This window comes from Peromyscus eremicus, chromosome 10, assembly GCF_949786415.1.
Source record: "Peromyscus eremicus chromosome 10, PerEre_H2_v1, whole genome shotgun sequence".
Lineage (NCBI taxonomy): Eukaryota > Metazoa > Chordata > Mammalia > Rodentia > Cricetidae > Peromyscus > Peromyscus eremicus.
Genome location: NC_081426.1, coordinates 87,438,521 through 87,510,609, shown reverse-complemented (window position 1 = coordinate 87,510,609; position 72,089 = coordinate 87,438,521). Strand labels below are relative to the sequence as shown.

General features: G+C 42.2%; 1 long non-coding RNA gene across 2 annotated transcripts; it reads right to left on the bottom strand.

The window, feature by feature from the left end:
- Window positions 1-41,961: 41,961 nt before the first annotated feature.
- LOC131920790 (uncharacterized) lies at window positions 41,962-45,586 on the bottom strand. Of its 2 annotated transcripts, none has more exons than XR_009381772.1 (3): window positions 45,473-45,586; window positions 42,936-43,008; window positions 41,962-42,746 (listed from the first exon to the last, which is right to left on the bottom strand). It is a non-coding gene; the product is annotated as an uncharacterized LOC131920790 (long non-coding RNA). The 2 variants fall into 2 exon arrangements; XR_009381771.1 differs by lacking the exon at window positions 45,473-45,586 and adding an exon at window positions 44,911-45,066.
- Window positions 45,587-72,089: the final 26,503 nt, after the last annotated feature.

The following is a 72,089-nucleotide window of genomic DNA, read 5'->3' as shown; positions in this document are numbered from 1 at the left end:
CCCCCCCCCTTTTTTTTCACCAAAGCTTCTTGTACTTCGCCATCCGCTCAGGAGGAAAACAAAAAGTGTCCATCATTCTTGACTTCACACTGGCCATTTCAAAAAAAAAAAAAAATGGCAATTCTTCTCTGCCCCCATCTCCAGCAGATTACTCAGATCTTCTCCCTCAACCTTCCTCCCCACTCATCCTGTTATCCCAGACACCACCAGTCAAGCCCGCAGAGAAGCTAGTAGGTCAGTGACACAGGCAGGCATGTTTTATGTCTTCACTCACCCTCCCCTTCTCCAAATCCAATCTCCTCATCTCATCCTCAGCTCTCTGGAGCAGGCTACCTGTTGTAGCCTCTCTTCACTCACTGACGCCATTCCCAGGGGACTAAACAGACATGGTAGACAGTCCTGCTTTCCTCCCTCCTGTGAACCCTCTCCTATCCCCTCCCTTAGTCCATCCCCATTCCTGAGTGTCTGATCTCAATGCCTAGAAACACATTTTACCTGGAAACCTCAGTGGCCACACCTGGCAGGAACCCAGAAGAATTTCCTCCAGAAAATATGCAGCCACTATACCAGCCTAAGAACTAGAGAGGGCGACAGAAATGAAGGAATAAAACACCCATCCAACAAAGGTAAGACCAGAAAGCAGCACCTAGATTTACAATCACCCCAAACCCAAGAGCCTAGACACCAGCATCAAAACACAGTCAATAACGTCCAGGACAATACTTCTCCATTAGACAACAGCAGTCCCAGGATCTGCAGCACAAGTGAAGCAGAAGACGGGGCTTTAACCTAACTTTTACGAATATTCTTAGGCCCTTACAGAGAAATGAACAAATCCCTTAAAGAAACCTATGCAAACAAATGTAGTGAAAGGAGATGAATAAAACAGTTCAAGACATGAAAGCAGAAAGAGAATCATTAAAGGAATCCCAAACTCAGGAAAATCTGGCAATGAGAACTTGAGGGACCTTAGAAGCCAGCCTCACCAACAGAATACAAGAGGTGAGAGAATCCCAGGCACTGAGATACAACACATGAAATGGAATCCTCCGTCAAAGAAAATGTTGAATCTAACTAAAATCCTGTCACAAAACATCCAGGAAATCTGGGACACTATGAAAAGACCAAGTCTAAGACCAATAGTAATAGAGGAAGAAGAAACCCAGCTCAAAAACACAGAAAATATTTTCAACAAAATCATAGAATAAAGTTTTCCTAGCCTAAAGAAGCAGATGCCCATCAAAGTACAAGAAGCATACAGAAGTACACCAAACAGACTGGACCAGCAAAGAAATTCCCCTCAGCTATTAGTAATCAAAACACTACATGTATACAACAAAGGAAGAATATTAAAAGCTAAAGCAGTCCCTATCAGAATTACACCTGACTTCTCAAGGGAAACTCTAAGAGCTAGAAGGGCCTGGGCATGTGTGCTGCAGACTCTAAGAGACCACACTGATGCCAGCCCAGACTACTATACCCAGAAAAGCCTTCAATCATCATAGATGGAGAAAATAAGACTTTCCATGATAAAAGCTGATTTAAGCACTATCTATCTACAAATCTGCCGCTACAGAAGGTCCTAGAAGGAACATCCAATCTATAGAGGTTAGCCACACCCCAAATTTACAAGGAATAAAGAATCCCAAACAAGTGGGGTCAAAAGAGGAGAAACACATACATGTGCACACCGCCACCACCATCACTAAAACAGCAAAGTAACATAAATCAACAAACACTGCTCATTGATCAATTTCAACACCAGTGGTCTCAATTTACCAATAAAAAGACACAGACTAACAGAATGGATGTGAAAACGTCCATCTTCCCTCTGCTGCATCTAAGATACAGACCTCAGCTTCAGGAAAGACATCACCTCAGGGTTAAGGGCTGGAAAAGGATATTCCAAGAACAAGACCTAAGAAGCAAGCTGGTGTAGCCATTTTAATATCTAACAAAATAGTCTTCAAAACCAAAACTAATTTGAAGAGTTAGGGAAGGACACTATATACTCATGAAAAGAAAAATCCATGAAGAGGACATTGATTCTTAACATCTGTGCATCAAACACAAGTGCACCCACATTCGTAAAAGAAACACTACTACAAATTAAATCATATATTGACTCACTCATAGAGAGAGACTGTGATACCTAACTCTCACCAATAGACAGGTCATCCAGACAAAAACTGAACAGAGAAATGCTGGAGCTAACTGACACTATAAACCAAATGAACCTTCCTTACAGAGATTTCACCCAAACACAAAAGAATATAGCTTCTTCTCAGCACCTCATGGAACTTTCTCTAAAACTGACCACATGCTCCCACAGCTGGTCTCAATAGATACAATGTAACTAAAATAACACCCTGCATCCCATGTGACCACCACAGGTTAAAGCTGGATATGAACAACAATAGAAACAAGAGAAAGCTTACAAACTTGTGGAAACTGAACAACTCACTACTGAATGACAGAAATAAGATAGAAACTAATTTCTAGAATTGAATGAAAATGGAAACACGACATACCCAAACTTATGGGACACAATGAAGGTGGTTCTGAATCACATACTAGTAACTTAATAGCACACCTGAAAGCTCTAGAATGAAAGTAGAAATCACACCAAAAGGAGTACATGGTAAGGAATAAACTCAGGGCTGAAATCAATAAAATAGAAGCAAACAAAAATTACAAAGAATCAATGAAACAAAGGTTAGTTCTTTGAGAAAAATCAGTTAGATTGTCAAACCCTTCTCCAAATTAAGTAAGAGGTGGAAAGAGAAGATCCAAATTAAAAAAAAGTTAGAGATGAAAGGGGGAGCATAACAACAGACACCAAGGAAACCCAAAGACCCATAAAGACAAACTCTACCAAATTGGAAAATCTAAAAAAATTGGATAATTTTCTAGATACATACCACTCTAAGTTAAATCAAGATCAGATAAGCAATTTAAATAGACCTATAAGCCCCAGTGTAATAGAATCAGTCATTATAATTCTTCCAACAACAAAAACAATAAATCCAGTGTCAGATGGTTTTAGTGCAGAAGTCTACCAGACTTTTGAAGAAGAGCTAACCCCAATACTTCTCAAATTATCACACAGAATAGAAACAGAAGGAATATTACCCAATTTGTTTTTTGAGTCCACAATTATCCTGCTACATAAACTACATAAAGACCCAACAAAGAAAGAGAGTTACAGACTAATTTTCCTTATGAACATAGATGCAAAATTTTCAATAAAATACTTGCAAGCAGGGTGGCTGGGCCACAGCCAGCACAGACTGGTGTGCCCTCCCCATCTCTGGGTGAGTAACTCTTTGAGAGGCTCACTCTCAAGTATGACTAGGAGGTGTTACCTTCCAAGGGGCTCCCTCCTCTGCTCTGCACCAGCCAGCCTCAGGACCTTCACCCAAACCTCTAGGCAGCTTTGTAACTTTGGAGCCCCTCCCAAGTCTTGGGACCAAGTGAAAATAAAGCATTTTGAAATAGCAAAAAAATAAAATAAAATAAAATAAAAAACAAACTTGCAAGCTAAATTCAAGAACACGTAACAAAAATCATCTACCATGATCAAGTAGGCTTCCCCAGAGATGTAGGGATAGTTCAATATACAAAAATCAGTCAGTGTAATCCACCATTTAAACAGACTGAAAGACAAAAATCACATGATCATCTCATTAGATGCAGAAAAGGCCTTTGACAAAACCCAACACCCCTTCATGATAAAAGTCCTGGAGAGATTAGGAATACAAGGGACATACCTAAAACTATCAAAGGCAGTTTCCAGCAAGACCATAGACAACATCAACTTAAATGAAGAGAAACTCAAAGCAATTCCACTAAAATCAGGAACAAGACAAAGTTGTTTACTTGCTCCATAACTATTCAATGTAGTACTTCAAGTCTTAGCTAGAGCAATAAGGCAACTGAAGGAGATTAAGGGAATACAAATTGGAAAGAAGGAAGTCAAAATATCATTATCTGCAGATGATGTGATAGTATATATGAATGACCTTAAAAATTATACCAGGAAACTCCCACAGCTGATAAACATTGTGAGCAAAATAGTTGGATACAAAATAAACTCACAAAAATCAGTAGCTCTCCTATATACAAATGACAAATAGACTGAGAATAGTCTCTGGGAAACATCACCCTTTACAATAGCCACAAACAATATAAAATATCTTGGGGTATCTCTAACCAAGTAAGTGAAGGACATGTATGACAAGAACTTCAAGTCTTTGAAGAAAAAAAATTGGATACCAGAAGATGGAAAGTTCTCCCATGCTCATGGATCAGTAGGACCAATGTAGTAAAAGTGTCCATCCTACCAAAGGCATTCTACAGATTCAGTGTAATCCCTATCAAAATCCCAACACAACTTTTCACAGATCTTGAGAGGACAGAAAAAACCCAGGATAGCTGAAACCATCTTGAATAATCAAAGAACTTCTGGAAGTGTCACCATCTCTGACCTCAAACTATACTACAGAGCTATAGTAATAAAAACAACATGACATCAGGTCAAAGACAGACATAGATCAATGGAACCGAATGGAAGACCCAGACATAAATCCATACACCTATGGACACATGCTTTTTGATAAAGAAGCCAGAAATACACAAAGGAAAGAAGACAGCATCTTCAACAAATGGTGCTGGCCAAACTGGATGGCAGCATGCAGAAGAGTGCCAATAGATCCATACTTACCACCTTCCACAAAACTCAACTCTAAATAGATCAAAGACCTCAACATAAAACTAGATACACTGAACCTGACAGAAGAGAAAGTGGGGAACAGCCTTGAACTCATTGGCACAGGAAAAAAAATTCTTAACAGCACACTGTTAGCACAGGCACTTGTCAACAATTAATAAATGGGACCTCATGAAACTGAAAAGCTTCTGTATGTCAAAGGATACCATCATCTGGACAAAGTGGAGGCCTGTAAAATAGGAAAAAAAATTTTACCAAGTGCACATCAGATAGAGGGCTAATATTGAAAATATGTAAGAAATTAAAAAAAACAGATATAAAGGAAACAAATAACCCAGTTAAAATGGGAGTACAGACCTAAACAGAATTCTCAATAGAGGAATCTCAAATGCCTGAGAAACACTTAAATATTCAACATCCTTAGCTATCAGGGAAATGCAAATCAAAACTACTCAGAGAGTTCATCTTACACTGGGCAGAATGGCTAAGGTCAATAAAACAAATGATAGCTTATGCTAGAGAGGATGTGGAGTAAGGGGAACACTTGTCCATTGCTGGTGTGAGTACAAACTTGTACCGTCACAGCAAGACCATAGCCAACATCAACTTAAATGGAGAGAAGCTCAAAGTAATTCCACTAAAATCAGGAACAAGACAAAGTTGTCTTGGAAATCGATATGGCAGTTCCTCAGCTTGAGAATCAATCTACCTCAAGATCCAGCTATATACCACTCTTGGGCCAAAAGATCTTGTACCCAAAGATCCCTTCATCCTGCTACAGAGACACTTACTCAACTGTGTCCATTGCTGCCCTATTCATAATAACCAGAAATTGGAATCAACAGATGAATGGATAAAGAAAATGTACATTTACAGTATGGAGCATTACTGGGAAGTTAAAAAAAATGAATCATGAAACTCACCGATAAATGGATGGAACTAGAGAAAATCTGGTCTACCAGAATGAGGTAGACCAGACCCAGAAAAACAAATATGGTATGTATTCACTTATTGTGGACACCAGCTGTCACGTCAATCATAAGCAAGCTACAATCTGTAGAAACATAGAGGTTAGGTATAGAGTAAGGGACTGGGATTGGGGTGAGGCAGATAGATATTCCTAGGAAAGGGAAGTAGAATAGATACTTATGGATGGATGGGGAGGGGGGTGCTAGAAAGGGAAGATTAAGTAGGGAGGGGGAGTCAAGAGGGAGATGAGGGAGGGAGTGTGGGGAGAGATGGCTAAAACCAAAGGCCATTTGAGGGATAGTATGGAAACCTAATACAGTAGAAGCCTCCTAAAATATATACATATATAAAGGCAATCTCAATGAAACTGCCAAATAATGAGGATGACAGAGCCCCAACTGGACATCTCTTGTGTTTCCAGTACTGACAATGGTTTACATCTAATTGAGTTGTTGGCCAAAGGAGTTCTGTTGGAACCCCCAAACAATCCAGGCTGTTGCCAAGACTATATTTTTTTTCTCCACAAACTGACAGAAAGGCCCCATTGCTTAAGACAACACCTACACGACTCATTGAGCATAGAGAATTCTAGCTGCTATCTACACAGAGCCTTCACTTTTATGTGCTAGCATCTTTGGTACAGGGAAGTACTCTGCACTCGTCCTGGCTAGTTTTAGGTCAACTTGACACAAGCTAGAGCCATCTGAAAGGAGGGTCCCTCAATTGAGAAAATGCCTCCATAAAATCCAGCTGTAGGGAATTTTCTTAATTAGTGATTGATGGGGAGGGCCCAGTCCATTGAGGGTGGTGCTGTTCCTGGGCTGGTGGTCCTGGGTTCTACAAGCAGATAGGCTGAGCAAAACACGATGAGCAAGCCAGTAAGCAGCACCCTTCCACGGCCTCTGCATCGGCTCTTGCCTCCAGGTATCTGGAATTTGAGTTCTTGTCCTGATGGACTACGATGTGGAACTGTAAGCCAAATAAACCCTTTCCCCCTCAACTTTCTTTCTGGTCATCACAGCAATAGAAACTCTAATGAAGACAACATTCTACTAAAGGAGAAAGGTAAACACCAACCCAGCTACAACCCTTGATCTACAATGGTGTCCTGCCTGCAAGACATGCTAGTACAATGGTGGTACAGAGCTTGTGGGAGAAACCAACCTGTGTTTGATTAGATTTAAGGTCCACTCCATGAGATTAAATCCACTGCTCGGATGACCAAGACTTGATAGCCCACTGACCTATGCTAAAACCAATTACTACTGGTTTACTAAAAGAACATAGCAGCTGGGCAGTGGTGGCGCACGCCTTTAATCCCAGCACTCGGGAGGCAGAGGCAGGTGGATCCCTGTGAGTTTGAGACCAGCCTGGTCAACAGATCGAGTTTCAGGACAGCCAAGGATACACAGAGAAACCCTGTCTCGAAAAACCAGAAAAACAAAAACAAACAAACAAACAAACAAAAAACAAATCAAAACCACAAAGCTTTGCTGAGCAGTGTTGGCACACACCCAGCCCAGCATTTGGGAGGCAGAGGCAGGTGGATCTCTGAGTTCTAGGCCAGTCTGGTCTACACAGTGAAACAGAGAAACCCTGTCAGGAAAAGCAAACAAACAAACAAACTACCTACAGCAATAAAATGACTCCTAATGACACTCTGCTGTACTCGCAGATCAGTGCCTTTCTCAGCCATCATCAGAGAAGCTTCTTCCCGCAACAAATAGAAACAAATACAGAGGCCCACAGCCAGACAATATGCAGAGGATGAGAGTCCTCAATGGGATGTTTCCATCAAATCCCTCCTCTCAGGGCTGAGGAAACCCAGTGGAAGAGGAGGGAGAAAGAGTGTAAGAGTCAGAGAGGATAGAGGACACCAAGGAAACAAGGCCTTCTAAGTCTGCAGGATTGATGCACACAGGAACTCACAGAGACCGAGGCAGCACGCACAGGGCCGGCAGGGTTTCCAGCAGATGGGGCCCCAGAGCTGAAAGAAGTAGACACATGCCCCCATCCCTAACCCAGATGTTACCACCAATTGACAGCCACTTGCAAATGAAAGTTTAGTTTTCTCCAGAGGAGTCTCGCGAAGGAAACAAACTTCTCTTAAAGGGTAGTTCACATCCCCAGCAGTAGATGGCCAACAGAAAACAAACTCAGTGGCGTCTTTGGAGGTTTCTTTTCTCATAATGTCATGTCAAGACTTTTTAAAAAATATCTTTTTTAATTTGTATTTTATTTATATATTTTATATACTTACTCATTTATTTATTTAGTTATCCCCTCCCTTTAAACTCAACAGGTCCTTTGCATATATAGTATGGCTTCCAGGATTGTGTTTTTATGACTCCTGAGTGTGCAAATGAGCGAGTCTTGCATCTATATCTGTTTCTCTTGTGTTTTCTTGGGCTTTTTTCCTTTTGTTTTTTCATCCTATTCCAATGTGGTTAGTTTTTGTTTTATCTCACTACATTATACTATATTTTATTATTATCCCTTAGAATCCTGTTTGTCTTTTAATTAGAGGCAGAAAGCAGGTAGATTGGATGGGAGGGGATGTGGGGAGCAACTGGGAGGAGTAGAGGGAAGGGAGAACATAATCAAGATATAGTTTGTGGGGAAAAAAGCTATTTTCAATAAAAGAAAGAAAGAAAAACAAAAATGTCAACTCAGAAATAACAGAGTACATCTTAACTACAGAGTACAATATTGTGACTTTAAATCTCACTTTTGGGGTCAATTTCTAGTTTTGTTTGTTGGTTTGTTTTTTAATGTGTGACTCAGAAGTTCAAGTTGAAGACTTACTTCAGTTGGTTCCTATCTGAAGCCACCAGTTCTGCTTCTGCCTCTGACCTCACTGAGCAGACCACCCTTCCTTAGTACACAGGTGCATGCTGCCTTCAGTGGAGTACGTAAAATACACAAAATGCAGGATTTCCAGAAAGAACACAAGAACATGGTCCAAGTCTTATCTATTTATAGACCTGGACCTGGACCTCTACTTACATTACATTTCTTCCACTTTTTTTTTTTTTTTACAGTGAACACTGAAAAGGGGAAAAAATAGAGAAACTAGAAAAGTATTAGGTGAAATTCTCTTAAAATATGAATAAGAATCAAAGCCATTGGTTTCTGTTTTCAAAGTCAACAAGTCTAAAGATGGCAACATGTTCCTTCAAAACCTAGGGATTCCTCTATGGCCAAGAGTTCTCCAAAGATTTTGCTCATTTCCTAAGGATTTCAAGTGACCCACTTTAAAAATTGCTAGGCCATTAAAGAGAAACCCAGATTCTCAAATTGGCCCCATGTCTGGATCCAGAAGGCCTTGGAGGTCCCATCCTTCACATTCTCCCTAGACCGAACTCCGTCAACCAGACACCAGGCACGTTTCCCTGGCGCAGCCTCTCCAATGATCTCACTGGCTGTGTTTGGTCATTATTATTTCCCTGTTCACAGAGAGGAGGCAAAGGATGGTAGGGGTCAAATACTGCAAAAAACGAGTGAGTTCCAAGTTCATGTGCCTCGCTTCAAAATATCCCAGCCAATACCTCATGCACTCATTATCCTGTTTGGCTCTACCAGCAGCTCTCTGGCTCCTTATTCTTGGTAGTTAAACATTCTTCCACTGCCCCCTCCTCACCTGACAGGGTTAGTCTTGGTTCAACCATGCCCTGCAGATGCATTTTAAATGAAGAATGGCATTTTACCAATGTTTTGAATTTGGAATGACTCATGTGAAGGTTTGGACTTCAATCTGATTTTGAAAAATCAGAGGATTCAGTGACAGCCAGCCCATAGTTACTGTCCCTCTATGGAGGCTGTGCTGAGCAGTCTTCCTGTTCCACTGCTGCAGCCTTCCTGGCCTTCTGATGTCACCCTGTGTCACTGATGGGGTACTCAGCCTCTGGCATCCTTCCTTGCCCCGTGTTCTGTCCCTCTCACATGCTCACACCTCGATGCCATCAGTCATAATGAGATTCAGCCAAGGCTCTCCGCAGAAGTAGATCCATGGGCCAACCCTGTCTTAGATGGCCTCCAACACCATGAGCTTTCCATCTGTGTGTTAACCAGCTCCAAGTATGGTGATACAGGAATGGAAAATGACCTAATACAGAGGTAGAGGTGGGAATGGGAAATCTTGGTATTATGCTTTCTTCTAGCTCATCTTAAACCTTCCTTTATTTGAGGACACACCATGAATGTTATTGTTCTAGCCAAGAAAACAAACCTCTTAGATATTCTTGAGCCTGACTCCGTTTTTCTTGCCTTTGGTTGAGGCTACAAAGCTCCTATGAGGTGTATCCAAAAATTACATTAGCTCGGATGATCAGTCCCGGAAGATCTTCCATCTGCTTGCTCCATTCTGTTTCTTGATGGACCATTGCAGACTTGGAATTCAGACATTTTCAGACCCTTAGATAACCTTCAAGAATTCATCTAAAATTCAGGGGTCTTGAGTTTTTTAAGTCCTTTTTAAAGTCAGATGTATTTATTTTATTCTATGTGTATTTTGTCTGTGTGTATGGATGCGCACCACGTGCATGCTTGGTGTCCAAGGAGGTCAGAGGAAGGCACCAGATCACCTGGAATTGGAGTTATAGATAATTATGAACCACTGTGTGGGTGTTGGGATTCAAGCTCAGGCCCTCTGTAGGAGCAACAAGTGCTTCTAACCACTGAGCAACCTCTCCAGCCTCAGGAGGTTTGATTTTTTGGGATCTACCACCAAATGTGCCCTTTGACGATGGACAGTGGACAGCCAGCAGGGTCCCCTTAGTTTTTTATCTTACTCATAGGCAGGATTGTTGCACAGTATATTTTTTTTTCCATTTTTGAAAGTGTTAGCTGCTTATTTTTAGAAAATTTGTTCAAATGTCTCCTGTGTGCACACAAAGCACTACAGTTGGCACTTTCATTGTCAAGTTGAGGACAAAGTTGATGCTGAAGCTGTTAGTCCCATTTAGCAGATGTGTACACTGGGGCCTGAGGAGCTAAGTAATATCAGAAGGCCAAGAATCTGTGCAAGTCTGCCATTCAAAACAGGTCAGTTTGACTCCAAAGGCCGTCTTATTACCTCAAGCTTGATATGAGAATAATTGCAATCTGCTTTCTCCATCCGAGGAGCTTTCAGCAGGACAGGTGACAGTATGCATACAGTGACTTCAACTTGAAGAATAGTCTGTAAATTCTGCATACTTGACAAAAGTGCAAGGCTGTAGGCGAATGTTGTTATGTCCAGGCCTTTGTTATTGGTGATGCTGTTACCACAGTTACAGTTCGAGCCTCTCTCTGTTTTCTGAATTAAGGTGACAGCACGCACAGGTGTCAAAGAGATTCAGGAAACTAATCTTCCCCACAGCTGTGAGCACCGGGCGTTGGCTTAACGGCTCAGTTCTAACCCCTCCTCCCAAACTGTGGATCGTGGTTTAGCCTTCTCTGTGGTCCAGTGGCATAGCCTACCTCCTGTGGTATCAGTGTTCTGGAGGTGCCACCTAAGGGCACGTGGACACTCTTCAACTGTGGGAATGAGAACTTTCAGAAGTCCCATTGCAGTGTCTTGAAGCAACTCAACAATCATGCTCAGCAAATGTTAAAAATCCCAGGCCAGATGCCAGATTTGAAGTCTCTGAAACTTCCATGAAGGAATCATGACTTCATTCAGAGACAGGCTCTCGCCCAACAAAAATAAAACCATTTATAGCTGTGTTACAGATTCCACTTGTAACTTTCGACTAAGGCATCATCACATGCTCAACGTGCAGTCTAGTGAGCACTGGGGCTGCCAGACTCCAAAGCGAAGGTCCAGGTCATCAGATGGGTCACTCTCAGGTTCAGAACCACTGAGTCTTAGCTGCCTGGAAGGCTGCTCCGGGAGAAACACCTGCGGTCCTCCACTGGCGATTAAGAAGCACTTGTTCAGGGTGTAAAAGCGGCCAAACGTCTGCATTTCAGGAATGGAATCTAGCTGTGTGGCGGAAAGGGACCCCTGGCCTGCACCACATTCTTTCAGCCTTAATCTAGTCATTAAGCAAAGTGGAAACAGCTTTCCTGCCACCCAGAGCCAACTGAGTGTGCAAAACAGTGTAATTCCCAGCACAGCTGCTTTTATAACCATGCACCCGGGTCCCCAGACAGGGATCTAGAACTTTCCCAAGTGGGTAAGGTTTGAAAGCACAGACCTTCGACAGAAAGGTGAAAAACCTAGTATGTAACCATGTAAGGAACCAGGTGAAACTGCAGTAACAGCTTGATTAATTTTCACTGGAAAACCATTTCCTTTGTTCAGTTGAGCGGATGAGACTTCATGGTTGCAGCTTAATCACAGTGTGCAAGTGGCTCTGGAGGGCTATCGGAACCATCTCTCAGCCTGCAAGTGTGGCCCAGACACATGGCCTTTCTCTGACCTTGCTTTGGGGGAGAAGGCAACTTGAAACTGATTTCACAAACATGGTAAATTGAGTGCTTCAAACCCGTGCCAGGAAACTTTGAGCCCTGATTGTGGTCTGCGAAGTGAATACTTTCTTTTCTTGTTTTTACATTTAAATCGAATTTGTTTATAAAATGTACACATAAGAATATAAAACTTGTGCATATTTATGGGGTACCATTTCTATGCATATGTATATTATCTCGTTATTAAGTCCGATTAAACTTGCCTATTCCCTCAAATTTTTATCATTTCATTGTGGTCAAACATTGAAATTCTTTTCTTGTAGCTTTCTGGAATACACATTATTGTAAGCAGATCACTGCAGAGGGGAGATGCAGAGCAGAACTTCTGGTTCATGTTGAACTGAGTGCTCACTGGTCAACACTTCTCCAGCCCTCCCTGCTTCCTCCTTCTCTCTGCAGCCTTTAGCAACCAACATCCTTCTCTCAAATTCTAGGAAGCCAACATTTTTAGGTTTTCCATGTAGATGAGATCAACCAGCACCCGTCTATGATGGCTGTTCTGTTTCACTGAACATAATTTCTAATTCCATCCACGGTGTCACAAATGACAGGACTTTGTTCTCTCTTATTCTCTCTTTTTGGTCAAATAATATTTACTTGTATATATGTACCAGTTTATCTAGTCGTCATCATTTTGGTGGACATGTGGTCTGTTTCTTGGCTGTGATGAACAGTGTGCACTGCAGGAAACATGGGGGTGAGGCTATCCCTTGGGTGTGCGGACTGCATTTCCCCAGCTCTGTTCCTAGTAATGAGATTGATGGATCATGTAGTAGTCTTATTTTTGAGGACTCTCCATACTGTTTCCCATAATGCTTGTACTGTTATCAAAATTGAGGTTTACAATCTGTGCCCCAAGTCAGGTATGGCTTCCCAGTCACTAATAATTGAACTAAAAGGGCCAAATTAAAAATGAGAAGCAGAAAGAAAAAGAAGAGACTTATTCAATGTGGTCACACGGGAAGAGGAAAGAAGAGGCTCAGTGAAACCCTAAGTCTATCTTGGGGATCTGAAGTGAGGTCAAATTTAAACAGAGGGCCAGAGATATGGACACCACATCTAAGCAGCCATGGGTTAAGGTGTGGTCCCGCCCACCCGGACCCATTATTGTCTGGGCTTCAGTCTCCCCCTGCAAGGTGTCCTGACAAGTTCTCAGAACTGTGTGAAATCTCTTTCTGGGGAACAAGTTTCCCCTCTGGCCTTTTCCTTCTCCTAGCATGAGATTCCTGGGGAAATTCCCATTTCTTTGGGGTCCATTATCTTTTTTATTTATTTATTTATTTATTTATTTATTTATTTATTTATTTATTTATTTATTTTTTTGGTTTTTCGAGACAGGGTTTCTCTGTGTAGCTTTGCGCCTTTCCTGGGACTCACTTGGTAGCCCAGGCTGGCCTCGAACTCACAGAGATCCACCTGCCTCTGCCTCCCGAGTGCTGGGATTAAAGGTGTGCGCCACCACCGCCCGGCTCTTTTCTTTTTTATTAACACAATATTTTTATTGATTATTTGGAAATTTCACATAGTGTACCCTGATCACATTCACTTCCTAGTCCTCCCAGGTCCACCCACACCCTTGTGACCTCTCCAAAAACAAAAGAGGAGGAAGAAGAAGAAAAAAACCACCAAGTCCAATTTGTGCTGTCCACAGACTCACTGGAGCATGCTCACACTCCTGTGCCCAGCCCCTTAAAGAAAACTGAGTCCTTCCCCACTCACCAGAAGTCATCAGCTGGGAAGAGCTACACTTCAGCTTCCCTATCACAATTTTTTTTAAAGAGTCCTCTTGGATGGCTTTTTGTCTGGGCTGTTTCATTTTATTTGGGGGGTGGGAGGGGATGTGTCTCAGAAGCCTTCAGTGTCTCTCACTCTCAACTGTGAGTCTATAGTCATGGATACACGGATACTGCAAAAGAAACTTCCTTTCCCTTCATAGTCAGTGGCACCATGGATCATGAACTTCCACGTGATTTCTGGCTACAGCACAGGCCACAGACATCAGCGTGGATTCAGGTATCAGCACAGACCACAGACCATGGCCTTCAGTGGTAACATCACCATGGACATCCACACAGCCAGACTACAGAGATTAGAGATTAACAAGGCCCTGGGCAGCAGCACAGGTCACACATATCAACATGGCCTCAGGCAACAGCAGCACAGGCCACACACATCAACATGGCTTCCTGTGGCAACACAGCCCATGGACATCAACATGGCTTCAGGTGGCATCATGGACCATGGCCGCTGGTTATTACAGGGGCCATGGGACACTGACAAGACCCTCAGTGCAGCATGGACCACAGACATCAACATGGCCTCCAGCAGGAGCATAGACCATGGACATCCACATGGCCTCTGGTCACAGCACAGACCACAGACATCCACACAACCCTCAGCCATAGCGTGGACCATGGACACCATCATAGACCTTGGCAGCAGCACAGGCCATGGACGTCGCCTTTGGCAGCAACGTGAACCACCAACACTTACATGGCCTCCAGTAGTAGCACAGACCACATGGATGCCAGCACATCCTCCGGCAGTAGCATGGATCACAGATGGTCTCCAGGGACAACACAGACCCTGGAGGGCTTTCCAGGAGGCCCAATTCAGAAAATGAACCATTCTCCATCTTGGACATCCTGTGGCTGCTCCAGTCTAGGGCAATCATGCAGCTGGGCAGTGTGTTTGGGGGCAGAGTCTGTGCTATCTCCAGGCTGCTGCACATCATCCTGCCAGCCATGCTTGGCATCAACATGCTCTCCCGTTCATTGGATCCTTCTCACACGCCTGTTACCACTGTGGCATCTCTCTTTACCACCTCTCTTTTGCATATTTGTTCATTAAAGTGGAATTGCAAACTGCAATGTTTCACACACTGTGTGTGTGTGTGTGTGTGTGTGTATGAGTATGTGTATGTATATATATATATGTGTGTGTGTGTGTCTGTATGTATGTGTGTATGTGGTGTGTATACATATAAATACGTACATACATACATACATTGCCCAAACAGCTTTACATAGCAAGGAGTCATTGGTCTAGTTCAAAGTTTCTAGTTTCTGAAGCACCATAAATACTGGACCATCACTGGGACTCGTCTTGGATATCCTGCTGTCGCCCAGAGTCAGGTCAGGGTGATGTTGTGGCTAGGCAGGGGCATGGGATAAGTAGGATCCTCGAGAGTTCCAGACTGCCACATACCTTTCAATGCTGGCCACACTGAGGCTCACTGCATGGTGAGCAGTAGTGGCAGGTCCATGCTACAGGGTCGAAAACATCAGCTTTATTCATGAATGCCATGTGCTTTGTTTGCTGTGCACCCATATCATTCCCGTACCCTTCTCTGCAGCTTCTGTAGTTATACCATTCCCCCTGTGCATGCGGCTCTGTTCTGCCACTTTCTTCTCAATTTCATGAATCCACTTTTTAAAATCATCTTCCGGTAGGGCCTGCCCTTCTCTAGCTGTTCCAGGCACACTGTGGGCTCTGCAGACTCCTCCTCCATGGGTCTCTCTGGCGCCTCGGAGCTGCTCCACAGTCCTGCGGCAGGTGCCTGCCACCACCACCATCTTTGATCACAGCCGTACTCCAGGTTTTCATCTTGGATGGCCATGATGTAGTCCCGATCTGATTCTGTAGGACAGGTTCCTCCACTTGCTCTGTAGATGGAGTAGATGTTGGGGTGGACTGACTGACTAGGAGTACTGGATCTGGGCCAGGATGGCAGGCGAGTTGGTCAGCCTGGTCTTCCTCCCTCTTCCAGGCCTTTCAGTAGTTTTATAGTGAGATTGAGAGGCACAAGCATCCCTTTAGGACATCTTGGTTTCCAGCAGGCTGGCTGCAGCACTAATGGGTATTCCCCATAGACTATAAGGGTCACTGTTTCTGAATCCTCATTAGTGCATGCTATCTGTAACCTTTTTGATAATAGCCAGTCTTACCAGAGTGAGGTGACATCTCATTTTGATTTTAATTTACCTAATGGTCTTTGAACTGAAGTGCTTGTGTATTATCTCATCATACCTCCTAGCAATTTGTATGTCTCCTCCTGAGAAATGTTTATTTACATCTATTGGTCTATTTTAACAGACTGGGGACAGGGAGCATGGGCCCTGGGCTTCTCAGTGGTGGGCCTGGTACTAGACCTCAACTCTAAGGTGTGGACTTAATTTCTTCTCCCTCCTTACTGAACCGCTTGGAGTTGGGAAGGGCTAACCCAGGCAACTCTTACTGTTCTGCCTTTTCAAAATGTCATCCCTTATTATTTTATGAAACCAGGTTCTATGGCCTCAAACCTGGTTTCCTCAGCTGTGTGGAGATGTGTTGGCTCCGGAATAACCGTTTAAATTGGTGTCTGCTGGGAGTTCCTCCCCGGAGACTCTTAGCCACTGTCTCGCCCCGCTTCACCTCACTCTACTGATTGTTCTCAGCCAGCTCACTCAGTCACCTAATATTTGTTTAGAAGTTTCTTGACAGTAAAATGTTAATCCCCCTCCCCCAGTCATTTCTAGTGAGAATTCCTCTGCTGCCTGACTCATGCCAACTCCCCTGAGTTTTCTCTTCTTTCTGAGATAGTGTAGGAGGAAACCCTTGGGGGACGAGGAGACTGCCAGTTGAGCATTCCAACTCTTCAAAAGGCTAAGAACAATATTATTTAAAAATATTTTCAGCACTTTCATTATCACTGAAGGACTGAAGTCACCTTTGGGGAAGACTAGCCTTATTATTTTCCAGGACAGACCTGAAATGAAATAGAAACACTCCTGTGGGCAACTAGTTTATTTGTAAAAGCTATCCACCCACCATTGCTCTTAGAACTAGTTTATTGGTAAAAACTACTCACCCACCATTGCTCTTAGAACTAGTTTATTTGTAAAAAACTACCCACCCACCAATGCTCTTAGAAGAAAAAAGAAAGAGCTAGATGCAGTGAAGCAAACAAAACTGAAAAATGCAATGTTCTGTAGCTACTGGATCTGGGATTATCAACCTCTGATTTTGACTGCTAGCACCATAACACTGGGAAGTGCCAGCAGGCAGGTGCTCAGCACTGCCGAATGACTACCCTGCTGTAGGTGCTCAGGACTATGAACTGACTACCCTGCTGTAGGTGCTCAGGACTATGAACTGACTACCCTGCTGTAGAATCTATTCAGGACTATGAACTGACTACCCTGCTGTAGAATCTATTCAGGACTATGAACTGACTACCCTGCTGTAGAATCTATTCAGGACTATGAACTGACTACCCTGCTGTAGAATCTATTCAGGACTATGAACTGACTACCCTGCTGTAGGTACTCAGGACTATCAACTGACTACCCTGCTGTAGGTACTCAGGACTATCAACTGACTACCCTGCTGTAGGTACTCAGGACTATCAACTGACTACCCTGCTGTAGGTATTCAGGACTATCAACTGACTACCCTGTTGCTACCTCTCTAGCAGTTGTCCAAATACTTCTGTTCTAGATTGGATGGGTCTCACACCTTGCACTGGGCAGAACTGACCTCTTAGCAATTATGATATTTTTATTGCAACTTGTGTAAATTACTCCTTTAATGTCCTTAAAATTTATATATCCTTTAAAATGCCTGCAGGCACGTCTGGACGCCATGTGATGCTTGGTGCCTAAGGATGGCAGAGAAAGGCATTGGATCCTCAGGAAATGGAGGTGTAGATGGTTGTGAGCCTCTATGTGGCTGTTAGAAATCAAATCCTGGTCTTCTGGAGAAGCAGCCAGTGCCCTTAATGGGCTCGACAGCTCCCCAGCCCTGCGTAGGGGTTTTGAGCTCAGTGGTAGAGTCTTCTCTTAGTGTTTATGAGGCTCTGGATTTAATTCACAGCACCGCAAAACACCACAAAATAAAGTAAAATGTGGCAGGGCAAAACCGTCTAGAGGACCTCACCAGGAAATGCTTTTGATGATTATCTCAGCAAGAGGAAAATAAATGGTAAGGCTGGTCACTACCCTGCTGTACTTGGTTGTCCTCCCCCCACTTGAAAACTGTTGTTTTTGTTTCTTGAACTGTGTTTATTAGAAATGGTTCTATCTCACTGTGGTAATGTCTCTGACTGTTCCTGCTGAGCTATTACAGGACAGTCTGCGCTGGCTTATAATGCTTTTGTTTGCTGATGGGATGGGATCACCTTTGAGCCTCACCAGGACATGGATTGGGGAGGAACTGGAAGAAGTCTATGAGTTTGTCTCTTTTCTGTCCTCCAAGCAGGCACCATATGGGTGTTGTAAGAAGCAGAGGACACAGGGGTAAGTGGGAGAGAACATGTAGACCCTGCAGAAAATAAGACTGAAGATAAGTCCCAGCACACTTGGAGTTAGCACAGACAGACTGCTTTGGAAAGCTGTGTTAATGCCTCCATGATAGAATGCTTTCCTGGGGAAATACTGCAAATGCATATGTGGCACCCCAGTAAAGAAAAATTACAGGAAAGCCCACACATCCGAAACAAGAAAACCTGTTTACATAGTGCGTATGGAGGTCCAAATGCTTTTAAAACATTACCTTCTGGGGCACAGAAAACTATTCCCATGCCTACTGATCATGTGGATTCACCCCTCTTGATCTGATTGTGTTTCTGGAGTTTCTGAAGCTCTGGATAATAATAGTGTAGTGGTCGTAGTCTCTGAACCTCTGAATTACCTGTGGCTCTGGTCCCTTTGTCCTGTGCCATGAAGGTTTTTTGCTGTATCTGTCACTTAAAAATATCCAGTCCACAAAACACTGTAGCTAAGAAAAGGTCCAATAAAGCAGAAGAAAAATGGATTGATTTAATTCCTCTGAGCTTAGCAGCAGCATGCTTTGAGCTGACAGGTAAATATTGACTAAACAGACTGAGAGACTTGAGAAGTCAGACATGCAGAAAAACCCTTGCCCTGTTCCTGGACAGAGGCCACAGTTTCCATTTTTCTCAGGGATAATGTAAGGTTATTGGAAGTCAAGCAGCTCACAGCTCAGCTACCTAGAATTCTTCCTTAGTTCCTTAGAAAACGTCAGCTGTCTGAGTGAATGACAAAAACTCATGAAAATGGGGAGTGGACAAAAAATCCCTGGAAGTTTAGTGATAATAAGGAACAAGAGATGAATTACTGGCCAGAGGTGACAGGGACTAGTGTGTGATTTTAAACCACAGATAAGGAGGTCATTGTCAATGTGAACTACCATGTGTGTTGAGGAGATTTAGTTTTACAAATGCTGCTTGATTGCATCAGATTGTCTCTTGAATCTGTCTTTCATTGTGAATCAATTTTGGCATTTGTGATAGGTACAGTATTAAGAAGGTTCATATTTTATGCTTCTTTAAGAGACAGGGACATTACTCCCTGATTGAATAATGGATCTCAGCCAATAATAAAGACCATTATTCAACCACAGAGGTAAACTCTACCCACTTTGAGTTATTAGAATAGTAGATGTTTGCTGTATACTTCTTTTGTAACAGGCATCATTTTACTGTGTTACAGGTGTTATTTCACTCAATCCTCATTCGATCATGTGAGGAGTGACCAAGGCCAGTTGGTCCTCCACAACATTATCCTTATCTTCCATCCACACTGGGTCCTGATGGTTCATCCATTACCATGTGTCTCCTGGAGTATTATGTAACCAGATGACTAGTCCTCTGTCCCTCACTGCTTATGATGCATCCAGAAATTATATTCTGAAGCCAGTATTGTTCATGGATAGAGTAGAAGTCATAGCTCACTTAGATTGGATAAAGATAAGCTTTTCCAGAAACTAGACCATCCATCATGGGCAACTGGCTTCAGGCAAGGGAGCAGGACCAAGGGAAACAGATTCATGTGCAAGAAGTGTAGGCCAGCTTCAGATCTGCCCTGTAAGGGTAAAGAAGGCGATTTCAAAGGCAATCCCAGAGAACCACAGTATGTAAGATAAAAACGCACCTTTTCAACCAGGGGATAAAGGGAGAGCTTCCAAGAGGTCCGCAGACTGACTGTGCAGAAGCCAAGCCTGCAGCTCATGGTGTCCTGAGCTCCAACAGAAGGAAAAGCAGGCCTGCTGCCTTGGCAGAGGCACCAGTAAAAAATGGCTCTCCCTTTGACTCCCTCTGCCCTTAGGTTTTCCTTTATGGCTCTAATGACTTTTTAGTACTAGTTAAGAACAGCTCGGTCCATGTGTTTCCTCATAAGTAATTGCTGGAGAGACTCCACTTTGGACAATGTATTTTCCTGATTCTCTGTCCTCCTGTCTTAGTGTGGGTTTCTATTGCTGTGAAGAGACACCATGGCCTTGGCAACTCTTATAAAGGGAAATATTTAATTGGAGGTGGCTTACAGTTTCAGTCAATTATCCTTATGATGGGACATGGCAGCATGCAGGTAGACATGGTGCTGAAGAAGGAGCTGAGAGTTTTACATCTTGATCCACAGGCAGCAGGAGAAACCGTGACACTGAGCATAGCTTGAGCATAGGAGACCTCAAAGCCCAGCTCCCCAGTGACACACTTCCTTCAACAAGGCCACACCTTCTAATAGTTCCACTCCCTATGGACCAAGCATTCAAAGACAAGAGTCTATGGGGCCTATTCCATTCAAACCACCACACCTCCTAACCACAAGTCTGATTCCAGAGCCAACCCAGAGAAAGCAGCATTCTGAATGGTTCAAGGACCAGCAAGATCCTACCTAGCACTGATCCCAAATATACATCACTGTGGCTGAACAGCATGTCCCAGACCTGTTTCTCATCAGGTCGGAGGAAGGAATCAGAATCTGAGCTTGATTACATGTCTGGGCTAGAAATCACAGCCCACTTTATCAGCACAAGAGCCTGCATCAGTCAGCTTTCTGCTGCTGTGACGAAACAGCCGAGTTGATAAACTCTTCAAAAGGAGAGATTTCCTTGACTCACAGTTTCAGGTGTTTTAGTTCTCTCGATTTGAGCCTGTGAGGAGGCAGAACATCATAGTGCAGTGTGTGGTAGGGCATAGAAAGTTGCCTACCTCTGTTTGGGTCCACAAGCAGTCCCACAAAAACCCATCAGATGTGTATGCAATCAACAAAAGCATTTAATTTTTTGAGAATAAAAATTCTAGCATGCTGGGGTCAAACCATCTGACAAAGTGGCAAAATGGTGACCCTGAGAGAAGCTCACAGGCTCCTTTGAAGCAGGATTAGGGGAATTCCAGCTGCATACTTTGAAGCGATTGGGTATAGACCCTTACTAGTATAGAAATCATTTTATGATTGGCTCATGACATTTGGTCAGCAACTGTGGTTGCAGTGTCAGGGTCTGTCTGCTGTGTCAGGGATCTCTCTACTGTGTCCTATGTCAGGGGTCTGTCTGCTGTGTCAGGGGTCTGTCTGCTGTGTCTGTTTGACTGAAAATAGCAAAAACAGTTCCTGCTTGTGGCTGGGTAGGACCCTGATTGGCTACCAGACTGGACATACTTCCTGAGGGTCTGGTTAAAGCCAGACATGAGTCAACATAGGATGGTGTGATAATATGGGGCAGAGGTCTTAGCAAACTGGCCCCTGGGGGAAAAAAATCAACGGGCTCTGTTAGGGTCAGTCCTGTTATAAGAGGGGATGGTCACTTCAACCACATGGCACCAAGGAAGAGGAGAGAGGAAGATATAAAACACCTTCTAGGATGGGCCCCAATAACCTAATTTCTGCCCACTAGTCCCCACCTCCTAAAGGCTCTACCACCTTTCATCTGTTCACTTGCTGGCAATGAAGCCTTTAACACATGGGCCTTGGGGGACAGTAAAGACTTCCAATGGTAACAGAACCTGTGCCCTGTGAACTCACATACTTCTTGGCTTTGGGACTTCCATTCTTATCATTAGTTTCCACACTCTGGTTTGTAGTGAAATTCTTTTATAAACATTCCCATCTTAGTTCAGTTAGACTGAGAAAGGAGGAATTTTCTACCTTTAGGGTAGCTCAGGGAGGGATTCTAGATGATTCTAGAGACACACATGCTGTTGTTGGGCTGTTTTAGCTTAGGGACAGGGAAAAGGCTGGAGGAAGCAGACAAGGAAGGAAACAGTGATGCCCCTGGCTTCACTCCCAACTCCTGTATCCATCCACATACAAACAGCATTGATGTTTAGGGTCACAGAAATCCCCTGCTGCGAATTTACTATCTTCCAGGAACATGGCTGGTAGCATCAACGGGAAAGGTGAAGCAGAGGGAGATCAAGAAACACCTGATTTCCAACTCCCCTAAAAAATCTTATAAACTGCTGTGAGGTGAGAGGTCACAGAGACGCTCAGATGCCTGAGTCCAAGTTTCAGATTCTTCATCCCATTTGCTAGATGTGAGCATCCTGCAGAGAGAACATGGCGGATGCTCAGGGTCAGCCAGCTCTGGAAAAGTCTTTACCCTCACTTTAGCTTTCCTGATGGCAAGTCACTAGAGAAATGACGTAAGGATTAGGTGAAATGATAAAGGTAATGAATGGCTATATAGACCCCAGCTGGGTAAGGTCACATAGTGGAAACTCATAAATGGAAATACCTGTTTTGAAATTAACAGAATGCCTGGTCTGTCACTGATATGTACTAATTGTTCATCATGTTTATTCGAATTTTCCTTTTCAGGTACACAATAGTGGTTATGCAAAGAAGTTGAGGCTTGGCACCATGAAGAGAGCCCATGAGAGGATAATGGTGAAAATTCAGTCCAGTTGCAACAAGGGATCCCCGCATTTTGGAGATGCCAGTGCCATGGGAAGAACACTAAGAACTGCAGCAGCTGTGGAGTGGAGCCAGCTGGAGCCTAGAAGACAAGCTGTGTGTGCTGCAGAGGGCAGAGCTGGAGAAGTGACTCAAGCCCTTTGGAGGAGCCTGGAAGACGGTGAGTGAATCCCACATAATCGAACATTGAGTTATTTATACTGTCGGAGTTTGGTTTTGCTTGGTTCAGATTGTGACAGTGCCTTGGTTCCTCCCTCCTGAAGGTATTTCATTTAATTTTGATTTTTAAAGGATCCCAGAGATGAAAGACTTGAACTTTTAAAAGAGATTAGATATTTTAAAAAGATTGAAATTTTAATGTGTTTGAATTTGTTAAGACTGTGGGACCTTTAAAATTTATGATTTTAATGTGAGATCTTAGGGATGAATAAGAAAGGAAGGGTTGTGGCTTAACAGTGATACGTTTGTATGTCAAGTTGACAAGGGGTCAGTTGTGCTGGCTGGTTTTGTGTCAACTTGTCACAAGCTAGAGTCATCAGAGAGGAAGGAGCCTCAGTTGAGGAAATACCTCCATGAGATCCAACTGTAAGACATTTTCTCAATTAATGTTCAATGGGGAGGGCCCAGCCCATGGTGGGTGGTGCCATCCCTGGGATGGTGGTCCTGGGGTCTATAAGAAAGCAGGCTGTGCAAGCCATGTGGAGCAAGCCAGTAAGAAGCACCCCACCATGGCCTCTGCATCAGCTCCTGCCTCCAAGATCTTGCTCTGTTTGAGTTCCTGCCCTGACTTCCTTCAGTGATGAACAGCAATGTGGAAGTATAAGCCAAATAAACCCTTTCCTCCCCAACTTGCTTTTTGGTCCTGGTGTTTTGTCACAGCAATGGGAACTCTAAGTAAGACACTAGTGATATGAAAATTATATAATGTTTTAGACATTTTCAAGAATGGTCTAGAGTTATGAGTTGCTATCGCTTGCTCCATTAAAGAAGCTCACAAGTGAGTGAGTGAAGTGAGTTTTGGTATGTTTACATTGTACACAGATGAAACAAACCTCAATAAGAGGAAGCATGGCCATTAGGGGACAGTTTGCATGCTGCTGAATTCTGTGTATCCCTCTGATCATCGAGAAAGTGAAGGAATGCCAGGCTTAGTCACAGGAGGTCAGGATGGGCCCTCCATCCTCACTCACCATGTCTGCTTCCTTTGTACCGTTCCTTTGACTCTCAACTAGTAAAATAAACTACTTAAAGCTTGTGAAATTACTTCTTAGGTAAACTCCACAGTTCAAAAAGAAACCCGACAGTAAAATTAGAATTGAGGAAAGAATTCACCTATGTGGTGTTTTTCTGAGAGAGAATCCCCATTCATTATCCAATCAACAATTGTTGTCTACTCTACATAGGAACTGTCAATATGTAATGTGCAGGACCTCAGGCTAAGAGGGAAATGAAATCAACAGTGCGTTATAATACAGTTAGAGCAAGGAGAGATTTTAGAGTCCAACAAGAATGTAAGAAATGATCTGCTTCACTGTTCCCCCCTCCTCCCTCCATTTGTACCTCAGTAACTGCTGCCTTTAGCCTTAGGAGACAGGCTAACCTACAGCCTGATGTGAAAGAGCAGCTGCTCCTGGTCTGGGGACTAGTCTTATCAAGGTCTCATGGGAGGCGTGAACACAGACCTTTGAACAGGAGAGGATTTGGCTTAGGCTTAGAAAGGTGGGTAGGTTTCTGTTCAACAGGAAATTGAGAACTTGTTTTAGGTAGGGGTAATGATAGAAATTAAATAAACTGGAAAACGAGAAAGTGAAAGGGACATTCTGGGAATGCTGAATAAGTGAGATTTACTGGTGGGCAGGATCTGCTTACAGGAATTAACCATAAAGATGGGGCTGGTCTTGAGTACAGTTGCCTCTTCCCGTCGTCATTCCTGTTTTAAAGCCTTTTGCCTACTGAGTAAAGCCCAACCTCCTCAAAGAACACAGCACCTTCTACAGGATGGCCTAACTCCATTCTGTCCTCCCTCAGACATCCATGAAAGACACCTATTGACTTTGTTCTCTAGGAACGCCTTTCTTTCTTTCTTTCTGCCTAAACAGCCACTGCTGTGAGGCCTCTCACCTTGCTGTCTTCAGCTGTGAAAAATACTGTCATGTCCCACACTTCTCATCTTAGTGTGATTCTCCCACAATGACTCTATGTGAGTAGAATTTTTTCTTACCTATAGCATGAGTGGGTAACTCAAGCACCAGGATTCTCTACAATATTTGAAATTTCATAGGTGCTTCATAAATATTTACTGCATCAATAGGAAGCTTCGGTGAAGATCTGCCCATACAGTCATAATTTTGTGGAGTCCCTGAGGTGATTTCTTCCAGAATGGCCAGCTTTGCCCAACAGTTAGTAGGAAGCCAGAACCAAGGAGTACATTCTGGGTTGAAGATATTGGTGGCCAATGGTAGCATCCCAAAGAAAACTTATTACTGGGGGCTGCTGGTGGTGGTGGGAGCTAACCTCTGACTAATACTGTGTGAAGGTAACTGAAGCGGAGTGAACTTATCCTCAGTGACTGTGAAGTTTCTAGCAGTTATTTCTGGTTGGAAACAACTTACTACAATGTAGAAATAATATACTGCATTTAAATGAACACACTCTGGTTATCTGATGTAGAAAATAGGGTTGGGTTGTTTGAGACTCCTAGGCACCTTTTCCTGCCCTCTGTCATAAAGACTAAATTAAGGCTGCTGTTGGTGGGAGATGAGCTGACCACCCTTCCTAGGCTCATGTCCTTGTCTTCGCTTTCAAGGTGCAGATGTTCAATAGTGGAAGGGACACAGGAGAGGTTTGCCTTAAATAGCCTCCTCACACTCTGCGTTCTGACGGGATCCATACAGAGAGCCCCTTTTTGCCTTCTCAGTTCAGGGATCTCTGATTGTAAGATGCTCTTTGGTTTAGTGCACAAGGAAAATCACATGGGTGCCAAAATATGAAGAGAGTTCATCATGCAGAGGACAAGCAAAAGAGGGTTGAGGCAGGAGGAACACATTTATCCCATATAGTTCCCTGGAGAATGTTTTCTCCATCCAATGTACATATCTATCCTATGATTGATGCTTCCATTTTCCAGGAGACTCAGACTTCAGTTTTGTTGAGTAGACTCAAGAAAGGCCACTCCATCTAGGTCAGACACATAGGGTCCCAGACACTGAAAAATAAGTTACTCTCCAAATGAACTTAACCCTTCTCTGTTGTTGTTTGATTTTGCTCTTTTGGGGGCCCGCCACCCAGATCCCAAATAAATCACACACAGAGGCTTATTCTTATAAATGCCCAGCCTTAGCTTAGCTTGTTTCTTGCCAGTTTTCCTTAACTTAAATGATCTTTTCTGCCTTTTGCCTCGGGGCTTTTCCTGGTCTCTTACTTCTGTGAATCTTACTTTCACTCTTACTGCATATCTGGCTGTGTAACTGGGTGGCTGGCCCCTGGAGTCCTCCTCCTTCTCTGGCTACATCTTCTTTCCTCCCAGATTTCTCCTTCTATTTATTCTCTCTGCCTGCCAGCCCCACCTATCCTTTCTCCTGCCTTGGTATTGGCTGTAGATGTAACCAACCGTCTTATTAAATAAGAAACACAGAACCAATGCAAAGAAGAAAGCCAAGAGATCAGAGCTAGGAGCCTTACCCATCTGCTGCAGCTAGCCTCTTCAGCCAAGAGAGACCTACTTCCTGAGTGTTTGTCTTTATATAGACTTTCTGTTCTGCCTCCTCATTGGTTGTAAACCCAACCACATGACCGCCTCGTCACTGCCTGTTTGTACAGACCTCCAGATTTTCTATGGTTGGTATTGAGATTAAAGGCGTGTGTCTCCAATGCTGGCTGTATCCTTGACCACACAGAGATCTACCTAGCTCTGCCTACCAAGTTCTGGGATTAAAGGCGTGCGCCATGACTGCCCAGCTCTGCTATGGCTTGCTATTAGCTCTGATGCCCAGGCAACTTTATTTATTAACATACAAATAAAATCACATTTCAGTACAAATAAAATATCACCATAATTGGCCATTCTGTTCTTTATTAGACCATCAGGTGTTTTAGGCAGGCACAGTAACACAGCTTCAGAGAGTTAAACAAATGCAACATAAACAAAAGTAACATACCTTAAACTAATATTCTACAACACTTCTTGGCCATCACAAACTTACTGGACACTGAAGGACTCCCTTACTTGAGTGAAATAAACTACTTGAGAAAGAATCTGATGTGCCAAGCTGTGTACAAAGTGATCCTATTTGTCTATAAAGTCGTATTTATTTGTACTGTAAGGAATATATCCATGGGCTTAAAAGTCAACAGATTCTGGAGGGATGGCTTAGTGATTATGAGTACTGATTGTTCTTCCAGAGGACCCGAGTTCCATTCCCAGTACCCACAGGGCAGCTCACAACCCTCTGTTACTCCAATTCCAAGGGATTCAATGCCCTCTGGTGGCCTCTGCAGGCACTAGGTGTGAATATGAAGAATACACACACACACACACACACACACACACACACACACACACAGGCAGGCAAAACACCCATACACATAACAACAACAGCAAATCAACAAAGAGGAATGGGTACAGTAAAATGACTCATTACTTTCTTGGGCCCCTGGTTTCATTAATCAGAGATGACACATTTCCATTGGCTTTTTTTTTTTTTTTTGGCCATTTCCATTTTTTGGCAAGGGTATACATCATGGTTCTCAGTTCAGTTAGAAATATTTTTGTGGAAAAAAAGGCAACTCCTCACAATAAAAACAAGTAACTTTTCATTAGCCTCTTTCCCAGGAATTATCATCTGAAAATTCACTGCAGTTTCTTCAACTGAAAGTTAGATTATTCAAGGAATGGAATTCAGGGACAGATAATCTAAGATGATGAAAATGTGGTGTGGAGACTCCACTGTCACAGTTCTTTCCCAAACACTTCTATGCACATTGAGACCTCATAGCTTTTCATCCTCACATCTGAGCACGAATCCTGTGAAGTGAGACCCCCTTGTTCCTCTCTGCCTACTCCACTACCCTGCCTACACCTGCCCCTGGCCTGGGAGTGGGGCAAGAAGGTCTCACTGGAATTTGAATCCTGAACGCTGGGTTTAATGTGTGTGCCACCACTATACCTAGATAAATGTCTCCTTAAATGACTCCACTGTTGTTATTGTGCCCAACATAGTCACTAATTTCTTGGTCTCAATTAATATTGAAGAAAAATTTAAATTATATTGATATTTATAATTTTTAAAGGTTAGTTTTTAGGGTTCAGACAAAACCCTTATGCCACATTTGAGTATTCCTTTTAATCTGGAGCAGATACTTGCCCACCAAGAATGTCCAAGGTTCTGGATTTGTCTTGTGTCTTTTCTTATTGTAACATTTAATGTATTTCCTTTTTTTCCTGGTAACTGAGTTTTAGTTTTAATTATATTAAGTTCAATTTTTTGGTGGATGAATAGGTACAAAAATGCTTTATGGAGTCAGCATGGAGGTGCAGTCCTAGAATTCCAGCTACTGCACAAGGAAGGAGATCACAAGTTCAAGGTCCACCGGAGCTATAGAGGGAGTTCAAAGTCAGCTAAACTTCATGCAACTGTCTCAAGAATAAAAAGTAAAAAAATGACTTGGGGTTGGACAGATGGCTCAGCAGTTCAGAGCACTGACTGTTCTTTCAGATGACCTAGGTTCAGTTCCCAGCCTCCACCTAACTTCTCAGAGCTGTCAGTATCTCCAGTTCCAAGGGATCAGATGCTCGCTTCTGGCCTCTGTGGGCATAGTGCACACCAGATACATAGAGAGACATTCAAGCAAAGCATCCATACACATAAAATAAAATAAGTCTTTAAGAGAGAGGGCTGGGGATACATCTCAGTGGTACAGTACTTGCCTAGTGTGTGAGGCCCCAACACTGTCACAAACTGAAATCCAAAGCCCTCATGAATGGTGCTGTGCAGCTCCTCTGTCTTGGATTCACTGGCTGTCAGTTTACAGCCTCCCTATAATCTAATTCAGGTGTTTCAAACCACAAACAAAATCCAATCTGCTGTCTATTTTTGTAAGTAAGCCATTACTGGAATAGCTAGCCTCATATTGTCAACGACTACTTTGTACTATAATGGCCGAGTTTTAAAATTGTGATAGAGACAGTGTGGTCTGCCAAGTATAAAATATTCATTATCTGGCTCTTTACAGAAGGAATTTGTGGATAGTTGGTTCAGTGCTTTCAAGTAATAATAAACTTGTCCTTCAGATGAGGACTTGCAGGTTCTAAATAACTAACTGGCATAGTCAGTAAATAGAAGTCTTAGGGCCCAACTGGCCTTTCTACAGCTCCAAGTCACCCACCCATTTTCTCTCCCACCTAAGCCCTAAAATGTTCTAAAATTCAAGTAGTCAGACATTACTAAAAATTTCATCCTATCCCTAGCCTGGCCCATCAGCGTCCAACCAAAAATAGAGCTTAGATACTGTTGTGATGTGCAGAGAAGAAGCAGACAGAACCCGATGGTTTTAGCTGGAAAAATCAGAGACAGACCAGCTTAAAAGGGCAACTTACAAGCTCCTGTAACTCAAAATCAGTGGTGCTCCCAAGGCCCAGGTTTATACCACTGTGAGCTCCACTCAGCTCTGTATTGATTTCATGTTCAAGTTGGTCCCTCCTGATTGCAGACTGGCTAAGGGTAGTCGGGGCTTCATGCATCCTTGCCACTCCCGGAAGGGGGAGGCTGAGAAACTGCATCCAAAGTTGCCCTTTGGTCCCTTGCTTTGGTGTGATCAGGCCCCCACTTCCATCCATGTCCACTAACAACAGCCCCAGAAGAGTCACATGTGTCGGAAGCTGGTGCTGGAAGTAAGCAGATGCTTGATTCTGTCAGAAGGAAGGAGAAAAAAAAATGAGGGGAAAATTGGATTTTGGAAAACTATGTTTAGGGTCTTTATGGGCTAATAAGTACCGACAGAATGATTAGTGGATGTCCCAGCTAGAGAAGAACTTGAAATTAAAATCATTGTCTCCAATCAACTGTTTTTATGTCAGCATACTAGAATAAAATTTGGTCTCAGGTTGGAGAGATTTTATAATATTCTTATGGCATTAGCTTATAAATTCAAAATTATTTCATGTATAAATTACAAGTGCTCATCAAAATGGTGTTCAAATGTTTCTAAGACATTTTTGAACTAAACAGCACTTAAATGATGAAGAATTAATTAATTTTAGAAATATTAGCTAATGTCTACAATAGTGAGTGCAAAAATTATCAAGGTGAATCAAAATTATATGACATGTAGGATGAGATTCTGAACTTTAAAAAAGGTTGAAAAGACAGAATTTTATTTCTACCCTAGTAACTGGGTGACAGGCTAACCCTAGATGCTTCAGTTTAGACAAAGAAAGCAGGAAGCATCAACCATTTGATATGTGGTATCTTATAAAAAGATACAATAGAAGAGATAAGGCTTCACCAGATGTGAGTTTAGGGCCTTATGGAGGAGTATTATTATTTTCAAGACAAAGTTTCTCTGTATAGCCCTGTGTGTCCTGGAACTCACTTTGTAGACCAGGGTGGCCCTTGAACTCACAAAGATCAGCCAACCTCTGCCTCCCGAGTGCTGGGATTAAAGGCATGGGTCACAACAGCCTGACTCTGGAGAATTATTTTAATGAAGAAATTCTAATTTAATCTCAAGAAATTCTCCTGCCTCTGCCTCCTGAGTATCTGGGACCCCAGGCGTGTATTGTATGACAAGACTTCTGGGGAGAGACAACACAGATGTCCCTACTCACCGCAGAGAGGGGAGCCCATGATAGATCAAAGTACAAATACCACCAAAGTCCAACTTGGTGAACGGATGATTTTTTGGGGGCTGGTGTTACTTAGAAGGAATATAGGTGAGGGGTTACTTATAGGAGAGGAAATGACTCACAGACAGCTGCTTCACCAAAGCCCACCCAGCATGGGTGACGGCTCACAGAACTGGGAACCTGGAGCACAGTGCACAGCCTGCAGGCAGCTCAACAGGTTGGAGAGCGACCTTTCCAGGTGACTCAGTTCATCTAAACCTCTTCTTGGCAGCTCAGCTGGTTCCTGCTTCTTCCAAGCAGCTGATCTGGTCTCAGTCTTCTTTTCATGGTGGCTTATCTGAGAAGGACTAAGTAGCTTGATTTGTTTACTCTTAGGAAGAAGGGCCCTTGTGAATCTGATCAGTTTCGGGGACTTCCTGAAGCTATTTTGCATTGTTTTCCTTCCTGCTTAAGGAGCTTCCTGATGGATGAAATGTTTTAATCCAGGAGGAAACTGTTACACAACAGCATGCTCTAATGGTAGATCTTTATATCAATAGTGTCTTAGATTTAATGCAATATGGTGACAATATAGTATTGAAAGGAATGTGATCTTTTTTCCCTTAAATGACTATTTTTAAAGCTTTTTTTCTCATATATATCTTAAAACCATATTTTATTTTACATAGTAGCAATGTATTACTTGTTAAATAAACACTATGATAGAAAGATTTGATATACTTTTAAGCAGAAGACATTTGTTTTGGGGAATGGGTTTTGTCACTTGAAATTCATTCTTTTGTTTAAAACTACCAAATCGCCGGGCAGTGGTGGCACACGCCTTTAATCCCAGCACTCGGGAGGCAGAGCCAGGCGGATCTTCGTGAGTTCAAGGCCAGCCTGGGCTACCAAGTGAGTTCCAGGAGAGGCGCAAAGCTACACAGAGAAACCCTGTCTTGAAAAAACCAAAAAAAAAAAAAAAAAAAAAAAAAAAAAACTATACCAAATCATTCTATTACACTACTATTTTACACATAAGTTGTATCATTGTGCATAAAAATGCATTTTCAAAATATAAAAAGCTATTGATCATAGAATGGATAACACCAGTTTCCCTGTTTTCCTTTATCCTGATGACAACAAATAATTACATTTTCTCTTCTGCCACAGCTAAATTAGTTTACTGGAGGGTCTCAGTTGTGTGGTTATCTGATTGAATCCAGCACAAGAGGGGGAGGGGAGTGAGGGGAGGGAAGTTCTCTAAAATGGTGGGTATGCTATGACAAGCTCCTGGACAGATCTCCAGGAACGATGAAGGGCCTGGTCTGTAGTGTTTTCCAGTTTTCATCATGACCAGCAGTTTCAAGGTACTAATGTACTCACTGAAGGGGAAAGTGGGAAAATATTCACGGAATCCAGTTCCAGCAACAGATGAAAACTGGGTCCAGCATACCTGGGAACACTTGGGTGAAGTTCCTTAGAGTATCTAGATTCTATATTCTAGAAGAATCTTGAAACAAGACAGATATTTGAAAGGACCTGTGTCAGCATAAGACACCCCAAGACCAAATTCTCAGCACAAAGGAGATTTATGTGCCAGAGCAGGACAGAGGGCAAGGAATAAGAGACAAAGACAGGAGACAGGGGATGAGGGAGAAGGGGAAGGGAACCAGGGAGAGGGGGAAGGATATTTGTTCTGGAGAGACAAAGGACTGCCTCTGGATAGAGAGGAGACCTACATGACCCATAGGCAAATGGTGGTTTATAAAAGTAAAATGGGAAACCCTGAGTTAGGATGAGGTGTTTAATTTTAATTGGGCATGTTAATTAGGTAAGCCAAAACAGGCTTCTGATTGCTGGACCTTGGTAGTTAGTCTCAGGAGGAGGAAGTGGCCAAATAAGGGAATAGAGCTCCCAGCTTCACCAAGGTAGTAGTAGTCTAACAGTTTTTTTCTTAAGCAAGGAAGAGGGAATTGGGGGAGAGGGAGACTAGCCAGAGCCATGTTTGCCATGCTCAGCCACTAGAGTCCTTTCAATCCTGAAACACAAGGAACCTGAGGAAAACAAACCTGCTCGTAGAGCAGGTGGCAGGGGCAGAGACTTTGTTGCTCCCTGGGGTCTATGGAGGGAGTTGTATGAAGGGAGATATCTTCTGCTGCAGCAGCCCTGTGACTTCACAGTTCAATGAGTTCAATGGAGAATGGTTTTTTTTTTTTTTTTTTTTTTCCCCCCTCCAGTTAATGTCTATAGAGTTGAGCTATAAATCTGTTTCAGGGTGCTCAGGGTCTTTTCTTTTCATGATGGACAGACAAGTATTTTTGGCTTTTGATGAAATAAATTAGAAGATTCTAGTGATTCTGTTGAACACACACACACACACACACACACACACACACACACACACACACACATCTCTAGAGAAAAGACAAATGCCCAAGTACATTAAATTCGAGGAATAAATATTCTGTCACTCTTGTCTTACTAGCACTTTTTTTCTTAACAGAGAATGTGTTACAGTTTTCCCTTTGAAAGAGTGGGAGCCACTTGAGACTTGTGAGGTGTTAAACATTTCAGACATTTGAGGAAAATAGCGAAATAATACTTGAAGCAGACATTTCAGGCTTAAACAAATTAGTGTGCGTTTCCTGGAAAGAGACCTGGATCACAGAGTGCTTTGGGGAATTTGTCGGTTTCTAATTGGTTATGTGTTTGTGTTATGTGTGTCCCATGTCAACCATGGCTTCCAAGAGATTAGGCCCCAGTCATCAAGCATCAAAATCTTGTACCTAGGAAGACACCAGAGCAATTTTATTTTGACAGCGGAATGGGGATAAGAGATGCAATAAAACATGAGTTTAAGTAGGAGCCTGCTGAGAAGCAAGATACAGCGTTCCATACACAGTACAGGGATTATAAGTCTGTCAGTTTATAATTCCACACAAAATTCACACCGAGAGTAGTCAGACTTTTTTTAATGCCCCCCCTTTCTCCCAGTGCCCCTGATCTTTCCTAGGGTGTATGAGTTGCATCTCAGGAGAGCCTGGTGGATGGAAGCAGATGGATGCTCTTTGAATGTATGCTCACTATAGCCACGGTGATTTGTGCATCCAACTGTCACTCCAGGCTACTTGTCTGCAGAAATATGTGTTGAACTTGAGGCAGCGTCAGGATTCTGGAGAGTCTCAGAAATAATTGTAATAGTTCCTTTCACCCCTTGTTGATGGCCGAGCAGATGTTAAGTGGGGAAGAAACTGAATGCCAATCAACCGACACCAACCAACCAAACTGAAATTTGGTAACTGAAGTACAAATCCTGGCAGCAGCTCTAATTTGGAGATGGTGTGAATCTTTGGAACAAATCTTTGTTTAATCAAATGGAGACAGTTGGACAAGGAATTTTCAGTAGCTAAATATGTATGAATGAATAAAGCTGATGGTCTCGAGCATCAGAGGAAGATGATGCTTAATGTACGTATATATGCAAATAAATGTAAAGCATATTTGAATATATATACCTTTTCTGGTGAGTGTTTTCCCTCTGATATTCTTCTTGGTTAGTTATCTCTGGATGATATTCCATAGCTTTGATTTGAAAGCAGGGGGACTCTTTTGTCCTCCATTTGGCCATTTTTATCCACGCTTTCCAAATGCAATAAATTCTGTAACTCTGAGGATGCATGCTTTATTATTACAAAACAACACCTCATCTGGTTTGCTGACTTCTGAATTCCTTGGGTCTCCCAGCACCTTAAATGGCTGACTGATACACACACACCTCAAAAAGGGAAGGGCTGAGCATTTGGGTTTGCCTTTTTGAGTGAGGGTCAGTGTTTTATATTTTTTTTCTTTGCAGGGTTGAGTATTAGGTTTACCTTTTGAGTGCAGGTTAGTCTTTTATATTTCTCTTTCTTCCAAACCACTTCTTACTCTTTCTCAAGTTACTAGCCACCTCAGCCATGACTCCAAAGTGTTTATGGGGCACCTGCACCTGAGAATTTGATAAGGAATTCCTGCTGTGATAAAAAGTGCTCTTAGGTCGAATGTGTAGTGGTAAAATTAATTGTTTTGAGACCGTGTGTCTCAAACCATCTATAAAATCTGTATTATTTACTGCTTAGAATGCCACCTGTGTAATGCAGCTGTCTCAACCATTTACACACACATACACACTCACATTCACATTCAGAGGGAGAGAGAGAAATTATATCCAAGGGGAGGTTTTATTTGGGTTAAAGCCATACTCTCTTGAGGTTTCACTTTTCACCTAATTGAAAACATCTACAATACTCGAGCCAAGGAATCCCAAACACAAGCCAATGTGGAGATGGGGGCCTCTGGTCCCCAAACCATGAATCATTGATGATCTTGCCTCAAATCTGGGCCCAAGTAGAAGGTTCTGCTTATCAAATAAAAATAGTAGCGAGCAGCAGGGTCACCGAAGTGACAGCTACTTGATTCTCGGCCAAACAATTGTCATTAGGTTTTTAGTCCCCAGATGTCTCACGGCAGTAGCTGAAGCAGGGCTAATTTAAAATGTCTCGGGCACTCAGCGGAAAGTCCCTCCTCCTGTACGCCCGCTACAACTTTTCCATCGCCGTTTGGAATTCTCTTTTCCACTCTGCCCCAGTTCCATTTCTTTTTGTAGATTTGGATAGTGACAGGGCCCCATTTGCTTATTTCTATTAATTTACAAATTCCAGTTAATATTTATTTCTGGGGTCTAGTTTTCTTCTTCTTTGTTTTTGTTTTCTCAAGACATGGGATTTTTTCTGTTTGTTTGTTTTTAATTTTTTTTTTTTTGCCTAGATCAGGGCTCTGCAAACTACAACCCATAAGAATAATCATGCCATTTGCCCATTTTTGTAAGTAGCATTTTATTGAAACAGAGCCACATCCATCTTCATAGGACATATATGGCTACTTCTATACTATGTCAGCAGAGATGATAAACTGTAAGGACAGAGTCTCAAAGATGTTTACTTTCTGAGGGATGTGAGTGTACTCCAACAGTAGAATTCTTGCCTGCCATGCATAAGGCCCTGGACTCAATCAGTGCAACAAAACAAAACAACATAAAAAAGGTTATTTTGTTTTTGAAATTTATAGAAATTGTTTGAGGGCTTTTCTTGGTCTTACTATCAAACAAGTTCCTAAGACTCTTCGACCCTTGAAGTGTAGCCCTATATAACCTTTCTGGATCCTACCGCTGCAGGTAAAACAGCCCTTTGCATGTATCAAAGGTGAGCTGTGTTTAGAACTCATAATCCTGGCATGTCTAAGTGCGGAGGGTAATTTCCATGGTGTTCCTCAAGTTGTTGCTAAGAATATGAGTGCTACATAAAAACTAAATCCTTGTATGACACAGATCCCCCGGGGGAAGGTGTTCAGTAGAAGCCAGGCAGCTAAACAAAGTTCAAGGGTTTTCTTTATGATTGACTATCTGCTAATGTGCTGAGGAATACGAAAAGTATGTAATGTGTACAATCCATCTCAATCATGCTTGACAACAGGAACTCTTTCCTGGGGGCAGCTAGAAATGCTTTCCTGGCCATATCTTGGTGTGGAGCACAGTTAGGAACCCTTTCCAGGTTCCAGCACATATGAAACTGAAGGTTTCCCTTTCTCGGTGCTAATGGCTCCAGCTCTCCTCTCCAGCTGGCACTATTGATATTGCTGGGTATGCAACAGTATGGTTCGTCTAGTTGCAAAACATCTTGAAATATTACTGTACCACAAGACAAATAATAACTTCTCTGAACTCCTACGTATCCTCTGGGACCCTGGAGAGCCAGACTTCTCACCTGACATATTCTAGTCTTCTCTTTGTAGCAAATGAAGATTCTTGCTGTGCAGGTGAGGGGTGTAGATTAGTTACTTTGTGTCCCTGAGATCAAATACCCAGGGAAAGCAACCCAAGGATTGGGATTACTTATTTAGCTCCTGGTTTCAGAGCGTTAACAGCCCATCGTGGCCTGGAAGAGGTGATGTAGAAGCTCACTACATGGTGGGCAGGATGCAAAGAGAAAGATAAGGAGCCAAGGTAAGATAGCCCCCAAAACATGATTCTAGTAAGTGATTTCCTCCAGCCAGATCCCACCTCCTGAAGTAGCCTTTTGGGGGCTTAGGGGACAGCAGCACTGAATATCCCCATACTCAAAAGGGTACAAAAAGCAAGAATCTCTGGGAATTTGCCCCAGCACTTGCAGAGTTTATTTTGACTGGTCACTGACAAGACCCCGTAGGACTGTAGGATCTTAGATACTTTGAGTAACACAAGTGTCCTATTTTCTAACTCACTCAGAAATGCCTGGTAGTTACCACAGTATCACTGAACCCAAATTGAGAGTGATGGCATTTTGAGATTAATAACATCAGAGCCATTGTGAAAATGGGAACTGAAGCTGGAGCAATGGCCCAGCTTCTCAGACAGGCACATCATGGTTTTTTCAGCCAAGTAAATGGAGCTGAATGTAAATGATGAGTAGAACACCTTGTACATTCTCTGACAAAAGAAAAGGATGCAGAAGAGGTTTATTGTTTAATGATTATTAGTGGTAAACTTGTGATACATATGAGAAATAATCCATCTATATCACTATGTTGAGACATTCTGTCTAGGGACCTGCAAGATGTCAGTGGGTAAAGACACTTGCTGTGAAGGCCTGGGATACACATACAGGTAGAGAGAGAGAACTAACTCCTCAAAGTTGTTTCCTGACTTAAACACACTCTCACACACACACATATATACACACATATGTGTGCATGCGCACGGCTGCACACATGCTCTCCACTGACTAATACTAAATAATAAAATGAAGTGTTGTCTAGTAAGGCATTCGTGAATAAATGATCACTGTGTAGGCATGGTGATGTGGGAAACACAGAGTCAACACTGTCAGTTGTACTGGGCAGAGGTGATTGAACGCAATTGGGATGGAAGAGGAAGAGACACATAAGGCAAGTCTGAAAATGGAAGCTGGTTAAATGGGAAGAGGTTGGACTAGGGCATTTCAGAAAAGGAGACAGGGTGTCCTAAGCTCAGCTCACTTCTCTTGCTCTTTCCTCTTGTCCAGTGGTTCTCAACCTTCCTAGTGATGTGACCCTTTAATACAGTTCCTCATGTTGTAGTGACCCCCGACAACAAAATTATTTTCATTGCTTCTTCATAACTGTAATTTTGCTATGTTGTAAATCTTAATGTAAACATCTGATATGTAGGATATCTGATGTTCTACTCCCAGAAGGGTCATGACCCACAAGTTGAGAACCACTACTCTAGTCCATCTCAGATGCTGTTTCATTTTAAATTTCCTGTACCCTCAATCAAATGTCATGGCCTTCTGCCATCTTCTACTGTAGATCTTGGCACTTCTCTCACAGTATAATTTCATAAACATTCTAGACATAGTATATTCATGTTCTTGTATTACTCCTCCCATTAACTTATAAAAACTTTGAGGGCAAAGACTTGGGTATCTTTTCTTATACTCAAGTGACATATCTTCTGTGAGGGTGACTTAGTTAGGGTTAATGTTGTTGTGGTGAATCACCATGACCAAAAGCAAGTTGGGGAAGAAAGGGTTTATTTGGCTTATACTTGCAAATCATAGTCTATCATTGAAGGAAGTCAGGACAGGAATCCAAGCAGGGTAGGGACCTGGAGGCAGGAGTTGATGCAGAGGCCATGGAGGAGTGCTGCTTACTGACTTGCTCCCTATGATGTGCTCATCCTGATTTCTTATAGAACCTAGGACCCCAGTCCATGGATGGCACCACCCACAATGGACTAGACCCTCTTCCATAAATCACTACTTAAGGAAATTCCCTACAGCCAGATCTTATGGAGGCATTTTATCAACTAAGGCTTCCTCCTCTCAGATGACTACAGCTTTTGTCAAGTTGACATAAAACTATCCAGCCCAGTGGAACTGGCTTGCATGATCATTGGAGATTAAGAAATTCCATGATGCACTATCTGAAAGCATAGGACCCAGAGGAGCCAGCGACATCATTCAGTCTGAATCTGAAACCTTGAGAATCAATAGAGCTACTCATATAAACTCCATTTTAGGATAAAAGATGTGGTGAGATGTCCCAGCTCTAATGGTAAGGCAGAAGGAAAATGTCTCTCTTTTCTTGCCTAGTCCAAGTTCTCAGCAGAATGGATGATGTCTGTACAAATCCAAGAGGACAGTGTAGTTTCCTGAGTTCAGTGCTTCAAACACCAATCTCATAGGAAACTCCCTCACTGAAACACACTAGAAGTAATGTCCAGTTTGGGCACCCTGTGACTCAGTCAAGTGAGCCATACCATCTAACTTACCTGCTTCCCATTTCCTTTCCCACCACCTCCTAAATTCTCTTCTTACATCGCTTTTAGAACTTTTCCACAGAGCTGGGTAAAATCTAGTGCATTGAAATATAGTATATATTTGTTTGTAAATGTCTCATTTTGAAAAGTACATATAGTGCATAGATGAAAATTATTTCTGACTTGGTGTGGTGGCACATGCCTTTAGTCCAAGCACTTTGGAGGCAAAGGCAGGCCGACCTCATTGAGTTCGAGGCCAGCCTGGTCTACAGAGTGAGTTCCAGGTCAACTCAGGGCTATCTAGTGAGATCGCATCTCAAATAATATTTTTCTCCATATGACTTTTCTCTTCATTTGCTACATTGTAGGCACACTGTTAGGCTCAACTATGAATTTGGAGAACAAACTGGGGCTAAATCCCAAACTGAGTGAGTCAACATCTATTGTAAATTTGCTTTTATTATCTTATTTATTTTTATCACCTGAAAGAAATGGCTTCATCGGTTGCTTTGGCAGGCCCATCTGGTACCCATAAAATGATGATTCTACTCCTTTAAAATTTCTTAGGAATCTTCTTTCAAAAATGTCCAGTGACAACATTACAATTCATTAAATGGTACCAAGGGTTTCTTCCTGTTTAGTATGATTTCAGGACATGGTTTTTAGTTAGCAGAAAAATAATCATTTCCAACTATTTCATGCATATGTGGAATTCTGTATAAGATCAGTGAACTAGAACATGGGTACAAGACAGGGGTTAGATAAATAACAGGAGGAGCAGGAACTATGTGGCACCTCTCCTCTGCTCCTTTCTCATCCTTAGGTAACTCTTAGCTCTTTGGCATGCAGACCCCATTAACTACCCATATTGTGGTGTTTTGTTTTCTTTTTGAGATAGGATCTCTAGCAGTCTGGCCTCTACTTGTTATACAATTAAAGATGATCTTGAACTTCTGGTCTCCTACCTCCATTTCCCAAGTGCTGGGATCACAGGCCTGTAGCACCACATCTGGCACTTGCGGTTGAATTCAGGGATTTTTTTGCATGTCAGGCAAGGCCTCTACCAACTATGCCACACCCCCAGCTCATTACTGGCATTCTTTATCGAACAGGTCATTAACTAGACTTGACTAATTGCTGTTTCTGAGGTCTCAGCCAAGCTTGTGGAAAGACTTCCTTAGACAAGGGACATTCTGTCCAGAGTTGGACATGGGGCTAATGTCACACAGCACAGCCACGTTGACTTTAATTCTTTTTGTTCCTCTGTGTAGATAAAGATTTCAGGGTGGTGCAGTAACTTACATTTATGACATTTAGTGTGCTGTCAAACCTGTGGGGCAGGAATTACTTCCACATTTCACTGAAGACATAACTAGTGTTTAGCATTTTGGTTTAGAATGACTTCTGGTAGATCACAAAGCCATGATGCCAAGTCAGGCCACTCAGATACTGAAGCCTTGGACCTCTCCCCATTCTAAGACACAGTTTGCTCTGGAAGCATGCTGCAGGCAGATGTGGGCAAAGTAGATGGAGTACTTGTGTGGTATTCCAGGGTCGCGATGGGAGGATTGCAATTCCTTATCAGAAGCCAGAGGAAGGCATGGGAAGGTTTCTTTGGGATTTGTCTCCAGGGTGGGAGCAGAGCCCCTGCTTCAGGGCCTGGGCAATACCTCTGGGAGTATCCATTGCATGTTCTGAGGGACTGACTCAGCCTGAGAGTGTGCAAGTGCAACTGTGAACACACACGTGGAGTCAGACATGAAGTCAGCCCAGGCTTTTCCTTGTCTAAGTTTAACAACAAAATACAACTTCATCCATAGAAGACACAGAACTGCTTTGTGTTACCTAACAGAGCAAAGCATCTCCTGAGATTATCTTGGTAGCATGCACATATTTCAGTCCCCGAAAGCCCAAATAACAGAAATGCATATGGTCTCAATTATGGATCATGTTCCCCCAAGGTTTTGCTGTCTTTCACATAAACAGGATTTTTCAGCAGGTTTACGATACTCAATTACCAAAGACCTCCTCATGTGACACTTGTTCCCTCTCATTTACTATATTTTCCCTAGAGGGACCTTGTAACTGTTTTTTCCTCTTGCCCCATAGGCAATCTGCACCCCAACCCCACAGTTTTATCTTTTCACTGTTTTCATCTTCATCCTTTTTAAATCCAAGGGCACAAATCTGTTAGCTTTCCTGCGAAGATTACACGTGGTCGTCATTTGGGCTCCTTTAACTAGAGTTTGCATAAAGCTCTTCATGGATGGGCTGGAGTTGTCAGGCAGGTTTCTATAGGGCCCCAGGAAGCTACTAGCCTGTCCTGAGGTGTCCCTACATTTATACCGATGGATGAGTCCTCCTCTGACACCTCAGCGTCTTGATCCTCCTAGTCAACCTTGTAAAGCAAGTAGGCAGTGAATCAGTCACCGAGTTTCTACAAATTGCAGATCCCAGCTGTGTGATCTGGGAGTTCTCAGCTGAAACCTATTGGTTAAGCACCTTCACTGTCCCCTTAGTGGGTGGAAGACCCCAGGTGTCAAGCAAAGAAAAACAGCAATGCAAACACCCACCCCCAACTAAACATGAAAAAGCAACGGAAGCCAAGTGCCGAAAGAAAGCTGTGGGTCTTCAGGTGGTGGTGTGGTTGTTTATTTTATTTTTTTAGTTTATTATTTGAGAATTTTACAGATGTTTACAATCCTCCGGGTCGCCAAATTCACCTCCCCCTTCTTCCCCCTCCAGCCTCAGGTGTTTATCACAGCCCTGGAGAGCAGGTGAGTGCTTGTGCTCAGGGTGGGCTGGGCTGCCAAGCCAAGGTAGAGGTCAATTAGCAGGGCAAAGCTGGAACCCAGGAAAATGTGGAACTTGTTCAACAGAATGTGCTAAGCCCTTGTCTAAACTAGGAAACTAAGATACACGAGTAGGGAGCAAGGAAAGTGTTTGGGATAACTTGGAAATAAGGTTTAAGTCCATTTGTTTTGTTATCTATGGGGAGAGTCTTTGAAAAATGTTCATCTGATGGTAAGAAAAGATTTATTTTTATGTAGAAAGATTTCAGACCACCTGGCTTTTCCCTTTTTAAACTTTACTGCTTGGTTTTCTTATCTTGAATACATATACAATCATAAAATGAAGCCATCACTGTGAACTCATACATGTGAAGCTACTTGGAGGTTATGAAGTGACATATCTGTTGCATATCTACACAGTTGGCTTGTCAACAACAGTCAGTGAGACCTCTGATAACACAGTAACATTGGTGAGAGTGGGAAATGCCTTAGCTGGAATTCTTTGCAGAATTTTTAAACGTTGTCATTTCTGAGAACTGGCAGAATGAAAACCTAAGTCTGATTCCTCAACACAGTTGAGGTCTAGTTTTGCCAACTCCCTGCACAGCTTAGACAGGCCTTGTGCTCACATGCCCTCCATCTTGTCCTATGTCTTCTGTCAAAAGCTAAGACACAAACATGAGTAGTTGAATCGTAAATGGCATACAAGCCCTAATTAACTACCTTCCCTTGAGTCTTCCTCATCAATTCATCCACTGTGTCTTGGAAACCTTCTGAGGGCTCCTGGAACTCGCAGTGGGTTAAGAGCAGGTTTTGTTGTCAGCCTGGGTCTAGTGTAGGTGAACACTCACCAAAGCTTATCAGTGCAGCATGTCTGCCCACAAATGTCCTTCAGGACTTCCAAGGAGTTGGAGGAGGATAGTGCCAAGTACTGAACTTTCACCTTTCAAAGACTTGGGTTAAATGATGCTTAAGCCTTCAATAATGAGAAAGGAAAACAGTGATATTGGAGTTGGTGTAACTTTCAATATTTAAGAAAAGTTCTTTAAATCATATAAAGTTACTTTGTAGAACTAGTGAAAACTTGCATGGACAAACACAGTTACAAAAAATGTTTTCTTCCAAAGGTGATGTGCATTAATTTGAACTTCATGGAAACAAATACCTCTTTAATTATCATCAGCTTAGCCTCCTCACCAAGTGGACCGTCAGTCCTTGATCCAGCAAATACTGACTTTCTAGAGGAAACAAAAAAGGTGAACTAAGTCCCCAAACCTGTCTTTTTAGTTCAAGCCCAATATTTCCATTTTCCAAAACATTGTCAACCACCCCCGGCCCTAATTCTAACCTAGCACTTTTTAGGAAGAAAGTTAGCTAAAGGGGATTTGCTTTCCTTAAACCTTCTTCTTGTAAAAATTGATTTCTTCTTACAATGTTGATAATCAATAAAAGCCTTTACTCAAGCTCCCCAAATTGCCTGAAGCAACGCTGCCTTTCAATAAATCTAGAGACTTTCCCAGGGGTTTCTGGCCCAAGCCACCCCACCAATTTTATGATGATCTATGGGGGTCATATACAGGGACTTACCCAACAGCCTCTAAATTAAAAGTCATTGGAACAGGTAGTTTAAGGAGGAGATTTATACCAAGTTTCAAATGAAACAAAGGTATTCCTTACAGCTGTGAGCCATCTGCAACCAATTTTCTCATACTCAGGGTATACTGAAGATAAATATTCTCCCGCCCCCACCCCTGCCCCCTCACAGTCATCTAGAGACTCATATAATATGCCACCCAGAGGAACCTTAACATTTCCACAGCGTACAGCTGCTCACCCTCCCGGTGGCCTTTCTCTTGTAGTTCATATCAATTTCAAATCATTAGTACACTCACTACCCAGACCCTTCCATTGTTATTTAACCTGCAAAAGCAGGTTAAAAAAGGCAGGATCATTTTAATTGCTACAAGACTCTCAGCTATGACTGATTACTCAGAGTGGCCATGAGTAACATTAGAATCATGGCTTGGATAATTTCCCATATGAGTGTAGTGAAAAATGCGAACACAGAACAACGTATCCCAGTGGCCCAGGGCAGAGCTGGACTCTGACAGTCATGGGCTTAAGGGGTCTCCACTAGTGACCCAGGCTTCTATCTTTTCAGCTGTAATCTAGGGAGATAAATGATACCTACTTTGGAAGGCTCTTGGGAAGATTAAATGTGGTAATACCTGTAAAATGCTTGGAAAAAATCTCCAGAAGACATATAGCAACAATAAAGATTAGTTATTGTTATTTTATGAATGATAATCCTTTCAAAGTTACTTTTACTGACTACAATGATAGCACAATAATAAAATATTGAGATCTAACATTACAGGTAATCTCTTTGATCTATGACCTCTTGGAACTGCATCTTATAATATACAAAGTAGCATTCATCCTAGCAATTATTTCCCAAACTGTCTTCTATGGAGTGTTAGTATCCTGTAAGAGATGACAGGACACACACACACACACATACACCAAACACACACACACACACACACACAGAGCACACATATACACACCACACACACGACACACCACACACACACAGCACACACACACACACCACACACACACATAGAGCACACATACAAACACAATGTACAAACACACACATACACCATATGCACACACATACACATACATCACACACACAGATACACTACACACTCATACACACCACACACACAATACACACACACACACACACACACACACACACACTATACATACAGCACATACACACAAACCACATACACACCACACATACACAACACAAATACAGCACACACCACACACAAACACATACACCACATACACACACCACAGGCCCCCCCACATGCACACACATATACCACATGCACACGCATACACACCACACACACACCACACACACCACACCACACACACACACACACACCCCAAGATAAAGAAATACCAAGTTGATTGCAGCATGAAAACCTTCTCATACACCTTCCCCAGTCTTCACTACACTGTCACTGTCATTTTCAACATAATGGTGTGTCGTGTATAGGGACTAGTTTACCTTGAATACCAATCTTATTCCGGGAAAGAACAATTGAATCACAGAATACCTGTGTATGTGGTGAAGTCGGTGTAGGATAAACATGACATGTTTAATTTTTTTTTCAGTTCCTGCCTTCAGCCACACACTTTCATCATCAAGATATGGTCACGTGCCATAGTTTTGTAATCACTTGAGTGTGGTTAAATCCAGTTAAAAATGTAGCTTTCTTTTCAAATGTAGTATGATATGCTATTCCCCCCCCCCCCCCCCCCCCCCGCAAGGATGCTCAAAGGAGAGAGGGGCTTAGCCTGGTCCCTCACTATTCATCTCTTCCGGGTTCTAGATTCTGTTTCACAAAGACCAAATATCCTCCTTTAAAGAATTAATGGGAATGCAAATCAATATGCTATTGTGTGTTGTGTGTGGTTTGTGGGGCTGCTTGTCAGCTGGGGAGCCTCACACGTGATCCCTGAAGACAGTCATCTAGAGGCCAAGACTCTCTCTCATTTGGCCCTCCCTTCACTTTTCCTGGATGTTAGATCTTCACCACACCAGGCCCTGCTGAGTTTCTAATTTTGCCTTGTCTATATTTCTCAGTTTCCGCATCATGGTACATTTCCAGCCCTTACCTCTGGGGACTCTAGAGTTAGCTGCTCTTAGTCGTCCTTTTATGAGGAGCCCCGTCACAATGCCTCACGTACATCGGCGAGGGCGTGTAGCTACAGCTGTCGCTCCTCTCGGCCTCACCCCTGCTGACTCTCTTCAGCAGATCAGCAAGTTCCCTGCAGGAACAGACACATGAAGTGGGAGTTAAGTTGGGTGTGGTGTCTCACATCTGTGGTCCCTGCACTTGAGAGGCTGAGGCAGAAGAATTCTTCTGAATACTAAGCCAGCCTGGGCTACATAGTGAGAACTGATCTCAAAATAGCTCCTACCCTTCCAAAGAAGAAGACGAGGAAGAGGAGGGGAAAAGGAGAACGGGCAGGGGCAGGAAGGAATTAAAGAATTAAATATCCCTTTTAAAGGCATGGCAGTGTGTGTGTATGTGTGTGTGTGTGTGTGTGTGTGTGTGTGTGTGTGTGTGTGTGTGTAGGCCAGAAGTTGAGATCAGATGTCTTTATCTCTCTTCACCTTATTTTTAAAACATGATAATGTATAACTTGTGATTTCCTGACTCAGGGGACTGGCTGGCTCGTGACCTCCAGGGATCCACTTGTTTCCCAAGGCCCAAGGGCTGGCGTCACAGACACAAGCTTCTGTGGGTTCTGGGGATCCAAATTCAAGTCCTCACTCTTGCACAGCAAGTAATTTATCCACTGGTCCATCTCCCCAGCCACAGGCATTCTGTTTTCTAAGGGAGTCTCAACTAGCACCTCTTTTTACTTCATATTTGTGGTGAGCAAGCAATCTTTCTGTTCCCCAGTAGCCCTGAGACAGAGTCCTATCCACTTCCAGTCAAAGATTTCAGTGTACGGCTCCTGCTCTTGCCCCACCTCTTCTTACTCTGCATAGGAAATTGACAATGGAGATGGTATGGCTTCCACTTACTATGCCCTAGAGATAATGAAAACCTGGTCTCTAGTTGCTCACATTGTCTATATTCTTCAGCTCTCAGGTTATTGATGGCTTTCCTTTTATCCGGCAGAAGGAGCTGTTCAACATTTTGTGACAACTATTAAGGTCTCAGAGGACACTGGGGACTATGTAACGCAGTTCAGTAAAAGTGGGGCTTCTAAGTTTTCTGAAGACAGGGACTATAATGTCAAGCTGTTTTGTACTCTCCAGTATTTAAGAGAAGCTAAATAAATGTCTGCTGAACAAATGAATGCACAAATGAATGAATGAGTGAAGAAATGATCACACCTTATTACTGATAAACCATGGTATCAATAAAAATAATTTAGGGAGCTTGTTCTTGGTGAAGATGCCATGCCTTCAATGGCACAGGCTCTTGTTTACTTGATCTGAGGATGGTGGCATAGACTTGAGAAATATTGGCTAGTCCATGGCTAGATTAGTTTTATATGGTTCCAGAGCTACTGGCTAACAATTACTTAAACACATATCTCTAACAATTACTTAAGCACACATCTCTCATGCCATTATAGCAACCCATGTCTTGCCTGCATATGAACAAATATTTACAGTCACATTCAAGCACAGATATGATGCCTATGTGAGGGTAAACAGGGCACAGGACTGATGTCTGAAGCTGTACTTTGGGACTTACAAATATATTACTTCATGTGAAGTGTAACTGGGACACCTTATAACACTTTTGATCTTTACATGTTTTAGGAGTTCCTTAGGTTACTGTGATTAGGTCACACGTTTATATGCCACAAATCAGGGTTCCTTTGTCCCTCAAGCCCTTGACTGTGCCAAAACTCAGGAAGGAGCTATGGATGGGGCTGTGGGGCTGTGGTGGTTTCCATTTTGCAGGTGGTATCTGTACAGGAATAAATTATAGATTTATTTCTCTAGAGTGTTTAGTACAATGTGGTTCCCAGGCATGGATTAAAAAATATAACCTCAACACTTCCTCAGTGTGGTCATCCTCAGTGCAGGTGAAGAAGACACATTGAAACTGTACACCGGGCCTACATGAACCCCAATGAATTTGACTTAATTAGAAAAGATTTGGATGGACGAAGATGATATTTTTAACAGAAATGAATTTCTCAAATACCTACAGCTTTGACTTCATGTACTTCTCTTATAATATTTTTGTTCAAATAGATGTAAAATAGAAAAATATACTTCATAGATTGTTTTTTATTCTTTGTTGTGAATCTGAAATTCCTTTGAAACAGAATAAATGGGCTGAGATATATTGTTTATTTATAGCAAAGTTTCACTTGTGACCATGGAATAAACAGTTGTAGGAGACTGGAGTAGGGAATTGACCTAATTCCTGATGATTCAGAGAAGGTATGAGGGGAGGACATGACCACTCTGATAAGAATTCCAGCCACGCCTCCATGGTCGTGAATGCCCTGTCCGGACATTTAATTTCCAGGTCATGTGTCCTAAGTAACCCATGCACTGCATGGTCACGTAATTGTGCAGTGTGACCTTGTGATCTATGCATATGCGTGGAGTAGCCACGTGGGCCTGTGTGCACATGTGCGGGGGGGGGGCAGAGGGGGGCTTAAAAAGGCAGGCCCCATGTCCCAGGCCCCTTCTCCCACGTGTCCTTTCAGCAGGCCTGATCGCATTTATCCCTTTCTCCTTGTCTGAATAAAACTCTTGTTAGTGGAGTCTGTCGTGTTTGGTGACTTTTCCTTGCAGGGTAAGAGCACCACCAAAAACCTATCACACTCAGCCCACCAAACCCTGTAAGCTTCAAGGCTCACTGGTATTGTCCAAAGCATGGTCTGTTTATCCTGTGTTCCCCAAGCATAGACTACAAATGGACACAGCATTCAGCATATCTGTGTGACACATTTTTGACTCAATCATTTCTCCAGTACATCATGATAAGGAATGTTTTCACATGGCACATGCCTTTAGTACCAGTACTGAGGAGGCAGATCTACATGAATTTGAGACAAGCCTGATTTACAGAGTGAGTTCCAGGACAACCAGGGCCACACAGAGAAACCCTGTATCAAAAACTTAAATGAAAAATGAAAGACCTTTTGAGAAATAAAACAACGTTTCTACGTCTCAGTCTTAGGCAGCCTCTCCCTCTGCTTGGATGTCGTTTCTGATACTGACATTACATATTCTCCCTCAACAGCTAAGCACCACCTTTATCCTGGATTCAAACTCCGTCAGGGTCTCAAATGGATGGGCAGAAGGTGTTACCTTATAGACTAAGGAACCTACCTCCCATGGAACATAAAACCTTTGATTTTGAGCCCAGTGAGTTCCGTGTGATTTTGTGGATGTGATGGAGGACTATATAGTGCTTTTTACAACTGTTATGAATGAAATAATTGCAGCAGCCCAGGGAAATATCTTCAAACATTCTTATAGGGGCTTTTTTGGCTTTATTTAATAGAAATACTGATATAACAGAAAAACAAAAATACAGAATGATGGAAGATGTAGCTGTGGCCTGTGGTTGTGATTATAAATCATATACTTATGCATGCCTTCTGATGGGAGTAGCTTGTTTTCAATGTCGCCCAGACACTTTCTTGCTGAATTAATATAAAGTCATCCTGTATTCTACTGCTCTCTCAAGGGTTCGTCTTGAATCCATCTCTTTAACAGTTTATGTTCATACTTGAGACGAGGTGCTATTGGTAGGGGTAGACTGATGTTTCAATGGCCTCCTCTTTGCCATTCCTTGGATGATGCTGTGAGAACAGAGTGCCGTTGGAAGCAGTCTTGGTACTAAAATGAAGTTAGGCCATTTAAATTGTCTACAGATATGAGTGCAATTTTTAAAATGTGAGATACATTGCTAATGTTGATAGCCCCATAAAAATTAGTTTTTGATTGTTCATATCCTGAATTCAGCAAAGAGTCAAAGTTATGACTAAAATAATTACGAGTCCTTTAAAAAAATTGAACTACTTTCTGTTTCTCCAAGATGGCTTAGGCTAGTAAGATAAATCTTGGTAAAATTTCAACTAGGTCAAATGCTAACCTTTGATTCTTGACAAGAATAGCCTTCCTGATGCACTTGCTCTCTATGGTACGGCTTATAGAACAGCTCTAAGCACACCATGTACATACACAATAAGGCTAGAGAAAAATTCTTTTTTAAAATAAGGTTTATTTATGTTTTATTTCATGCGCATGTTTTATGTATATGTTTGTGTGTGCACCAGGTAGGTGCCCTCAGAGGTCAGAAGAGGACACTGAATTCTCGGGGACTAGAGCTTCAAATACTTGTGATCCACTACATAGGTGCTGGGAATTGAACCCAGGTTCTCTGCAAGAGCAACAAGTGCTCTTAACTGCTGAATGAACTCAGACTTACTGATTTGTAGCTGTGTATGTATTATTCTTGTGTACATCTGTCCATCCCTCAAAGACCTATTCCCAGTGTGATGCTGTTTGAAGATGGAACATTTTGGGAGAAACTAAGTGAAGAAACTAAGAAACTAAGAAACTAGGTAGCATCCGCATTACTGAACCTGTGTCTTTGTAGACACAAGAGACCTCTTGAACAGGTGCATGCATTCAGAATAGGCCATCCACTTACTAGGAAGAGACAGCTGTCTTCAGTTCAGGAAGGAAGGCTTCACCAGGAACAGTCTGCCAGCTCCAATCTTAAACGTCTAGCCCTCATAGAGAGGAATGAAGTTCTGTTGATTAAGCCACTTGGCCTATAGTTATTTGTTATTGCAGCATAAGCTAAGACAATCTGTACAAGAATGGCTTAAATATTAGGCCTCATCTCATAAAAGTTGTAGGGATGGATAGCCAATGCGAGGCCGCTCTCATGGCTCAGCAATGCACCGTGACACCTGCTGCCGCCATCTTTAGCATTTAAGTCTTCATTTCCAAGCTTCCTGCCTATAGTCATGATATGGATGCAGCACCTTCAGGCTCCCAGTCTGTGTTACAGCTGTGGGGGAAAAGAAAGTCAAAGACCGTCCCATCTTCTTAAGGATACATTATCTTTTTAGCTGGGAAAACTCTCACCAGGGATTTCCATTTTTCATTGACTGGAATCATACCATTTGACCACCTTGAGCAGCAAAAGAAGCTGAGTCCATCTGTAGATTCAGGGATATTTTAGATTAGAAAATGTGTCATAACTCTTGTTCCCCTAGGGCCATCCGCCGTCCATCCACTGCCTCCTTCACATAAATCCCCTTCAGCAGAAGTGCATTTGAACCTCTCTGAGAGAAACAGCCTCAGATTCTCCCCCAGCCATTTTATTTTACTCCAATTCAAGATTTCCAGGTGGTCCACAGAGCTCCTTGCCGTCTGAGTCTGGCTCACTCTTCCTGGGTGGAATATCACCCGTGTGGGGTGCACCAGCTGCTGAGTTGGATGTACTCTGGGGATGGACATGTGAGGCTCCAGCAGCCAGCATCTACCTTTGTACCCCTTGCCTTGTCTGTAACCTTTACATTGATTGTGACTTTGCAAGCAAATCAAAGTGGAAGTCACCCTTGTCCGATTTTTTTTGCAAGCTCTATGGTCTGGCCCAAGGCATGAGGCTGATTTGGTCACTTCTCTGAGTTCTTAGAACGATGTCGACTCAGCGAAGGAAAGCTGAAGGGCAGGTTGATTTAGGCAGCATGGCCAACCTCGGAAGCCCACCTTGATAGGACGTTTGAGCTTGTACTTTCTCATAAACAAGTTCCCAAATGAGCTACAATAAACATGTGACTCCTCGCAACTCTGACCTGTACTTCTAGCCAAGACACTCTCTGGAGAGTCATGACTGGCCTCTCCCTTTTTCCTCTGAAGTTCCCACCTTCTCCATTGAATTAAAACAAACGAGAAAGGCTAGGACTCCTAAGGAGGGACTGTGGTGCACGTTATAGCTCCGTGCAGCAGCAACAGTGCTGGCTGATTTTTCACTCTCTCTGGTACAGGAAGCAGTAGGCTCTGCCTGTGGCCGCTGCCTGTGGCTCACATCTCACGTGCCATGGTCTTGACCTTTCTTCGCATCTTACAGTCACTGCTTTCTTTACTTCTGATCTGCGGGAAGATGATCACTTCCCGTAGGTGGAATGCAGCCTGTTTCATTTGGAAATGTCTCACAGTAGTTTTGAACCCATGTTCCAGTCCTGGGTTGTTGGTCAGAGAGAATTTGTCATTCAGTAGGTACAGGTTAATTATTTTAAAGTATCCAATTAGTGTTTGTGGACCCTGTCAACATCTAGTTTTGGAATATAGGTGTGGGGAAGCTTAGTTTACTTTCACCACTAGGGGTCAGCACGGTATAGACAGTGTGGACCAGCTAGAAGCCACTTCTTGCTTTATAGAGCTTTCGTCTGGCTGGAGAATGGGGTTGGGGCGTCTGGGGCAGACAAGGAGAGAGCCTTACAAAGCAGACAGGCAAAAATATATTTTTTCAATTCTCTTGACAGAACTTAAACATTCACAGAGAACACCTCATTTCCTTGGATTTCATGGTAGCTGTCTATAGAAAATTAGATTAATATACTTAGATATTTATCTTCCATGCAATAATGAAAGAGAATAGGAACCAGTTAAAGTGAGAGGCAGTGCCAAAGACCAAAATAAAGTTGGGTATATAGATCTACTCATTTGGTGGTAATGAAGCCTGAAAGCATTTAGAACCAGATTGACCTAGACTTATATGTCACTTCTGGGCTACACTGCGCTGTGGCACCAGGAAGGGTTAAATCTCTGAGCTTTGGTTTCTGAGCTGAGATATGTGGACAATGATCACTGCCATTGAGAAGGTGTGAGGTTTCAACGAGACAGATGAGATATCTGAGGAACTTGGTCTCAGCTGTTCAGCCCCTCAGTAAATGTAAGTATGTCCATTGAGCTCACTGTTGGGGATAAACCTTGCCTTCAAAGCTTTTTAATTCCTAGAGTCAGGCTCCCAAGTGAGAGACAGGGACAAGGAATAAATGGGCCCAGCTGGAGTAAATGGAGGGAGTGGGAACTGATTATGTACTGTGGCTAACACGCTGTTCCTCCGCCAGGGCTGGAACAAACTGACCCCTGTAGACAGGACAAAGGCTGTTCCAGCTGCTGGACTATGTCCTCCAAGCTCCTCACACACAAAAGGCAGGATGAGAGCATGGTGTAGCGGTGTATGGTGAGGCTGAAAGGAACAATAGCAGCTGGTTCCTGTATCTGCCTGTCCCTTTAAAGTGCTTGGCTGAGATGGAAGCTGTATCCACGCAGAAGGTGATAGAGCAGATAGCTGGAAGATTGCCTCCTGATTTTTAAAACCTGCTTCTAAACGTGCAAGGCTGTAAGCATCTCTTATTTATTCCTTTATTCAACAACTTGCTACTGAGGACTTACCCTGTGCCATGTATTTGGAACACAAGGATGCACAGTCATTAGGACCTGCCTCTAGTGAAACACATTACCAAGTAGAGAAAGTGGATAACATATGAGAGAATAAACTAGATAACTTCTGATAATGTTAACTTGCAAATAAAGATGGGGGTCAGGGTACTGTAAGATGGGTGGTCAAGGAAGATGTCTTTGAGGAGGTTATTAGAGCTGAGATTGCAGGGTGACTATCAGCCATCTGTGTGCTGATCACAGCATTCCAGGCTAGTGCAAAGGGCACTTAGCACTCTCAGAGCCGAGCCAGAGCCCACAGGAAGAAAATCGGCTCATCAAGTCAGGCTTTATAGGCTGGGGTAAGGAATGAATCTGCTACTGGAGAAGCAGAAAAGTAAACATATTTTCACTGTAGAAGTTGTGTTTTTCCTTCAACATCATAGATGGTATCTCGAGTGCCTTTTTTCTGGCTCACAGTTAAGGTTTCTACTCTGAAGGCCTTATGAATTGGATTCCTATTTCTCCTTGGCATGGCTGACTCTGGAGGGAGGCAGGAATCTGGGATGGGTGTTGTCTCTGTTGGCCATTGGGACAGGAGCACTCTAAATTCATCTGGGCCAGGTAGAAGCCCTGATCAATGGGTTTCTCTGATTATGGTACACTCCTGGGGTCTTTTCCAAGCACAAGAAAATATTTCAAGGCAAGGACCTTCTGGAAAGATCAAGATGTTTCATATATCAGTGATATTTATTTATACAAAGCTAAACTGAATCAAACAGTCAGTACTAATCGAACAGTATTAATAACAAAAGGCCACATGAAGAGCATGGGGGAGAAACTCCAGTTTCCTAACATGTGGGCACCAAATGATACACTGATACCTCAGGTGCCCGCATTTTGTGAAAGAAAGAGTCAGTAGGCACCTTACTCCTTATAAGCCTTTTGTGACCCAGAAGAGGAAAGTTCTAGAGTCTTTGTCAATGAACTCAGTCTTTTGTCATTTTGATCACTCCAACTCTGAACTCTCCTGGTGCTGTTGACTCTGGTCCAAGTCATATGCCAGTAGAGTATGCAAAGGTACTGAAGCCCAACATTCTCCTATTCCTACAACTGAATGTCTTTCATCTATAAAGACTAAGATAGGAGCAACCTTTCCTTTACCTATTAGCTCATGCTCATTTATGAATATAGTAAGTACTCAATGAACAATGGTAAGTGAATTAACTTGCCATTTCTCTAGAACTGTAGTCTCAAATTCCATAAAAACATAGGGCAGTATGTGTTCTCAGAAACATTGGTAACAGGCATTGGGTCTCCACAGAGAAAAGCCAACAGCAAGTGGCAAGGTCTGTGGCAAACTGGGCAGGCTTTCTCACTTCTGCAGGAGCAGGGCTTTCTTGTTGTAGTGCATGGTCACTGGGCATAATGAGGGCCCAGTGAAGCTGAATCTTTAACTTTTTCAAAGAAGTAGGAGAGAAAAATTTATATTGGCAAATGAGATATGACATTTTTAAAAACAGGTCAAATGTTTAACATTTTTATGAGGAATGAATGAAATGTAACTTTATCTGAATACTGTCTTTAAAAATTAGTTTAGGGGCTGAAGAGATAGCTTATTTGGTAAAGTATTTGTTGTGAAAGACCCGAGTTTGATCCCTAGTACCCACCTAAAAAGCTAGGTGAGAGGCAGGTGCTTGTATCCTAGGGCTAAGGAGGTAGAGAGATGAGGGTCCCTAGCAGATGGATTGCTTGTGAGAAATGACATTTGAGGTTGACCTGTGGTTCTATATGCATGCACACACAAAGTCATGCACACTGTGCCCCACACATGAATGTATGCATGTACACACATATACCCCCAAACTCAGTATATTTAATATTAATAAAGATTTTCTACATATCTAGTAGATATTTCAGATTTTTCAGAATCAAACAAAGCATACATATCTATATTGTACAGCCTGGTTGTATATTAAAATTTTGGATATTTTTACGTTGGTCTATGTCTATAGATTTAAATTTATACATATACTAAATTTGACATAATATTGAGTTTCTACTTTCTATCTCCTGATTTAGAGTAATAAAATTCAATACAATCTAGTTTCTGTCTTCTGATTTAGAGTAATACGATTTAACACCACAGTCTAGTTTCTCTCTTCTGGTTTATAATAATAAAATGTAATATAACAATCTTTGTCCATGAAAATATATTCCAAAGCATCTTTGACCTGTTGAGTGCCTATGTGACCCTAAAGGGCTTTAACTCATAGGGCAAGGCAACTGAGGTAAAACAAGGAAGAACAGATACATAGAGAAGCAAATTAAGAGGCACACACAGAGTGGCCAGTGTGAAGCCTGCACAAAGAGTCTCGTCCCATGCCTGCTGTTGTGTCTCGAGGATCTTTCCAAATACAAATCTACACCATGGCCTTAAATAGCAACAACCTAAGGGGGGAAAAGAAAGAAAGTATGTCTCAGTTGGAGAGGAAAATGATGCACACTTAGTAAGCAGGATAGATTTACAGATCAAAGAAAAATAACTGGACTAACTCCTCCCCCCCTCATGGCCCTGTCCTCCTTGAGTAATGATTAGACACAGAACACTCTCATCCAAGTACATTAGCTGTCTTGCATTCTCTTTGCCTTCTGATGAGAGTAAATATGGAAGCTAGTAGCCAAGGGACATCTGGGCAGCACAGGACTGGCTTGGACACTTGTTGAGGCAATGTTGAGAACATTAGGAAACAGCGCCAGAGCATGTGTTATCACTGGCAAGGTTGCATATTGGCCTCTTCCAAACAACAATCCCAAACACTACTTAAGAGAGCAGCCAGCACAAAGAAATTGCCCAGATGTTTCCCTTGCTTGAAAACTAAAATATCATGCAATAAGCCAGGAGAGTTGACTTCAAAACAGTTCACAAAGCCACGGTCCTTCATGGAAGCAAAGATGCGCCCCCTCCCCAGTTTCTGCATCTTTGTTCTCTTACAGTGTTGTGGTGTGCTCTGGATGCAGACAGCTCATCCCTGGAAGGCTCACATCTGGATACCACATCTCAGATGTTACACAAGTCAATTCCTCTGTCAATAAGAAGCTGTTTTTGTCAATGAGAGATAAAAAGGAACGAGTTTCTCAGTCAGCCTTCACCTCCAAGAGAAAGGAGGTTCTATGTATGATCTAAGACAACACCACAAAGGGACTGGAAAGAGCCAGTTTGAAAGTCTATGTGAAGCCAGAGCACGATATGAGATATGATGTATTGCAGGTCTGTTCTATTGTTTTTAAAAATCTAGAACCATCTTCCTTCATTTGGTTCTGATTAACAATGGACAGCATCTGTTTTTTTGGGCTGCTGAAAGCCATCTTGGCTAATGAACTATGAAAAAATTAAATACCTCCTTCCTGGAGCAACCTTACATTTCAAGAGGGTGTATGGTGGCAGAATAGCTCTGATGTGCACTTCATGCTGTTTCCAGAGCTTCCCTCTCAGAGGAAGTTCTAGTTCCCCACAGAGACAACAGGCTCAACATCATCCTACTGGCTGTCCTTTTCTGTCTCAATCACCCCTGAACGTATGGAATTAACTGCATGCATTCAATAGTCATCTCAGGGCCTGCTTCTAGAGAAACTCAACGAACGCATGCTCCTCCTGAAATAAGTTCCCCAAGTGAACATTTGTAGGGAAATGAAGCACGCCAGAGAAGTGAAAGTACAACAGATAAAGACCAGGTACCGATGTCTATGAGACGTGTCCACATAATAGATGCATATTCATGGTGACTTGAGGATTATACCCCAGACCACACCTTCCACATCTCTTTCACCTTGCTTTGTGGTGCAGGAGAAATTCAAGTCCAGGATGAATTATTTAGCCCTTTTCTCCCCGTGCAATGAGCAGGTGATTTTGCAGTTCCACAAAATGTTCCTCTTGTGGAACGCCAGGAGAGGCATTCATGATGAAATGGGATGTTCTGAGGTGGCATGCAAATCCACATTTGCTCTGCCTTAGAAAAACGGGGCAGGGGGCTACATTAAAGGTAGACTCCCACCACAAACATTCAGGAATGCTCAGATATAAGATGAAACCCCAACTTTTCAACTTTAAGTATAGCTGTAGTTTGGATCTTAAGTGTCCCCCTAGGAATGGTAGTGGGTATTTATTAGTCATTTGTTAATATCAGTAATAAACAAAAACAACCTTCCAAGGTCATTCTTAAGTATATGGCTATACACTTTAAAAAATAGTCTAGTAATCAGATGTCAGGAGATTATGCAAATGTTTTTGAGAGTAAAAACCACCAAAGAAAATAGCATGGCCTATGACAAAATGCAGAGGAAAATTATTTTATTAGGCTTCCATCAAAAATATGTAAAAGACCATCCTGATTTACTGGGGAACTAATGAACAACCTTGGTAATGTGGAGAGGGTGCCCCTCACTCCATGTAACCAGCTCCCAAGGAGAGTTAACCTACAACCTTGATAATACAGCTCCTCCTTGTCCTCCGTGATCCCATTTCTTTGAGTGCTGAGGTACAGGGGTTCCTGACTCTGCCTTCCTCTCTTCACCTGGTGGCATCTATTGCTGTATGCTCATCCATAGTCCACAGTTTAGGGGTTCTAGACCCCTTTAAGTCTGGCACTTTGAAATACTTCTGGTTGTGCTTAAGACAATACAGCAAGATGCCATAGGCTGTTGAAGGCTCTTCCACCCAGTTGGAGGCTATTTGTACTCTGTATGGTGCTATCTTCCTGGAACTCAAAGTGTGAGGGCAAATCAGTAAACGAGTGAGGAGGACCAGGCTTAAGGAAAGCAACTATGGTTACCTTGCTTTAGCTAACTGTTGCCATGAGTGATAGATAACCTGATTTCTCAAGAGAATCTTGAAATGAGAGCTATCATGTAACATCCCTCAGTATTAATGGCATGTAGCAAAGGCATTATTTAAAGACACATTATAAAAGCAAAATAAAACATACTGTTGGGCCAGCCTTACAGCCTGCCTGTTAGACTTTACATTTATGTATGTGTGGATTATGAGATTGAGTGGGGGGGCACACAAAGAATAAAATGGAGCAAAGAATAAAAAGCCATACCACCACCTTTAAAAATCATAATCCCGTGAAGAAGACGGAATTAGGAATACTACTTAACTTGAGGAAAGAGCTTTGAATGAAGACAGTTTCTTTGTGTGTAATAACCAGTATTCAATAAACACTGCCCAGCTCAGAACTGTGGGCCTAGAGGACCACATGTGAAGAGGCAAGGCAGGGAAGATGCCGAGAAGGAGATGCCGAGAAGGAGATGCCGAGAAGGAGATGCCGAGAAGGAGATGCCGAGAAGGAGATGCCGAGAAGCTCCATCTGGCAAGTTACAGAGAGGTGAGTAAGTAGATGATCTGCCCTTCCAGATGGCAGCACTGAACATTAGCTTCTTTCTCAACTCAAAAGCACAAGTGTTGAAATGAGCAGGACTCTTCTTCCCTTTGAATGTGATACCATTCCTCAAGGAATCACGAACCCTTCCACTCAGAAAAGGTCATTGTTCTCCAAGATTTGAGCTTTTAGTGTTAATTAAAACCATATATTAAGCTTAGGAGTCCACGAAATGAGCCAAGGACAGAGGAATGCAGAGGCTTGCTAAATGAATATGGGTCAGTTGGGATCTGCTGTAGAGGAGTGCAACCAGATGTCCTGTGAGCTCCCAGCCAGGTTCCTAGTTCCATACTGTAGGCTTTTCTGGGGAAAGGCCCCAAATGAAGATCTCTCTCTCTCTCTCTCTCTCTCTCTCTCTCTCTCTCTCTCTCACACACACACACACACACACACACACACACACACACACACACAGATGTTGAGATAGACTTTTTTCTTTTGGAAGGCATGGATTAAGGCATTTGGGAAAGGCATAAGAGTAAAGGAGCATTTATAGTGAGGGTTCCCACTGCAAGTAAGAAAGCCAAACAACTGCTTTGCGAATCTCTAAAGCTGGAAGGGAAATATTTATTCAAACAACTGAGCAACCTAGGACAGGGCTATTGTTGCTTTTTGCAGAGACTCAAGACTCTGTTAATCTCTTCTCTGGTGCTGCTTGACCCAGGAGCTCCAGGTTAACCTTCTTCCATGGGTCCAGGCAAAGAGAGAAGGCATTATCTCTTTCATGTGGTCTAAGCCCCAATTCCAAGGTTGGCGTGATTGCCCTGATCTGAATCCCTAGCTAGGGTTAAGTGAGGGGGAAGAAACCAGCACTGGAGCTCTGGTGACCTGCTTATTTGTGTGACTTCCCAGTCTTTTCTCTCTCTGCTTCAGCTGGATCCCTTCCACTTAGCTGTCTTTTCGTTAATGGCTATCATTTCTTATTGTGCCCATTTGTAACTAAACCAAGGACATGTGTGAGCTTTTTTCAATTTTAGAAGGTCTATTTGGTTCTTTTTTTTTTTTTTTTAACCCAAATACACATGCAATTACTTTCAGAGAAACTTTATTTAATTTTGTTATTTGGAGATAGATTTCTCTATGTAGATCAGGTTAGCCTCAGTCTCAGAGAGATCTACTTGCCTCTGCCTCCCAAGTGCTTCTGTTAAAGGCATGTTCCACATGGCTTGAAATTTGGTTTTGTTTTATGTATGACTGTTTGTGTAACATGTGCATGCTTTGTACCTGTGCCTGAAGAGGCCAGAAGAGGGCATCAGATCCCCTATAACTGGAATTCAGATAATTGTGAGCCAATCTGTGGGTGCTGGGAATTGAACCTGGGTCCTCTGGAAGAACAGCCAATACTTTTTAACTGCTGGGCTATTTCTCCAGCCCCAGAAGCATTATTTAAAAAGGGCAATCCTGGGACAAAAAAATTATCAAAATGGAATGGAAAAAGATATTGTATCATTCATAGAGTGAAATACAAAAAATGACTGAATGTGGACTAGAATTGACAGGTACCAAAGTTAAAAGAGTAAGTCAAGATGAAGTTAGATAATCTATCATATCCATGTAAGATTCAAGCACAGATGGAAGTACTTAGAGATCAATATTTAGGTATCAATTATAAATAAAAGCAAGGAAACATTACTGAATAAGTCAGCAGAGTTGCCTTAAGTTCACAATGCCATTGTATTTTGCAATAAAGTAGAAAATAAAGGAAAAGAGGTCACGATTGTTTTGTCAAATTCACAAGACCATAGCAGTACACTCTTGACTTTGACCTCAGTGTGTCCACTGCTTTCTTTAAGCATTTTCATAAACTATCTGCCATGATGCTCTCTCTTATGGTCTGAACATTTAACTCTTGGCCTGTAGAAGTGGCCAGTATGTTATCTTCAGAAGTCCTCTCTCAGTGGACAGAAAAGTCAGAAGTCACTCTAGAAGAGTTACACCATCTGTCGGTACCATTAGGACAATGGGAACAGGTCCCAGGAGCATCAGATAAGTTACAGTTGCAGAAAGAGTGGAGATACTACAAATGAGAGTTGAACTAGCAGTGGGTGGGGTCCAAGCAGAGCTCTGGGAAATGCTTACAGAACAGCCCACAACATTTAGTTGGTGTTTGCTGAGGTTAATGTGTTAACAGTGTGACTTACTTAATCCATACAGCATTTGTACAGACAACATGGGCTTATTAACCCCCTATTACACTGGAGGATATGAATACTTAGGGCATCTTCAGTGAAATCCTCATGTTCACAAACCGAGAAACAGAAGTTGTTGGACTGAATCAGACCATCTGCCCCTGGAGCCTGGTTCTGGATAGCACTTTGAAATGTCTCTACTAAGGTGCCATGGCTTCCAGCTGGAGCAATCCTGGAGAGTTCTAGTGTCTCTGGTGTTTAGTCAGGGTGGGAATCAGAAGCACTGAGTAGGTCTGTGCCGGGACCTATTCAGAAAGACAAAGTCTAGCCAATAGAACTTGATTCTCAGAGTCTCTTTGGTTTAAACCATTTTTACAGCGAGGCTGGTTATGTCAGACTTTCTTAACATGTGACTTTGGATATTTTAATAATGCAAATAATCTTTTGTCTGAATTCTTGTTTGCATGGAGCTTTCTTTTTTTTCCTCCCCTCCCCCTCCCTGTTGCTTGATCCTCCTTTTCTAGCCTCCCCACCCCCATCTATCCATAACTATATATTCTTTTTATTTTGTTTTGTTTTTTGAGAGATGGTTTCTCAGAGTAGCCCTGGTTGTTCTGGAACTCCCTCTGTAGACCAGGCTGATCATCAACTGAAAAATGCACTTATCTCTGCCTCTCAAGTGCTGGAATTAAAGGTGTGTGCCACCACTGCCCAGCTCATATATATATATATATATATATATATATATATATATATATATATATATATATATATATATAATTTCCCTTTACTAGGGAGATCTCCCCCCTCCCCCATCTCTTACCCTATACCTAACCTATGTGGTTCTAAGGATTGTAGCTTGGTTATCATTGACTAAATAGCCAACATCCGCATATAAGTTATTACATACCATAGTTTTCTATCTGGGTCTGGGTTACCTCACTCAGGATGATTTTTTTTTGTTCCATCCATTTACCTGTGAATGTCATTATTTCATTTTTTTAAACAGGTGTGTAATATTCCATTGTGTAAATGCATCACATCTTCTTTATCCATGTTCTTCTGTTGAGGGATATCCAAGTTGTTTCCAATTTCTGACTGTTATGAATGCAGCAGCATTGAACATGGTTGAGCAAGAGTCTCTGTGGTAGGATGAAGTATCCTTTGGGTATATGTCAAAGAGTAGTGTAGCTGGAACTTGAGGTAGTTTGATTCCCATCTTCCTGAGGAACTGCCACACTGATTTCCATAGTGGCTGTATAAGTTTTCACTCCTACTGGTAGTAGAAGAGTGTTCTCCTTGGTCCACATTCTCACCAATATGAGTTGTCTCTTGTTTTATTGATCTTAGCCATTCTGACTGGTATAAGATGAAATCTCAAAGTAGTTTTGATTTGTATTTCCCTGATGACTAAGAATATCAAAAATTTCCTTAAGTGTTTTTTAGTCATTTGAATTTCCTCTTTTGAGAACTCTGTTTAGATCTGTACTCCATTTTTAATTGAGTTATTTTTCTTGATAACCATTTTTTTAGTTCTTTGTATATTTTAGACATTAGCCTTTTAGTGAATATAGAGTTAGTAAAAATATTTTTAGCCATTCTATAGGCTGCTGCTTTGTCTGAATGATGATGTCCTTCGCTGCGCAAAAGTTTTTCAGTTTCATGAGGTCCATTTACTAATTGTTGATCTTAATGCCTGTGTTATCTGTGTTGTGGTCGCCAAGTCTTTTTCTGTGGCAATGTGTTCAAGGCTGTTCCCCACTTTTTCTTCTATCAGGTTCAATGTATCTGATTTTATGTTGAGGTCTTTTATCCACTTGGACTTGAATTTTGTGCAAGATGATAAATAAGTATGAATCTATTTGGATACTTCTACATGCAGACATTCAGTTTGATGAGCACTGTTTGTTGAAGACGCTGTCTTTTTCCAGTGTGCATTTCTAGTTTCTGTGTAAAAAATCAGGTGTCCATAGGTATGTGGATTTATGTCGAGGTCTTCAATTTGATTCTGTTCATCAATATATCTGTTTTTGTGCTAATACCATGCTGTGTTTATTACCACATCTCCGTAGTACAAGTTGTGGTCAGGGATGATGATAGCTCCAGCAACTCCTTTATTATTCGGGATTGTTTTAGAAATTGTGGAGTTTTATGTCTCCATTAAAGCTAAAAATTATCATTTCAAGATCTGTGATTAATTGTGTTGGAATTTTGATGATGATTGCATTGAATTTGTAGATTGCTTTTAGTAGGATGGCCATTTTTAGTATATTGATCTTACTGATTCATGAACATGGGAGAGATCTTTCCATCTTCTGGTATCTTGTTCAATTTCTTCAAAGACTTGAAGTTTTTAATTATACAAGTCTTTCACCTGCTTGGTTAGAGTTAACCCAAGACATTTTATATTATCAGAGGCCATTGTGAAAGGTGTTGTCTCCCTGATTCCTTTTTCAGTCTGTTTGTCATTTGTACATAGGAAGGCTACTGATTTTTTAAAAGTTAATTTTGTACTAACTACTTTGCTGAAAATGTTTATCAGCTGCAGGAGTTCCCTGGTAGAAATTTTGGGGTCGCTTATGTGTACTATCGTATCATCTGCAAATAAAGTTTCTTTGACTTCTTCCTTTCCAATTTGTATCCCTTTGACCTCCTTCCACTGTCTTGTCATCCTCACTGTTACTGATTGTGTTTTTCTGGTGGCATCTAGGCTTCTGGGTTTGGGGAGATTGCAGTTCTAGGTGCTGATATCTGGTCTTGTCTTTGTTGGGTGTGTGTTCTGTTCCTTGGTTTCTATTGCTTGCTCTGATACTTAGAAGAGTGGGGTGGCTGTATGTTGCCTGTTAGAGAATTCTGGGATCCTGTTATGTGTGGCCACTGGGGATTCCAGATAAAATGTATTTCTAGGTATTAGTAACTGACACTTAGGAATGGGGATGGGCTAAGGGGTGGGGAGCTGAGGGGATCCACAGGAGGGGGGAAAGCAAGGTGTTTCACCAGGATCTGCTTAGTCTCTTTGGGGTAGGGACATACAGTAAAGAGAGGCCACAATCTGTAGTCTGCTACAGAGTTGGGGTGAGACTGGGGGACTGGATTTGGAGGAGAAGAGGAGGAGGTGAAAATTCACAATAGGCTACCTGCTTCCCTGGCTGTGGGAAGTGGCCTTTGGAGCCTCACAGAGTCCGGTGCTGGATAATGAGTTGGAGGGTGTTGGACAGGAAGGTCCATGTGTCACTGGAGATGGGGGTGGGGGGGTAGGCTGCAGCAGATGGTTTGCTACAGCTGGGGATGGGACCAGGGAATTGGATTTGGAGTAGAGGTGGTGATCTGCTATTAGCCTACCTGCTTCCCTGGCTGGGGTGCTGCATGCTGGAGTGCTTTTTAATTAGAATTCCCCTTTCTGGGGGAAAAGAAAGACAAAACCTCAAGCATTTGGAATTGGAGTTTGTTAAATCAAATATTGGGATTTATGGGACCCCCGAAACCTGCTTTATTGGGGAATATCGCTGGATATTATAACTCAGTTTCACATGTAGTCCCAGCACAGGGGCCATTCTAATCTGTTTTGCAGTATTTCAGTTTTAATATGTGTGCTACTGAAGAGGGTACCATGACATCTTTGATTTCTCACTGTCTACCAACATATTGGCATCCTTACTTACACGTTCATTTATTGAGCTCCATAAATAGGGATTTTCTAATTCAGGTCTGAGCTTTGATAAAGGGTTGAGTTTGGGATCTTCACAGTGGAATTAGCACCATCATTGGAAGAAAAACCAGGAAGAATTTGTTTCCTTCAGCTCTCTGTTCATGCACAGGAGGGCGGGAACCATCTACAGCCAAAGGAAGAAGGCTATTTGTTGTTGTTGTTGAAAATAATTTTTTTTACATGATGTTTTCTGATTATGTTTCCCATCTTCTCCCCTCCTAACTCCTCCCAGGTCTCCCCCATTTCCTTCACCCAAATCTACATCCTTTTTCACTCTCATTAAAAAACAAACAGGCATCAAAAATATAAAAAGAAAAATGAATAAAATAATGTAAGATGAAATAACAACAAACTAGAACAGGACAACGAATGAACACAAGATAGAGAGTGAAAGAAAAATCCTAAGAAACACGTACAGATGTGGAGACACACACATTCACACACACAGAAATCCCATAAAAACACAAAACTGGAAACCATAGTATATAAGCAAAAAGACTGGTAATCTTTAAAAAAAAAAACCCCAGATAAAGCATTATGAAACAAAACAAAACAAAACAAAAGCTCCAAAATTACCATGGAGTTCGCTTTTTTTTGTTGGCCATCTACGGCTGAGCATGGGCCTGCTCTAAGTGTGGTTTGTATACTCCATGAGACCCTGTTGGAAAAAATCTAAATTTTCTTTTGTTAGTGGCTGTCAATTGGAGATAGCTTCTGGGTGAGGGGTGGGGACTTGTGTGTGACTCCTTTCTTAGCTCTGGGACCCCTGGGGTCTGGTCTAGATCGGTGTAGGTCCTGTGCACACTGCCATCTCTGTGGTTTCATATGTGCATCATTCCTGCTGTGTCTAGGAGGCCATGCCTCCTTGATGTCCTCCTTTCATCTCCATTGGCTCTTAAAATCCTTCTGCCTTACGGGAAGAGGACTCTTCCCAGAAGGCTGTGCTGGTATACTAATCATGACTGCTTGCCTTCAGAACTGTGCAAAAATTTCTTTTAATTAAGTCACCCAGGTATTAATATTTTGTTATGACAATCACAAACAACTAGTTTAAAAGGCCAATGGGAAAAAAGGAGATCAAGTTCCTTGAGTGTCTGAGGCAGGAGAGGTTCCTAAAATCTGGAGGCCAGTCTAAGAGAAAGGAGAACCAGAGCATATGACCTTAGGAAGAAGAACAGGGAAGAGCGCTCCTGACTCTCTTTAAGACTGTATGATGCTTGGTGTTCCACCACAGATCTTTCATTTGGGGGTTCCCATTTCTCGGCATCTGTTTGTTCAGGGTAAAAGGGGGAGCCAAGGTCATTCGCACTGAGACACCTTGACAAAGCATAGACCTTGACTTGCTATAAACGTCTCATTACACAGCACTCTCCTGACTGTTCATCCTTTCCTTTATGGAAAAGATGTGGTTTGAAAACCCAGGGAATGCAGTTTCTGGGGCTTTACATGCTGTTTGATTTTTTAAAAAAGCCCAGACATCTGACCATGGTTTTTCCAAGTCAAACAGCAGTTTAAATTGAAGAGGCTTTGAAGTCGGAGGCCTGTGAGGCTGTGATCTGCTCTGCCTCTCTCACCCTCCTGAAATAGCACATGAGATCAGACAAGGAGATTTGTACAGATACTGTTTGTGTTCCCTACATAGAAGGTAATTTATTAAGAGCTTGCCCCATAAACCCCACTTAGCTTCTATATTGCACCAAGCCCATTTTTGGAAATGCATAGGAAGAAATATTCAGTGTGCTGAGAAAAATATTAAACCACAGTTATTTTTTTTCCGAACATGGAAACTGACATTTACCCTTCACTTTAAAAATAATGACTAGAAAGTCATACTTTTGGAAGGTCACACAAGCAAGCCAAGGTCAATGCTGATTTTAAACTTAGGATGACAGAAGTCTCTTTGAAGAATGTGAAGGTCCCCTTTGTGGCATGCCTACAGCATGCTGGTCACTATGTTGCTCGATAGGGCTTTTCACCGTTATAAGATGTTAAGGGGTAAAGTCCTCTGAAGGCTGACGTGTTTGAACACTTGTTCCCCACCTGGTGGCGCTGTTTGGGGAGAGATTATGGAACTTTCTGGAACTGACAATGTAGGCTAACAGAGACAAGCCTTGATGACTTCTGCTTCCTGATCCACTGAGACATGAAGGAGCTGCACTCCAGGCTCCCACCAGCAAAGCCTAGCCACTCTACCATAGCCACTAGACCTTCCCTGTCATAGCGACTGTGCCCTCTGAAACCATGAGCAGAAACAAATCCTATGATCTCCAGGCATTTCTGTAGGTGTGTGCTCACAATGAGACAAGTAGCCAACGTGTAGGTCAACCTTAGTGAAGACAGTTGTAATGCATGGCAGCCAGGTTAGAGTTCTTAAGTACCCAGAGCAAGATGTACTACTCAGATGAGGTCAAACTAGAAGAACACTGAACAAACTCTTTGACCCGAAAATCCATATTTTTTTTAAAAGATTTATTTATTTATTATGTATACAGTGTTCTGTCTGCATGTATGCCAGATCTCATTATGGATGGTTGTGAGCTACCATGTGGTTGCTGGGAACTGAACTCAGGACCTCTGGAAGAACAGCTAGTGCTGTTAACCACTGAGCCATCTCTCCAGCCCCCGAAAATCCATATTCTTTCTACTGTTATGCCATAGAGCATTCCTAATGATGTCTGCGTTTCCGGGAATATTCTATACATCTGCTAACCAGTACTTTTTCCTTTATTCTAGAATAAAGGCCTCTCCATGAGAGTAAAAATCAGTGCTATGGTCATGAGGCTTGGATGGTTTTCATTCTTCTACTGTTGAAATTATTTAGGGCAAGGCTAATTTTTTAAAAAAGTAGATATATGCATATGCTAGGAAGGTGGGTGAGTTAGAGGCTAGAGTTCTGTTTCTGAGGAGGACAATTCATGCTACTATAGTCAACTAACCAGGCCCCTGACCTTGCAGGACTTTGCAAGGATCATAATAACTCATGTTTGTAGAAGGCCTGTGGTCACAGATAAATTGTCTGGAAGACAACTGGACCAGAAAAGAAGCCATTCCATGGAGACGAGTTTAGATTTCTCTGTAGAAGTTGCGTAGGATCAAAGTTTCTAGAGAGAGTAGGGAACAGGTCACAGTCACGAGAAAAGCAACCTGCCTGCAAAATATGGTCAGTATGAAAGACACTTAAGACTGGTGATGGCGGCTTGTTTCAGCTCAAGTCTGAATGCTCCTCACAGGCTAGTGTGCTTGAACGTGTGGTCCCACGCCGGCAGCACTGTTCTGGGAGGCTACAGAACTGTAAGGACGTGGGGCTAGCTGGAGGAAGTAGGTCACCTTAAGATGAGGATTGAATGTTACAGCTGCCTCCCGTTTGGGTCTGGTGTATGCAAAAGCCATGGTCTCGCCCTCCTACTGCCACAGGTGGATCTCTCAGCTCCCTGCCTCCCAATCAGGATGGATTGTGTCCTATGAAACTGAGCCAAAGTGTACCTCTCCTTTTTGTTCCTTTGTCATTTTGTCACAGAGATGGGAAAGAGCAATGTGTGAAATGGCAAGCAATGATAATGCTGAGGCAGTTCTAAACGCCCCGATGGGAGCCTGGAAAAGCAGCAGTGTAAACACATGCTTGTGAGCAGTCTTCGGTTGAAGAGGTTGATATGGTGTTTGCTTGGCAAAGCCGAGAAGGAAGGTGGTTATTGGACGGCTGTGTCTTCACGCTAATGTTTCCAAGAGAGTCAAGTCTTCTCCTACCCCTGGTCTAGATTCTCTTAGCAACTTGGAAGTGATAATTGAGTTTCACCAGCGGATTCCTGTCTTGGAAAGGAAATGAGTAGACAGGGTGACATGTCTCTCCCACCTGCGTGGTGGTGAGATTTCTTCACTGGAAGTTCAGATCTCAGCATTTAGATTTGGGGCACTTGGGTCTTGCAGATCCAGTCTCTTTGGGGCGTGCTTCTCCAGGTCCTGGGTCTATAGAATTGGTATCGGCAACCACTTGCGTTTGTATTCATTTACAGCCTCCAGTGCTTTCTAGCTGTGCCACATTATTTGGCTCTCACAGTATCTGTGAGGCAGTTTTTACGAACTCTATCTAAGACTCTGAAATGGGAAATGAATTTCTTAAAGTCATACAATTAAAAACGAAGATACACAGCTCAAGGCTTTAGATACTAAACTCATAACTTCTCCACTATGAAAGAATAGGTAAATGTGCAGGCTTTCATGAGACTGAGTCTATTAATGTGTGCTTGTATCACTGTCATGGGGGTGCAGGCTTTCATGAGACTGAGTCTATTAATGCGTAGTTGTATCACTCTCATGGGGGTGCAGGCTTTCATGAGACTGAGTCTATTAATGCGTGCTTGTATCACTATCATGGGGGTGAGTTCGGAAAGGACTCTTTCAGCATCACGCTAATCGCCCATCCCCCACCCTAAGAAATCACTACTTTCTGATATTGTAGTTCTTTGTACTTCCTTGTTGTGATAAAATGTTTTCAAGCTTTACTCATGTTGTAGCACGTGTGAGTACTCGATGCCTCTTTATTGCCAAATAATATTCCACTGCACAGATATACCATATTTTGGTTTCATTTTTAAAAATGTTCATTTAAAAAATTTTTTTAAATGTATGTATGTGTGTGTTTGGGCATGTGTTAGAGTTTGTGCCCATGGAGTCCATAAGAGTGTCTTGGATCCCCTGGGGCTGAAATTACAGGTAGTTTTGAGCCTACTAATGTGGGTGCCACATTGAACTTGGTTCAATGTTCTGTGTGCTCTAACTACTGAGTCACTTCTACAACACTATTTCCATTTTTCAAACTTTTTGTGACTAGTACTGCTATGAACATTTATGTACAAGAGCTTATGTGAACAAGAACTATTTTTTGTGGATATATTTGTGGGAGTAGAATTACTGAAACTTGTAAGTCTTTTTCAGCCATCTGAGGAATTCCCAGGCACTTCAGGACAATCAACACCATTTTATCTTCCCACCAACTGTGCATGAGTATCAGTTTTCCCATATTTAATCGACAGCTATCCTGGTGGGTATAAAGTGATGTATTAGGATTTGCTCATGCTTCCCTGATAACTAATAACATTGACCATCTTTTTATAGACTTAACAACATTTGAATGTTTTCTTTAGAGCTTCTGTTCGAACTCTTAGTCAATTTTAAAATTGTGCTGTCCTTTTGTTACTGAGTTCTAAATATTCCTTATATATTGAAGGTATGAGTCTCTCATCAAACATACCCTTTGAGAAACATTTCTCCTACCCTGTGGGTCTGTATTTTTATGGCTTTGATGTTATCCTCTGCAATATGAAAGTTTTGTATTTCTGTGAGATTCAATTTATGATATTCATTGCTTTAGTATTTGCAATAGATAGATTTGGATAGATCCTTTTGGATAAGGGGAAAAACATGACCAAGATTCAAATGACACTAATTGTCACTTTGGTATAAAGTACAAAAGAAATAACAGCTTCAGACCTCCAGGGGGTTTGCATAGTGACAGAATACACATGTGTGTGACAGACATAAGAAAGGCAGAAACAGTTAAGAAGGACAAAAAAGGCTAACAAGGAGATAAACACAGAAACAAATTTCAAATTTCAACCATCTTGTGATGAGCAGTGGTTACTTATTTCTTTGTTGTGCAAATATATATGTGTGTGTGTGATTTATGTTTATTCCCAGATATATGCTCATGATAAATAGTGTGTTTGTCTGTCTGTCTACATATCAGCAAAGCATATCCATTGAAGACCATATTTTAGTTATTTTCCCCCTATTTACTGTTTAGAAATGAAAAAAGCATGATGATATATGTACCTTTTTCTTCAAAACTAATAGAGCACAAAAAATTGCTTATGGGTTTGTGCAAGAGAAAGTGCTTTATTTTAAGTATTTTCTGATACTCCATATACAAACAGTGCTCTGATTTATACGGAAGCTTTAAAATTCCACTGAAGATAACATAGTTTCTGTAAACAAAACAAGATGTATGTAGCTTCTACCTATTATACAATTAGATTTCCTTTCTGGCCCATTGACAGGTATTTTATGAGTAACATTTGCCAAAGCCAGTAATCTGCTACAAGAAAAACTGCTGATTTTATTAGGAAATGATTGGCCTTCCCTAACACTCCTTCATACACTCTGGACACTTTCTAATCATATAACTTACATATCAAGGACAATGTAGGGTCAGCAAAGGAAAACAAAGCCCCTTCCTCCTTCACCTCAAAGGAAAAGTGAGAGGATAAACATTAGGCTTTCATGTGCATGTATATTTATGCCATTTATTGTTTATGGTTGCTCTGTACTTAGGATTATATCTAGTTACAGTTTTATTTACTCATCAGAGTTAAATTTAAGGTGTTAGCATGCTACTCATGAGAAGTATGAGGGTGGTTACAGAATGCGAACAGCCTTGAGCTCTTAATCGAAGGTTCAACTCTTATTTTTGGGAAAAGATCTCTTTATTAAATGATCTAAATTTTAAGTAGGAAAATACTGTTTTTAAGAATGAACCTCAAGTATGACTTTGAAATAAACCAAGGGAAGGTTATGATCACCTTTTCCAATTAGCTTCAATTTCTTGTTTCAACTAGTTCCACTTTTTTTTTTTTTTTTTTTTTTTTTTTGGTAAGTAGACACCAGAATTTCTCCTATGGAAGACCCTTCTTGTTTACTATGAAACCCATTTTCCCAGAGTTTGAGTCAGTTTCACTCCACTGGAGAGAAACTGATTTCTCCCCCTTTAAAGTGGCTGCCAGTTGTGGATAGCTTCTTGGCTCAGGGTAGGACATCCTACCTGCCTTTCTTTCTCCATGCTGGGATTTTTGTCTCACTTCAACTTGTACAGGTCTTCTGCGTGCTGCCACAGTCTCTGTGAGTTCATGTGCATCAGCCCTGTTGTGTCTGTTTCCTTGGAGTCTTCCACCACCTCTGGCTCTTACAATCTTTCTGCCTTCTCTTCCACACAGATCCCTGATCCTGAAGGGGAGGAGTTTGGTGAAGACATCCCATCAGTATTGAGTGCTCTAAGTCACCCCTCTCTCTGCATCCTGTCCAGTTGTGGTTCTCTGTATTAATTCCTATTTATTGCAAGAAGAAGATTCTCTGAAGAGCATGTGTCTTAGTCCATGACCATGGCAACTCTTATTAAAGAAAACATTTAACTGGAGACTTCTTACAGTTTCAGAGGCTTAGCCTATTATAATCATGGCGGGGAGCATGTCATCATGCAGGCAGGTGCTGGAGCAATAGGTTGGAGCTACATATCTGCAGGTAGTAGAATGAGAGAGATTGGGCCTGGCTTGGAAACTATAAAGCCCACCCCCAGTGACATAGTTCCTTCAAGAAAGCCAAACCTCCTAAGCCTTCTAAACAAGCAAACATATGGGCCTATGGGGGCTATTCTTATTCAAAGCACCACAGGGTGCTTTCTTGAAGTCTGTTTCTGGGAATCCTCCAGCTTCTCAGAGTTGATGGCCTCTTTTCATCTTCCCAGCTCTGGACTTCACTGTTGCCGCCATTTCCTGCCAGCAGAAGCTCCATTTATTGCTATGTTTCTTGTCATTCTCCTGCATTTGTTCCATAGCCATATACCTTCAGGGTTGTGTGAGAGTTCCAGTTGCTCACAGCCCTGTGCTCAGAAGGGGCCCGAGCTTGTCTGAATGTTCTACCGTCACAGTCAGGGATTCTGAACATCTTTTGAACAAGGGGCCTGCGTTTTCGTTTTGCACAGAACCCTATGAGGTATGTGGTTTGTCCTGACTGTGACACCAGGCCATGAGCCAAGACAGCCCTTTGCTAACGGCAATGATTATCCCTGCACCACCAGACTGGCTAGATACCTTGCACACAGATCTACCCTGTCTCTTCTTGATGTAGTGAGGCAAAATTATACCCACCACTGGAGGAAACCATAGCACCTGCTGAAGCTATCTTGTGAAGACTAATATAACAAGGAAATTAGAGTTACACTGGAGGAGTTAATATTGGCTTCTTTCATGCTCCCCCAATAACATTTAATGAACAGTAAAGAAAGGAAATA